We start from the raw sequence: 71,178 nt of genomic DNA, 5'->3' as shown, positions 1-71,178 counted from the left end.
TTGGTTTGGACGCTTGTGTGCCTGAATGATCTGGTGAGTTATAATGGCTGGAGTCAGGGTTTTATACTTTGGCGCTTGGTAGGGTCACCCATGCCGAACAGGTCAAAGGGTAGAAGCCATACTTAGAGTGGTCCACTGGTATTCCAGGTTCAGGGGTTCAGCTCAGTGCTAACAATCCCAACTGGTTAAACAAGATCGTTATGGAAACTGCAATGAAGAACCTTTCTACATCTGAGTCTCCACCCAGGTCCTGCGAAAGGAAGCTATTGACTCGATGAAGCAAGACCTGAATACTGCCAGAGATGGAGGACCTTCACTGCTGCCCTAAATGCCAACTGTGTAATGGGCAGTAACTAGCTAACTATATTTTAATGGAGGCATTACTCTTTTAGAAAAATGCATAGCTACTTTAATGTATCTTACAAAGATGTTGCAGAAAAATTGCATTACAATGCATCATTTTAAGGTCTTTTTTTCCTAAACTAATGAGATCTATTTTGATATAGTTATGTATTACCAGATTACTTTGACAGTATTCAGAAAAATTTCAAAACTGGAACATTATGGAAAATGATGTGCTCGAGAATATTCATAATTGACTTCAATAGAAGAAGCTAGGAGATACCACAGGTGCACAGCTGGCCAGGCATTGTAGTGACAAAATGGACTTTGTCAAGGGTCCGCATGGGAGCTTGGTCAAGAAGGTTAAGTCACCTGGCATTCAGGATGCTGAGGCAGTAAATGGGATTAGGCTTGGCTTTGTGGGAGAAGCCAGAGGCCAGAGAGAAGCAGTAGATGATTGCTTCTCAGATCAGAGGCATGAAAATAGCTGTGTGCTGGATCTGATGTTGTTTGTCATCTATATCAACAATCCAGATGAAATAAAGTGGTAAAATGGATGAACAAATTTGCAGATGACACCAAGATTGGGGTGTAGTGCACAGTAAGGAAGGCTATCAACTGACCCACTTAAAAAAATGGGCTGAGAAAATGTCAGATGGAATTTAATGCAGTTAGGTGTAAGGTTTTGTACTTTTGGAGGATCATAAGACCATAAGCTATAGAAGCAAAATTATGCCATTTGGCCCATTGTGCCTGCTCTGCCATTTCATCATGGCTGATCCATTTTTTCTTTCAGCCCCCTGCTCCTGCCTTCTCCCTGTATCCCTTCAGGCCCTGACCAATCAAGGATCATGAATCTATCAACCTCTGCCTTAAATATACCCAATGACTTGGCCTCCACAGCCACCTGTGACAATGAATTCCACAGATTCACCACTCTCTGGCTAAAGAGATTCCTCCTCATCTCCGTTCTAAAAGGACACCCCTCTATCTTGAGGCCATGTGCTCTGGTCTTAGACTCTTCCACCACAGGAAACATCCTCTCCACATCCATTCTATCATATCAAGGCCTTTCACCATTCGATAGGTTTAACTAGGTCACCCCTCATTCTTCTGAATTCTAGTGAATGCATGTCCAGAGCCATCAAATGCTCTTGAAATGTCAAGCCATTCAATCCTGGGATCATTTTTTAAGAACCTCCTTTGAATCCTCTGCAGTTTTAGAATGTCATTTCTAAGATAAGGGGCCCAAAACTGCTCACAGTACTCCAAGTGAGGCCTCGCCAGTGCTTTATAAAGTCTCAACATTATATCCTTACTTTTATATTCTAGTCCTCTTGAAATGAATACTAACATTGCATTTGCTTTCCTAACCAGAGACTGAAGCTGCAAATGGACCTTTAGGAAATCCTGCACAAGGACTCCCAATTTCCTTTGCACCTCAGATTTTTGTAATTTTTCTCCATTTAGAAAATAGTCAACCCTTTCATTTCTTCTACCAAAGTGCATGACCATACACTTCTCAACACTGTATTCCATCAGAAACTCTTTGCCCATTCTCCCAATCTGTCTAAGCCCTTCTGTAGCCTCTCTGCTTCCTAAAGACTACCAGCTCCTTCACCTATCTTTGTATCATCTGCAAACAGTTGGTATTCTCTTTAATATTATTGGCTAGCTTACTTTCATATACCATCTTAACCTTCTTAATGATGTTTTAGTTGCTTTCTATTGGTTTTTAAAAGCTTCCCAATCCTCTAACTTCCCACTACTTTTCGCTCTATTATATGCCCTCTCTTTGGCTTTTATGTTGGCTTTGACTTCTCTTGTTAGCCACAGTTGTGTCATCTTGCCTTTAGAATACTTTGTTATTCATCTTACTCCACTATAATACTGATACATCTGACTTTAGCTTTTCTTTCTCAAATTTCAGGGTGAACTTGATCATATTATGATCACTTTCCCCTTAGGGTTCTTTTACCATAAGCTCTCTAATCAATTCCAGTTCATTGCACAACACCCAATCCAGAATTGTTGATCCCTTAGTGAGCTCCACCACAAGCTGCTCTAAAAAAGCCATTTCACAGGCATTCTAGAAATTCCCCCTCTTGGGATCCAGCACCAACCTGGTTTTCACAATCTATTGCATATTGAATTCCCCCAGGACTACATTGTCCTTTTTTCCCCATCTCCCATTCTAATTTATAGACCACATCCTTACTACTGTTTGAGAGTCACATTAGGGTATTTTACCCCTTGTAGTTCTTTAGCTCCAACCACAATGATTCAATACCTTTGACCCCAAGTCATCTTTTTTGTAATTGTGCTGGTTTAGAAGTCATACACACAGAAAGGGAAGTTGTTATATTTTAGGATTCCCCTTCCTCACATGTATCTCTCTATTCCTTGTTCATCGTCTAGCTTCAATATCTGTCATGGTTGACCAAAGGGCATTCATGCAGTACCAGATGACTGGACTGTGGCAAAGGATATTCTTTTGGTCAACAAAGGGTGCAGGGATAACCCTGTGTATTGTAGGCCAGTGAGTCTTCAGAAAATTATTGGAGATAATTCATAGCGACTAGATTTACAATATTTTGGAGAAGTATAGTCTGATTACGAATAGTCAGCATGGCTTTGTGAGAAGTAGGTTATACCTCACAAGCCTGATTGAATTCTTCAAGGATGTGACAACAGATTGATGAAGGTAGAGCAGTGGATGTGGCATGTATGGATTTTAGTAAGGTGTTCAATAAGGTTCTCTGATAGGCTCATTCAGAAAGTCGGGATGCATGGAATCCAGGGGACCGTGGCTATGTGGATTCAGAATTGGCTTGCCCAAAGAAGGCAGAGCAAAATAGTAGATGGATTATATTCTGCCTAGAAGTTGGTGACCAGTGGTGCTCTGCAAAGTTCTGCTCTGGGATCCTTGATTTTTGGAATTTTTACAAATGTCTTGATTGAGGAAATGAAAGGTTGTGTTAGTAAGTTTTCAGATCACACAAAGGTTGTTGGCATTGTGGGCAGTACAGAAGGTTATCATAGGTTACAACAGGAGATTGACAAGATGCAAAGCTGGACTGAGAAGTAGCAGATGGAGTTAAACCTGGGAAAGTGTGAAGTGATTCACTTTGGAAGGTTAAATTTGAAAACAGAATACAGGGTTAATGGCATTATTCTTAAGTGTGGAGAAAGAAGGAACCTTGGAATCCATATCCATAGACTCCTCAAAGTTGCTGTGCAGGTTATTAGGGCAGTTAAGAAGGTGAATGGTGTGTGGACTTCCTTAGTTGGGGAATTGAACCTAAGAGCCACGACACAATGTTGCAGCTCTATGAATCCATGGTTAGACCACATGTGGAATGTTGTGTTCAGTTCTGGTCACCATATACAGGAAGACCATACATGCTTTATAGAGGGAGCAGAGGACATTTACCCAGATGCTGTCTGAATTAGAGAGCATGTCTTATAGGTTGAGTAAACTAGAACTTGTCTATTTGGAGCAAAGGAAGATTACAGGTGACATGATGGAGAGGCATAGAGTAGATTGAGTGGATAGCCAGAGACCTTATCTCAGGGCAGAAATGGGAAATACCACAGGGCATAATTTTAAGGTGATTAGAGAAAAATATAGGAGGAATTTCTCCCCCCACCACCACAGAATCAGGCGAGTGTGTAAGACACCCAGCCAGGGATGGTGGTAGATGTGTAGGGTAACAATCTGGAGAAATTTACACAATTCATAACCACTGACATTGAGTTGGGGTTTTGCTTCAAGAGGCTGGTCTGATGTGATGATGTTGTTACACAAGGGTTTATAGCACACCTTTGTATGTAGGTTTTAGAGTTAGTTGCATGGCAGCAATGCCAACTGGCCTACATATCCGAGTTCACAACTGATGTACAACATATCAAGGGGAAAAATAATACTTTGGCTGATTGTCTCCCATGGCCAACCATTGAGGCCATACACATAGGGGTTGATCATGCTGGCATGGCAGCTGACCAAGTTACTGATCCAGAGGTCCAGGCTTAAAGAACAGCAGTTGCGGGTCTGCTGACTAAGTTTGAGGAGGCTGGGGTTTCTCTCCTGAGCGGTATCACAACTGGTTGCCCTCACCCCCCCTTGTGCCCAAAAACTGGAGATGGATTGTTTTCGATTCCATACATTTCCTCTCCCATCTGGGCCAGTAGTGCAACCAGTTTCTGGGAGGCCTTAAGTTTGTTTGGCGCAGTCTCAGACAGGATGTGCACGATTGGACTGCAGCCTGTGTGGAGTGCTAACAGGCAAAAAATTAACCGTCATGTTCCAGTCCCTGAGTGATGGTTTGACTATCTCAATGTGGACATTGTTGATCTTCTTTTCCCAACCCATGGTTTCTTGCACCTTCCTACTATGGTGGACCATACTACCAGGTGGCTAGAGGTCATTCCTCTAGCATTGACAGTGGCCGCAGATGTGGCTTTGGTGTTTACTCAGTTTGATACCCCTTCTGATATTTCCTCCGACCACTGTCCCCAATTCATTTCAGACCTCTGGGCTGCAATGGTTCAGAACCTCCATGTTAGGATACTTCACACCATGGTGTATCACCCGTAGACCAATGGCCTATGTAAGTGTTTTCTCTGCTCCTTAAAGACCGCTCTGAGGGCTTCCCTGACCAATGAGTGCTGCTATGATCAGTTCCCATGTTGCCAAGTATTCCTCCACCCTCCATTATCAATAACTTGAGGTTCACCATTGATGAATTATGTACTGTACTTAGGCTATTCACACAGTAATTTGTGTACAGAAGCAGTTTGGAGGCTTGGTATCCTGTAATGATTGACTCAGTTCTTTGCACACCAAGACTTTTCAGCATTTTCAAGGCAATACTCTGCAACATGGTGAATAGCTCTCCATTTGCCTGGTTGTGCGTAGCTCCAACAGTACTCAAGAATCTTAACAACATTCAGGAGGAATCTCCAGTTAACTGGAATTAACTGGAATCTCAACCATCCCTAAAATATTCACTTGCCCCACCAAGGGTGCAGCGCAGTTGCCCTCAAGTGGCGCTTTTTGAGCCCAAACCTACATCATCAAGAACAATGGAATCAGGCCAGGGGAACACAGACCTCTGTACTTAACTTTCCATTACAAATCTTTCTTACTTGGAAATATATTGCTGTTCCTACATATTCAATCATTCTACATTTCAGAACTCTCTACCCTAAAAACATGAGACAACTTTTGCCTGAATGGTTCAAGGAAGTGGCTCCCCTTCGTAAATCCATGGTGACTCGTACCAATCCTGTTACTGCTATCCAAATGTGCTGCTATTTCATCTTTTATTTCATTTTTAAAATCTTTTTTATTAATTATTGAAGATCAACAAAAATGCATTAAGGTAATCAAGTCAATATGTCATTATGTACAATGAAGAATTAAATTAGGAAATATCTGATTAACAAAGCTAAGCAATATATCTATAATAAGGAGAAAAAATAAAGTGTTAAGAATATTTTTTTTGAAAAGAAAAAAAAAAGAACCCCTACTAACTGAAAAAAGCAAAAAAACCATTGGGAGCACAACCCCGGAGCTATACATCATACAAGCTTCCATAGAAGAAAAACATTAATCTGCCAACTCAAATCCATTTAAAGAAAAATCTGAAGGAAACCATATTAATTAACTCAAATCAGATGATAGTAATGGGCAAATGAACCCCACCTTTTCTCAAAATCAAATCGAGGATCAAAAGTTCAACTTCCGATTTTCTCCAAACTAAGACATAGCACCACCTGAGAAAACTATTGTCTCAAAGTAGGAGCAGAAGCATCTTTCCATTTCAACAAAATAGCCCTTCTGGCCAATAATGTAACAAATGCAATTACATGCTGGTCTGATAGAGAAATACCATGAATATATAGAGAGATTATACTAAACAAAACTTATATAATTGACAAACACGAGGAAATCTGCAGATGCTGGAAATTCAAACAACACACACAAAATGCTGGTGGAACACAGCAGGCCAGGCAGCTTCTATAAGGAGAAGCACTGTCGATGTTTCGGGCCGAGACCCTTCGTCAGGACTAACTGAAAGGAAAGATACTAAGAGATTTGAAAGTAGTTGGGGGAGGGGGAAATGTAAAACGATAGGAGAAGACCGGAGGAGGTGGGATGAAGCTAAGAGCTGGAAAGGTGATTGGCAAAAGTGATACAGAGCTGGAGAAGGGAAAGGATCATGGGACGGGAGGCCTCGGGAGAAAGAAAGGTGGAGGGGGGGGGGGGAAGCACCAGAGGGAGATAGAGAACAGGCAGAGTGATGGGGAGAGAGAGAAAATAAACTAAATATGTCAGGGATGGGGTAAGAAGGGGAGGAGGGGCATTAACGGAAATTAGAGAAGTCAATGTTCATGCCATGTGTCTGCGTTGCTGGGTCCATGTATGGCTGGTTCATTCTGTCATAGGGTGGGCGTTGAGAGCAGACCCAAATGCAAGACACAGACACTGAAGTACTAGGGACAGGACTAGGTATGTCAAGAAAGCAAGGGAAGTGGGGAATAAACGACACTGGACAAGACACAGGCCCTGGATGAAACCAGGATACAGGGCCTGGGCTAGGACTAGACTAGGAAAGCGGGACTAGGCTAGGAATGAGGAACTAGGAACTTGGAACCTGGACAAGGACTCCAAGCCAGAGACTGGACAGGGATCTGGAACCTAGGCTTGACTTGGGCTCAGACTCTGGATCTAGGCAAGGACAAGACATGGCAAGGGAACAGGACTGGACGTGGGACTCCTGGGCTGGACGCGGGACTCCTGGGCTGGATGAGGACATGAAGCTCAGACTTGGACTTGGGAGACAATAACAGAGAACACCGAGCCGGGACCCCTCCTTGGGAACAGGACGTAGGGCCGGGACTCATACACAGAAAGCTGAGCACAACGAGAAGGTTCCCAACATTAGGTAGTGGCAAATGGCCAGACCTACCTAGCAAAGGCGAGGACACAAAGAGACAGTTCCAAACAACAAAAGACATTTCCTTATCTAGACACAGCAAAGCTCCTGACTTGCTCCAGCAGTAGAACTTGACAGCAAAAATAGGCGAGGCTCCAGGCAAAAGGTAGCAGGCAAAGCTCCAGCCAAGGGATTCAGATGGAGAGGGAAAGGGAAGGGAACAGTCCAGCCTCAAGATAACAGCAAAGACAGCCTGGCTTACACAACAGAGGCAAGGACAGGAAGGGACAGATCCAACCACAGGGTAGTGGCAAAGCCAGCCTGACTTACCCCACAGAGGCAAGGATAGGATACTGACAAGATGAACCAGCCCCTACACTCAAACCCAGGGCCACTTATATTCCCAGCCCCAAGACGAGCATCTGGTGCCTATGATTAAGCCCAACTGAAACAAGAGACAGCCAGAAGACCCGGAGTCCGGAGTCCATGGACCAGACTGTGAACCGGAACACAGACTTTGCGGACCGGACCATGACAAAAGAAGCTTTTACTATCCTCCTTTATATTCTTGGCCAGCTTACCTTCGTACCTCATCTTTTCTCCCCGTATTGCCTTTTCAGTTATCTTCTGTTGCTCTTTAAACGTTTCCCAATCCTCTGGCTTCCTGCTCATCTTTGCTATGTTATACTTCTCTCATTTTTATACTGTCCTTGACTTCCCTTGTCAGCCAAGGCTGCCCCTTACTCCCCTTAGAATCTTTCTTCCTCTTTGGAATGAACTGATCCTGTAACTTCTGTAGTATTCCCAGAAATACCTGCCATTGTTGTTCCACTGTCATCCCTGCTAGGATATCTTACCAGTCAATTTTGTAGCCAGCTCCTCTCTCATGGCTCCATATTCCCCTTTGTCCAACTGTAATGCTGATATTTACTTTACTTTACTTTTATTGTCACCAAACAATTGATACTAGAGTGTACAATCATCACAGCGATATTTGATTCAGCGCTTCGCGCTCCCTGAAGTACAAATCGAAGTAAATATAATGAAAATTTAAATTATAAATCATGATTAGAAAATAGAAAAGGGAAAGTAAGGTAGTGTAAGTTGGGTCTGGATATTTGGAAGGTACAGCCCAGATCCGAGTCAGGATCTGTTCAGCGGTCTTATCGCATTTGGAAAGAAGCTGCTCCCAAATCTGGCTGCACGAACTTTCTCCCAGAGGGAAGAGGGACAAAAAGTGTGTTGGCTGGGTGGGTCTTGTCCTTGATTATCCTGACAGCACTGTTCCGACAGCATGCAGTGTAAAGTGAGTCCAAGGATGGAAGATTGGTTTGTGTGATGTGCTGGGCTATGTTCATGATCTTCTGCAGCTTCTTCCGGTCTTGGACAGGACAACTTCCATACCAGGTTGTGATGCACCCTAGAAGAATGCTTTCTATGGTGTACCTATAAAAATTAGTGAGGGTTTTAGGGGACAGGCCAAATTTCTTCAGCTTTCTCAGAAAATAAAGGCGCTGGTGGGCCTTCTTGGCAGTGGACTCTGCTTGGTTAGACCAAGTCTGGTCATTTGTGATATTCACCCCGAAGGAACTTACAGCTTTTGACCTGTTCCACCTGATCACCACTGATGTAGATGGGGTCATGCGGTCCGCTACTCCTTCTGAAGTCAACAACCAATTCCTACGTCTTGTTGACGTTGAGGGATAGGTTATTGTCTTTGCACCATGCCACCAGGTTCTTAATTTCCTCTCTGTACTCAGACTCATTATTACCCAAGATACGGCCTACAATTGTGGTGTCATCAGCAAACTTATATATTGAGTTTGATGGAAACTTGGCTACACAATCATGGGTGTACAGTGAGTACAGCAGGGGGCTGAGTACATAGCCTTGTGGGGCACCGGTGCTCAGAGTGATTGTAGAGGAGAGCTTGTCCCCGATCTTTACAGCCTGGGTCCTGTCTGTGAGGAAGTTGAAGATCCAGCTGCAGATCTGAGTGCTAAGACCCAGGTTCCAGAGCTTAGGAATCAGTTTATTTGGAATGATGGTATTAAAGGCAGAGCTGTAGTCAATGAAAAGGAGCCTTACATATGCGTCTTTATTCTCCAGGTGTTCTAAGGAGGAATGTAGTGCCAGAGAGATGGCATCTGCCGTTGACCTGTTGCTCCGGTAGGTGAATTGCAAAGCGTCGAGGTTGACCGGTAGGTTATGGTTGATGAGTGCCATAAACAATCCCTCGAAGCACTTCATAGCAATTGATGTCAGAACCGCAGGTCGATAATCATTCAGGCATGCCACCTTGCTTTTCTTCAGCACCGAGATTGTCGTTGCCTTCTTAAAACACGAGGGGATCTTAGACTGAAGCAGGGAGCAGTTGAAGATGTCAGCAAACACTCCAGCTAGCTCCTTGCACAGGCCCGGAGAACCGGAACCGGGACACCATCAGGACCCGTCGCCTTCCTTGGAATTATCTTCAGGAAGGCTGTTCTAACGTCTTCCTCAGTGACGATGAATCTCGATGCCACCAGTTCCCGTTCATCCAGAGGGGGCGGGACGCTTCTCTTCTGTTCGAATCTTGCGTAGAATACATTAAGTTTGTCAGGAAGAGAAGCGCTACAGTTATTGATATTCCCAACCTTTTCTTTGCACCCAGTGATCTCATTTAGACCCTGCCATAGTCTACTGGCATCCCTCTGGTTAGCCTGGGCTTCCAACTTGGCTCAATATTGCCTCTTGGTGTCATTAATAGCTTTCCAGAGTTCACACCTGGATTCCATGTAGTGACTGGTATCTCTGGACCTAAAAGCCGTAGCTCTAGCCTTCAAAAGGGACTGGGCCTCATAATTCATCCAAGGTTTCTGGTTAGGGAATACCCGGATCGTCTTTCCAGACACACTGTCTTCTGTGCATTTCCAGATAAAGTCCGTGACAGCTGAGGCATACTCATCGAGGTTAGCTGCCGAGTCCTTGAATATTAACCAGTCCACCAATTCAAAGCAGTCACGGAGGACCTCATCCGTTTCCTCTGTCCAACGTGACACCACTTTTGATACCGTGACCTCAGCCAAGGTACTTAACGAATTCCACTGGTAACACAAATATGGTATAAAATAATAGAAAATAACATAAAATACAGCAAGATCTCTACAGTTGGCTGCATAGCATATTTATAATAATCGATTAAAGTCAATCACTTCAAGTTATAACCAACCATGAACTAATGTTTGACTTTTCCTTAACTTTTGAACCATCATCAGTCAGAGCTCAGTGTGGACTTCATCAAAGTTCTGTATGATCACATTGTTCTGCTCCTGTAGTTCATTTTTTTGGTGTTTCATTTTAAAGATCGGAAACCAGAAGAAAATCTGTAGGGATTACAAAATAGAAAAAATGAAGCTTAGAACATTTGTGTTTTCTCAAATATTTATTCAAAAAGACTAATAATTTCAGAAATCTTGCTGTTCAGATATTCTCACATTATAACTTTGTAGGGTGAATGATGGGAGAGAATGAACACCGGCTAGAAAATACAGAGACAAAAACAGAATTCTGAAGTTTTTTTTGTATTCTCAGTTTTCTTTTGATCTGGTGTTTCAACATCTGCATTCCTTTGTTCTAATTAAAATCAGAGAGGCCAGGGGAGGGAGATTCTGTCTCCCACACTGATGGTCTGAGGGAAGAAAATGATGTGACGTTAGATACAGCACCAAGTCATGTCATCTGCAGAAATTCTCTGAATACTCCGCAATAGTTGGGTGTATAAAGGGAGGATGGGAGGATGAATACAGGGCCCTGGTGGAGGACTTTGTCAAATGGTGCAATCTCAATCATCTGCAGCTCAACATTAGTAAGACAAAGGAGATGGTGATGGTCTCTAGGAATTCTAAGCCTGCATTGCTCCCTGTTGCTATTGATGGTGAGGATGTGGTTGAAGTGATGACTGCCTCCTGTGTTAGACTGTTTGTGGTAACTTATTTTTTATTCTTTCTACTTTTCTTCTAATATCTACTGTATCTCTGTGCACTTGTAATGCTACTGTGACACTGTAATTACCTTTGGGATCAATAAAGTATCTACCTATCCATCATGAATCATGGCTTTGACACAACAGGTACAAGATGTTGTTGTGTAGGACTGCACATGGGTAATGAAGTTGACTGCTAGGTTAACTATCAGGCTAAGATTGTGAATGCTCTATTTCAACCTGAGACAATAGCTATGGAGAGTGCTGAACTCTCCACAACAGCCTGCATTGAGGGCATTTTTGTTTTCTATTTGTAATGTTAGGCTGGCCAATTTCCCACCTGTGTTCATCAAAAAACCCTGCCAGTTCTGTTTTATGTCACAAAGGGAAAATATGAGATAGATCTGGCAAACAAATTATGGAAAATCTAAGAGGTTCTAAATCTGTATTAAGAGTAAAAGAGTGGCTAGTGAGAGAATAGGTCCTCTTAGAGAACACCATGGTTGCCTATGTCTTGAACTGCAGGAAATGGACGGGATTTTTAATGAATATATCCCCTCATTGTTTACGGAGGAGGAAATTGTAGTTGCTCAAAAGTAAAGGGAAACAAGTGGAGATGTTTTGGAGGATATTCGTACTATCAGGAAAGAGATATTTGTAGCCTTACAGTACATTAAGATGGATAAATCCTTGGGACTTGATTGAGTGCATCCTGAGACTTTGTGGAGGCTAGAGAGGAAATTCCAGAGGCCCTAATGGAGATAGTTGCTTCATCATTAGATATTGGTGAAGTTCCTGAAGACTGAAAGGTGACTACTGTTGTCCTGTTGTCTAATGGAATGGCATTTGGATGGACAGAGTCTGATTAGGAGGAGAGGAAATCAAAAAGGTATTGAGTGTAAGGCAGAGGATGTTTGGATTTCAGCAAGGCCTTCAACAGGTACCCACATGGTAGGGTGGCCTGGAAGGTTGGCTTCCATGGATTCCAGGGAGAGCTTGTTAGGTGGATTCAAAATTGGCTTGAAAGTAGGAAGCTGAGGTGGTGGTTCAAGGTTGTTTCTTGGAATGGAACTAAAGGTGTGCTGCAAGGATTGATGTTGGGACCCTTCTCATTCATTATTTATATAAATGATTTGGATGCAAATGCACAAGGCTTGGTCAGTATATTTGCGGATGACACAATATTAGATGTTGATAATAGAAACATAGAAAACCTACAGCACAATGCAGGTCCTTTGTTGTTGTAGATTATAGGGGAATCGTGATCATTTAGGGAAGTGGGTTGAAGAGTGGAAAATGGATTTCAGTATAGATAACTGAGACATGATGCATATTGGAAAGTCAAACCAGCATACAATTTTCACTATGAATGGTAATTCAGTGAGCAGTCAGTGGTAGGAAGGATGAGTAGTTTTAAGTTTCAGGGTGTTAACAGCTCAGAGGATCTACCTTGAGCTCAATGCATTGATGGCACACCAATGGCTATACTTCATTAAGAGTTTGAGGTGATTTGATATGTCACCAAAGACTCTAGCAAATTTCTAGAAATGTACAGTGGAGACCTTATGACTGGTTGCATCAAAGTCTGGTATAGAGGCTCCAATGCACAGGATCACAAAAGGCTGCAGAGAGTTGTAAACTCTGCTAACTCCATCATGGGTACAATCCTCTGCACCTCTAGGACATCTTCAAGAGGACATCAGCATTAAAACCCCTCACCATACAGGACATACCAGCTTCATCTGGCTACCATCAGGGAAGAAGTACAAGAGCCTGAAGACCCACACACAAAGTTTTAAGAACAACTTCTTTCATCCACCATGAGATTTCTAAATGCGTGTATGAGCCCACAAGCACTACCTTGTTATCCATCCTTTGCCCTATTTCTATACTTTGCATGCATATATTTTTGTAACCTCTAATAATTGTATTATCATGACTGTATTGCTGCCATGAAACAAAATTCATGAGATACTGTATGTATGTAATAATAAATTATTACTAATAATATATGTAATAGTAATAATAAACCTAATTTTCTGATTCATGGGATAGCAATGGAACAGAGGAACCTAGGAGTACAAGTGCATAGTTCATTGAAAGTTGGTGTCACAGGTGAAAAAGGCATTTAGCTTACTGGCTTTCATCAGTTATGGCACTGAGTATAGGAGTTAGGACATTTTGTTGCAGTTCTGTAAGTCGATGGTGAGGCCACATTTGGAGAACTGTGTACAGTTTTGGATGCCCTTTTATAAGAAATGTGTAAATAAATTGGAAAAAGTGCAGAAAAGATTTATGAGGCTGTGGCCAGGACTGTAGGTCCTGAGTTATATCTTGGCCTTAAACAATGCTCCCTTGTTCGATAATTCTCCATTCAGGGGAAGCTATCTCTTATCATATACTCTCCCTCAGAATGATTCATGTTTCACTTTGATCACTGCTCATTCTTCTGAAATTGAGAAAATATGGTCTTATCTACTCAACATTTCCCCATAGGACTATCTCTCCTTCCCAGGAAGCAATCTAGAGAACCTTCTTAGCACTGCTTTTGAGAATAATTCATTTCCTTAGTGACACCAAACCAATATGCAGTACTCAGCCTGTCCTATCTCTGGAGTCCTATACAGTTGTAGCAAAACTTCACTACAGTCCTGCAGTATTCCCCCTACACCATAGGCTGACACTACATTTACCTTCTTAATTACACAGTGTATCAGTATCCTAACTTCCCACATTTGTTTTACAAGTACACACGGGTCCCTCTGTGCACTGGCAAGATAGTCTCACAATATTAAGGTAGTATTCAGTTTTGCTATTCTTCCAGCTAAAATGGATAATCTCATATTTTTACAAAATATACTCTATTTTCCCACTCAGCTGACCTGACTATTATTCTCCTGTGGAATATTTTTTGTCCTTCTTAAAATTACTTTATCTGCTATATTTGCATCATTAGTAAATATGGATGCTACATACTTGGCCATCTCAGTAAGACCATAAAATGTAGGTGCAGGTTTAGGCCATTTGGTCCACAAAGTCTGCTCTGCCGTTAATCATGGCTGATGTTTCTTTCTTCTGCCTTCTCCCTGTAACCTTTAACCCCTTTAACAATCAAGAACTTATAAGATTCTACCTTAAATACACCTAATAACCCTAAGGACAGATGGCACTTGGTCCAGCAGAAGATAAGGAAGAAAGAGGAGGAGGCTAGATTTTGCGAGCAGTGGAGATGGGGAGTCAAGGGACCTGGACAAAGTGGGAAACAGAACAGAGAATGTTGACATGGGATGATATATGGAAATATACATAGAACCATAGAACATTACAGCAGAAACAGGTCTTTTGGCCCTCTTTGGCTGTGCCGAACCATTTTTCTAACTAGTCCCACTGACCTGCACCCTGCCCATATCCCTCCATACACCTCTCATCCATGTACCTGTCCATGTTTTTCTTAAATGTTAAAAGTGAGCCCACATTCACCACTTCATCTGGCAGCTCATTCCACACTCCCACCACTCTCTGTGTGAAGAAGCCCCCCCAATGTTCCCTTTAAACTTTTCCCCCTTCACCCTTAACCCAAGTCCTCTGGTTTTTTTCTCGCTTAGCCTCAGTGGAAAAAGCTTGCTTGCACTCACTCTATCTATACCCATCATAATTTTATACACCTCTATCAAATTTCCCCTCATTCTTCTACACTCCAGGGAATAAAGTCCTAACCTATTCAACCTTTCTCTGTAACTCAGTTTCTCAAGTCCCAGCAACATCCTTGTAAACCTTCTCTGCACTCTTTCAACCTTTAATATCCTTCTTGTAATTTGGTGACCAAAACTGCACACAATATTCCAAATTTGGCCTCACCAATGTCTTATACAACCTCACCATAACATTCCAACTCTTATACTCAATACTTTGATTTATAAAGCCCTATGTACCAGAAGCTCTCTTTACTACCCTATCTACCTGTGACGCCACTTTTAGGGAACTTTGTATCTGTATTCCCAGATCCCTCTGTTCTACTGCACTCCTCAGTGCCCTACCATTTACCTTGTATGTTCTACCTTGAATGAGCAAGTGCAGCAGGCAGTGAAGAAGGCTAATGGAATGTTGGCCTTTATTACAAAGGGAATTGAGTACAAGAGCAAGGAAATCCTCTTGCATTTGTACAGAGCCCTGGTGAGACCACCTGTGTACAGTTTTGGTCTCCAGGGTTAAGGAAGGACATCCTGGCTGTAGAGGAAGTGCAGCGTAGATTCACGAGGTTAATTCCTGGGATGTCTGGACTGTCTTACGCAGAGAGGTTAGAGAGACTGGGCTTGTACACGCTGGAATTAAGGAGATTGAGAGGGGATCTGATTGAAACATATAAGATTATTAAGGGATTGGACAAGATAGAGGCAGGAAATATGTTCCAGATGCTGGGAGAGTCCAGTACCAGAGGGCATGGTTTGAGAATAAGGGGTAGGTCATTTAGGACAGAGTTAAGGAAAAACTTCTTCTCCCAGAGAGTTGTGGGGGTCTGGAATGCACTGCCTCGGAAGGTAGTGGAGGCCAATTCTCTGGATGCTTTCAAGAAGGAGCTAGATTGGTATCTTATGGATAGGGGAATTGAGGGATATGGGGACAAGGCAGGAACCAGGTATTGATAGTAATTGATCAGCCATGATCTCAAAATGGCGGTGCAGGCTCGAAGGGCCAAGTGGTCTACTTCTGCACCTATTGTCTATTGTCTAGTCTATTGTCCTTCTAAAGTGCAAAACCTCACACTTGTCTGTATTAAACTCCATCTGCCATTTTTCAGTCCATTTTTCCAGCTGGTCCAATCCCTCTGCAAGTTTTGAAAACATTCCTCACTGTCCACTACACCTCCAATCTTTGTATCATCAGCAAATTTGCTGATCCAATGTACCACATTATCATCCAGATCATTGATATAGATGACAAATAACAATGGACCCAGCACTGATCCCTGTGGCACACCACTAGTCACAGGCCTCCACTCAGAGAAGCAATTCTCCACTACCACTCTCTGGCTTCTCCCATTGAGCCAATGTCTAATCCAATTTACTACCTCACCATGTATACCTAGCGACTGAATCTTCCTAACTAACCTCCCATGCAGGACCTTGTGAAAGGCCTTACTGAAGTCCATGTAGACAACATCCACTGCCTTCCCTTCATCCACTTTCCTTGTAACTTTCTCGAAAAGTCTAATAGATTTGTTAAACATGACCTACTGTGCACAAAGCCATGTTAACTCTCCCTAATAAGTCTTTGTCTATCCAAACACTTGTAGACCCTATCTCTTAGTACTCCTTCCAGTAATTTACTTTTAGAGCCTTTTTTAAACAACGGAACAACATGAGCTATCCTCCAATCCTCCAGTACGTTGCCCGTAGATACTGACATTTTAAGTATGCCTGCCAGGGCCCCTGCATTTTCAACACTAGTCTCCTTCAAGGTCTGAGGGAATACCCTGTCAGGTCCTGGCGATTTATCTACACTGATTTGCCTCAAGATAGCAAGCACCTCCGGTTCTTCAATCTGTATAGGTTTCATGACCTCACTACTTGTTTGCCTTATTTCCATTGACTCCATGCCAGTTTCCTTAGTTAATGTACAAACGTTTGTAGACACAAAAAACTCATTTAAGATCGCCACCATTTCTTTTGGTTCCATACATAGCCGATCACTCTGATCTTCAAGAAGACCAATTTTATCCCTCACTATCCTTTTGCTCTTAATATACCTGTAGAAACTCTTTGGATTATCCTTTACCTTGACTGCCAAAACAACCTCATGTCTTCTTTTAACCTGCCAGATTTCTTTCTTAGGTATTATTTTGCACTTTTTATACACTTCAAGCACCTTATTTGCTCCCTGTTTCCAATACATGTCATACATCTCTCTCTTCTTCTTTATCAGAGTTCCAATATCCCTAGAGAACCAAGGTTCCTTATTCTTATTAATTTTGCCTTTAATCCTGACAGGAACATACAAACTCTGCACTCTCAAAATTTCTCCTTTGAAGGCCTCCCACTTACCAATCACATCCTTGCCAGAGAACAACCTGTCCCAATCAATGCTTTTTAGATCCTTTCTCATTTCTTCAAATTTGGCCTTTTTCCAGTTTAGAACCTCAACCTGAGGACCAGATCTATCTTTATCCATGATCAAGTTGAAACTAATGGTGTTATGATCACTGGAACCAAAGTGTTCCCCTACACACACTTCTGTCACGTGTCCTAACTCGTTTCCTAATAGGAGATCTACTATTGCGTCATCTCTAGTTGGTACCTTTATATATCGATTTAGAAAACTTTCCTGAACACATTTTACAAACTCTAACCTGTCTAGACCTTTAACAGTATGGGAGTCCCAATCAATATGTGGAGAATTAAAATCCCCTACTATCACAACTTTGTTTCCTGCAGTTGTCTGTTATCTCTCTGCAGATTTGCTCCTCCAATTCTCGCTGACTATTGGGTGGTCTATAATACAAACCCATTAATGTGGTCATACCTTTCCTGTTTCTCAGCTCCACCCATATGGCCTCGGTAGACAAGCCCTCTAATCTGTCCTGCCTGAGCACTGCTGTAACATTTTCTCTAACTAGCAATGCCAGCCACCCCCCCCATCCCTCTGCCTCTATCACGTCTGAAACATCGGAACCCTGGCATTAAGCTGCCAGTCCTGCCCCTCCTGTAGCCAAGTTTCACTAATGACTACAATGTCATAATTCTATGTGTCAATCCACACCCACAGCTCATCAGCCTTCCCCACAATACTCCTCGCATTGAAATAGACGCACCTCAGAAGATTATTACCACCACACACAACCCTTCTATTTGTGACTTTGCATGAACCTGTAACATCATTTATTTTTACCCCTGCTGCACTATCTACTCTGGCACTCTAGTTCCCATCCCCCTGCAGATCTAGTTTAACCCCCCTCCCCCCAATAGCACTAGCAAAGCCTCCCTGTAAGGATATTGGTCCCCTTGTAGTTCAGGTGTAACACGTCTCTCTTGTACAGGTCCCAATGATCCTGAAATCTGAAACCCTGCTCTCTACACCAGTTCCTCAGCCACATGTTCATCTTCCAGAGCATCCTATTCTTACCCTCACTGGCATGTGGCACAGGTAGCAATCCTGAGATTACCAGCCTTGAGGTCCTGCTTTTTAACTTCCTACCAAGCTCTCTATACTCACTCTTCAGGACCTCCTCACTCTTTCTTCCTCCATCATTGGTACCGATGTGTACCATGACATCTGGCTGTTCACCCTCCCACTTCAGAATGCTGTGCACGAAATCAGAGACATCCCTGACTCTGGCACCCAGGAGGCAACAAACCACCCAGGAGTCCCTGTCACGACCACAGAACCTCCTGTCTGTACCTCTAACTATTGAGTCTTGTATCACTACCGCTCTCCTCTTCTTCCACCCTCCCTTCTGCACTGCAGAACCAGACTCAGTGCCAGAGATCCGGCTGCCACAGCTTGTCCCGGTTAAGTCATCACCCCCGACAGTATCCAAATCGGTATACTTGTTGTTGAGGGGAATGGCCACAGGGGAACCCTGCTCTGCCTGCCCTTTCCCCTTCCCTTTCCTGACGGTAACCCAATTACCTGTGCACTGTTCCTTTGGCGTAACTACCTCAATGAAACTACTATCTATAAACTCCTCATTCTCCCGAATGATCCGGAGGTCATCCAGCTCCTACTCCAGTTCCCTAACGCAGTTTGTTAGGAGCTGCAGCTGGATGCACTTCTTGCAGGTGTCGTTGTCAGGGACACCGGAGGTCTCCCTGACTTCCCACATTCTGCAAGAGGAGCATTCCAACATCCTGCCTGGCATTCTCTCTACTCTAAACAAACAAAACAAAACTTACTGGAACCTCCCCTCGCCTCTGCCTGCTCACGTCGAAGCCTGATGAGCCAAAGCTGTCCTGCTCAGCTCCCTCTCACTCCACTGCCCGCTGGATATGGTGGTCTTTTTTTAAACCTTTGACGCTCTACGTCACACGCCTGTGCAGTCTAGCCTCTTTTCCCCAAATAGTAAAATAATGGCTTCTCTCCGAGATGCCTTTACTCCTTCACTCTCAGCCTCTTGCTTCAATTTAAAAAGACCATTGAAAAATTCCTCTTCTTTTTAAACCTTTGATGCTGTACGTCACACGCCTGCGCAGTCTAGCCTCTTTTCCCTGAGCAGTAAAAAAATGACTTCTCTCCGAGATGCCTTTACTCCTTCACTCTCAGCCTCTTGCTTCGGTTCTTTCCAACTCCAGTTCTTGCTGAGGGCTGTGTATGATGAAGTACCAACTCCAACAAACCTGCGGAACTGTCAATAAAAGAAGACCTAACATGAAATTTGTGCCAGAAACCAGCCAACCTGGAGCATATGCTTTCTTCATGCCAGTTTGCCCTTTCCCAGGGACGGTACAGAGGGAGACACGACCAGGTTTTGAGAGCACTTGCCCACACTTTGGAGACAGAGAGGAAGAAGGACCTCTAAAAGGACAGCCAACCAAATTGCTTCATCAGCTTCTTCAGGACCGGGGAACATGCTGCAGCAACAAACAAGCGTAGAGACGGTATCCTGAGCAAGGCAAAGGACTGGGAGATGAAGGTTGATCTTGAAAAGAAGCTGGTGTTTCCACGAATAGTAGAGACCACACTTCGACTATTGTCAGAGAGTGCAAAGAAGCTGGTGGTGATAGAGCTAACAGTACCATGGGAGACCCGATGCCAAGGGGCTCATGAGAGGAAGCTTGCGAGGTATGACGACCTGGTGGCGGACTGCAGACGGCAAGGCTGGCAGACGTGGAACTTCCCTGTCGAAGTCAGGGCAAGAGGATTTCCCGCCGTGTCATGCTGGAAGAAGATGGCAGCTTTAGGGATACGAGGGAGAACCAGGAAGAGAGCCGTTAATACCATGGCTCAGGCAGCAGAGAGAGCGTCCAGTTGGCTTTGGCTGCGAAGGGACGATAGCTGGAAGTCTGATCGTCAGGGTAGAAGATTGATCACCTTCTGTTTTCCCACCATCCCGAGGATGTTCCAGGTTAGGAGATGAAACGTCTGAAGATGGATGGACCCGGCTGATGACTTGACGGTCCAGCAGCAGAAACATCACAGCTGTTTAAGGTAATGATCTTCTCAGCCTTCCATGACAATAACTTCCACAGATTCATCACCCTTTGGCTGCAGAAATTCCTCCTCATGTCTTTAAGTTTTAAACAGCGGAAGCAGAAATCACCATAGTACTTCAATATTATCTTTCTGTCAATATCACAGCTTTTGATTCGTTACATATATGTTTTGTGGCTCTTTGTCAACTGCCTTTTAGAAATACAACTATACCATAACAACATTTTTCTCATTATCCACACTGAAAGCTACATCCCCAAATATCTCTAACATATGTGTCAAATATACTGTGCCATTCTGACAAGCATGTTGACTGCCTAGTCTTCTTACTATTTTCTTAGAGTCCTGTTACTAGTTCTATAATAATAAACTACAGAATATCTCAATTGCAGATGTTACTCTAATGCATATCTAGCTCCTTATTTTCTCTCTAACTCATTTCTACACAGAACTGTTACATTTATGGTGTTCCAATTATTGGGATCCTTTCAGAATCCCAGAAATTCACAGCCTACAGATTACTTATCTGCACTAGGAAGGAGGTCAGGTCAGCTTTCATGCCTATTGGTTTACCCAATTATATTTCTCCAGTGACAATGTCTTCCCTCCAACTTGCCTCTTATTTTCATCATATTGTGGGTCTTTTGGTACTTTCTACAGTGAAGTCATCTTCAAAATGCTTGTTTAATATCTTGTCATCTACTTATAGATTTTCCTTCCTCAACTTCTAATTGTGGTATTCTTCCTTCTTGTGTACTCATAGGTCTTCCTGTTCCTTAAAAAGATATTTCCATGTTTCAGCTTCTATTTTATCTTTCTCTTTAGTGTAAACGATTGACTTGTTGGCCTTCTCTAAAGTGTTTATAAGTTCTTGGAAGTTTTTACTGCTTCAGAGCCATTATATAAACATCAGTTGTTGGTGCATGTTTCCAATCAGACATGAGGAATCTGCTGTATCACCACTAATTAAGGTTCTTTGATGTTGCGGTGTTCTCCGAGCTTGGCAATTAGCCTGTAGATGTTTCATATGTTAAGGTACTCTTACAATATGGTTTGGAATGGAATTCAAGGATCTGGACCAAATAACAATAAGAATACAGCAATAGATTTCTGTGTTAAGATAATACATAACAGGAAGAAAATCAGAATTTGAAGGTGCTCCTATGTGCTTGCTGCCACTCTCTTTTCTAATTAAACAGATTGTTGATTTGTGGAACTTCAATGTGTCAAACAGCATCTATGGAGGGAATTAGATAGTTGATGTTTTTGGATTCTCCAGCTGAAGGGTTTCGACTTGCAATGTTGACTGTCTATTTCCCTCCACAGATGCTGCTGGAGACCATTGACTTTCTCCAGCAGTTTAACTTCTTATTGTTCATTGAAGAGTCTGGGGGGTTGCTGTCTGAGTTTTAGGAAGGAAGGGCAGTTATGTACTGATGTACTTCACTGTTAATCAAAACATGAGGATATTTTGGCCACAAAAGCAGGTGCCCATTTTGATAGAAGATTCATAACTAGAATGATATCTCAGTAAGTGACAATGGAAGTAGCGCTTCTCATCACTTGTCCAACTAAATGGACAAAACTCATTAAAAACACTAGAAAGTTTGCAGATGATGGAAATCCAAAACAACATACACAGAATGCTGGGGGAGCCCTGTGGGTCAGGCCGCACCTATGGAAAAGAGTAAACAGTCAATGTTTCATCCAAGAACTTTCTTCAGGACTGAAAAAGAAGGTGGAAGGCACCAGAATAAAAAGGTGGGGGAGGGAAAGGAGGACAACTAGAAAGTAATAGGTGAAGTCAGGTGGGTGGGAAAGGTCAAGGGCTGGAGAAGAAGGAATCTAATGGGAGAGGAGAGTGGACCACAGGGGAAAGGGAAGGAGGAGGGACCCAGGGGGAGGTGATAGGCAGGTGAGAAGAGGTAAGAGCTCAGAGTGGGGCATAGAAGAAGAGGGGAGTGGGAGCAATACATCAACAGTTCGTTTTAGATACTTGGCAATAACTTTAAGGGAAAACTATTCTTTGGGAGAGAAGGAAATTCAAAAGAAAGCATTGTAAATATATAAAAAAGGTCTAGATGTAACTAATGTTTATAAAATGTATGTAAGTATATTAATGTCTGATAATATAATATTTAGATTGGGGACGTCACGTGATGGCGTAGGATCGAGACGTGGGGATCCAGCTCTCCCGTAAAAAATCAGTAAGTTAATGTTTAAGTGAAGAAAACTTAGTAAATACTTTCTAAAAGTTACTTATAAACTACTCCGGATTGTTTCAAACTATGTCTCATAAACAGAAGCAGAAGGAAACTATTACCCTGAAGACAGCGCAAGTTGGAACAGAATCAAGGCCCGCTGCTACGAGAGAACCGCGGGCTCAAGTACATTTTACCTCCGGCGATACAGAACAGGAAACTGTGGCAACATCAACCATTTCTAAAGAAAAAGACCAACAAGAACTGCGCAAATGTGAAGGAAGGAGCATGCGCAAACGCAAGCAACCTGAACTACAAATCCTAGTTACGATTGAAACCGGAAGTGAAAGTGAATCTGAGGTAGATTCAGATTCTCTGGATAAATCAGACGAAGATGGAGGTAAAAGTTTTACTGGAAATATATAAAAAACTTTGATGCAAATAATGTGTAAATTAGAAAAATTAAACGCATTAAAAGAAATCAAAAAAGATATGAAAAATATGCAGATTATGTTTGATAAAATGATAAAAAGAGGATAAAATGGAAAAGAGAATTACAGACTTGGAAGTTACAATGGAAGACATGGTTGAAAGAATGAATAAAATGGAAGATAATATCTCTGCCTGGACATCAGAAAGAAAACAATTGTTGGAAAAAGTGGATAAGCTTGAAAATTTTAGCAGACGAAACAATATTAAGATTGTTGGACTTAAAGAAGATATAGAAGGAGAAGATCCAATAAATTTTTTTCAAAAATGGATCCCTGAAAACTTGGAAATGGAAGAAGGAACTCTAATTGAAATTGAAAGGGCTCACAGAGCCTTAAGATCAAGACCTCAAGCTGATCAAAATCCACGATCAATTTTGATAAAATGCTAAAGATATCAAGATAAAGAAAAGATCCTGAAGGTGGCTGCCCAATGTGCCAGAAAGAGAAAAGGGCCATTGATGATAGAAGGGAAAGCAATTCTTTTCTATCCTTATATAAGTTATAACCTTTTGAAGAGAAAGAAGGAATTTAACCCAGTGAAAAAAGCTTTATGGGAAAAGGGTTATAAATTCATAATGCGTCACCCAGCAACACTGATAATGTTTTTGGAGGATGGAAAAAGAAGATTTTTTACCGATCATCGAGACGCGGAAGAGTTCGCACAAAAACTCCCAAATATTCGCTAACTACACATAGAGATTTCAAAGCGTAATGGATAAAAGATGAAGACAGGGACAGTGAATGGAATTGATGGACATTTAAGGATGATACAGGGGGAGAAAGGCAAAATTTGAGAAATATTAATTGAGAGTAGTAATATTTTTTTCTTCTCATATATATACTTTTTTATGTTCTGGGGAGCTTTGGATTGATTGCTACAGGATTCACGTGTGTAATCATGGCGATTGCCATGACCCGTACAACAGAGGGGGGTAATGTTGTGTTCTTTTTTATCCACAACATTAGTAGGGGGGCTATTTAGTTTTTTTCTTTACAATCTATTTTTCTCCTATCTTTCTTTCTTTGCTTGGATGATCAGTGGGGACACACATAGCAACATGGAGAATTTTAAAAAGACTTTCCAAGGTACCATGAAAGTTGAAAGATTAGGTATTATTATAGATTGGAGTAACCCAATTCAAAATAATGACTAATTTACTGAATTTTTAAAGTTTTAATGTTAATGGGCTTAATGGACCAGTGAAAAGAAAAAGAATCTTAACATACATTAAGAAAATGAAAATAGATATAGCTTTTTTTTTACAAGAAACACATTTAACAGAGATAGAATATCAGGAATTAAAAAGAGATTGGGTTGGAAATGTTATTGTGGCTTCATTTAACTCAAAGGCGAGGGGAGTTGCAATTTTGGTTAATAAAAATTTACCAATTAAAATACAAAATGTATTAATTGATTTGGCGGGAAAATATGTAATTATACATTGTCAAATTTTTTTAGAACTATGGACTCTTATGAATATTTATGCACCAAATGAAAATGATGTAAAATTTATACAAGAGGTCTTTTTGAATTTGGCTAACGCACATGACAAAATATTAATAGGTGGAGATTTTAATTTTTGTCTAGATCCAGTTTTAGATAGATCAACAAAGGTTGTCACAAAATCAAAAGTAGCAAAATTAACTTTATCATTGATGAAAGATTTAAATTTGATTGATATATGGAGAAGAATTAATCCAAAAGAAAGAGATTATTCATTTTATTCAAATAGACACAAAACTTATTCAAGGATAGATTTTTTCCTATTAACAAAGAATATTCAAGACGGAGTGCAAAATATGGAATATAAAGCAAGAATATTGTCAGATCATTCTCCTTTGATAATGACAATGATAATGATAGATAAAGAGGAATCGATTTATAGATGGAGATTTAATTCAATATTATTAAAACGTCAAGATTTTTGTGATTTTATGAAAAAGCAGATTCAGTTTTTTTAGATACAAATTCAGTTGATGATAAATTTATATTGTGGGAAGCAATGAAGGCATATTTGAGAAGTCAGATAATAAGTTATACTTCTAAAATTAAGAAAGAATATATGATAGAAATAGATCAATTGGAAAAAGAAATTACAAAATTAGAAAAAGAATCTCAAAGATATATGACTGAAGAAAAACGAAGACAACTTGTTAACAAGAAGTTACAATATAATACACTTCAGACATATTGAACAGAAAAAGCAATTATGAGAACTAAACAGAGATATTATGAACTAGGTGAAAGATCACATAAGGTTCTTGCTTGGCAGTTAAAAACAGACCAGACTTCTAAAACGATAAATGCAATTTGAACAAGAGTAAATAAAATTACTTATAAACCTTTAGAAATTAATGAAACTTTTAAGAATTTTTATTCCAAACTGTATAAATCAGAATCACAAAATGATAATGTCAAGATAGAAAGGTTTTTATCACAAATAACTCTTCCAAAATTGAATTCAGAAGAACAGAAGGGATTAGATATGCCTTTTACATTAAAAGAGGTCGAAGAAGCTCTAGGATCATTTCAAAGTAATAAATCCCCAGGAGAAGATGGTTTTCCACCCGAATTTTATAAAAAGTTTAAAGATTTATTAATTCCTCCTTTTTTTATTTTTTATGCATTTTCTACAACACTACAGATAAGAAAAAACCCCAAACCAAAATAAAAAAATTAATAGTGCAAAAATAAACATACAATAATAATATAATACAAAAAAGATAATTGAGGAAGCACCCAAATTGAAGTCATGTAAAGTTAGTATCCTCCCCAAGCCCCACAACAAAAAAAAAACTCCAGACCAACCACAACACAATGTAGAGAATATAAATCAGGACATTCAAACCCCCAAAACTGTAAATACACTTGAAAACAGAAGATAATAATGCCTACTACCAAAAAAAAGAGCTGAAAGTAAGGGACTGGAAAAAAAAAACCTTAATTAAGAGGAAGGTTATGAAAGTACTCAATAAAAGGTCCCCAGACCTTATGAAACTTTATATCTGAATTAAGAATTGAATAATGAATTTTTTCAAGGTCTAAACAGGACATAATATCATTAAGCCATTGAGCATATGTGGGCGGGGCAACATTTCTCCATCTAAGGAGGATTAAATGTCTAGCCAGGTGAGAAGCAAAAGATAATATTCGACACTTAGTCGAACTCAAACGTATATCTGTCTCACCCAAAAAACCAAACAGAGCAGTTAAAGGGTTAGGTTCTAAGTGGTGATTCAGAATACAGGATAAAGTTATAAAAACATCTTTCCAAAATTTCTCTAAGCCAGGACAGGACCAATACATATGAATTAGAGAAGCCTCGCCCCTTTTGCATTTATCACAAAGAGGACTAATATTAGGGTAAAATCGAGATAATTTAGATTTAGACATATGGGCTCTATGAACAATCTTAAACTGTAAAAGGCAATGGCAAGCACAAAGAGAGGTTGAATTAACCGATTTGAGAATCGAGTCCCAAATCTCATCAGATAAAGAGATATTTAAATCATGCTCCCAAGCCATTCTAATTTTATCCACAGGGGCACGCCGTAAGAATGCTAATTTATCATGAATAAATGATATTAAACCTTTACCCAGTGGATTAATAGAAAGAAATAAATCCTTAACATTTTTCTCGGGCATTTCAGGGAAGTTAGGAATTAAAAGATTAATAAAGTGTCTAATTTGGAGATATCTAAAAAAATGGGCATTAGGCAGATTGAACTTAGCAGAGAGCTGTTGAAAAGATGCGAAGCGATTATCGATAAAAAGATCTTCAAAATGTCTAATGCCCTTCCTATACCAATCATAGAATGTTGAATCATACACAGTAGGTAAAAAAAGGTGATTATGTAAGATAGGACTAGAAAGGGAAAAACCATAAAAACCATAAAATTTCCTAAACTGAGCCCATATTTGCAAAGTATGTCTGACAAGAGGATTAACAATTAGTCTAGACAAACTACTAGGGAGTACAGAGTCAAGAAGTGCAGAAATAGATAAATCTTTAGTGGAACTCCATTGCCACCCAATTAGGGCACTCAGGTTGGCTATGAAAAAAAAGACCAAAAGGTAGTACAATGTATGTTAGCTGCCCAATAATATAAACGAAAGTTAGGTAAGGCCTTGCCACCCTCTTTTTTAGATTTTTGAAGATAAACTTTATTAATTCTAGAACGCTTATTCTTCCACAGATAGGACAAAATAATAGAGTCTAAGGAATCAAAAAAGGTTTTAGGAATAAAAATTGGGATTGATTGAAATAAATATAAAAATTTAGGGAGAACATACATTTTAACAACATTAATACGACCTACCAAGGACATAGATAGAGGTGACCATTGTGACAGAAATTCCTCCTTTTATGGAGTTAATACATCAAGCGGAAAGAACGCATAAACTTCCAGAATCTTTTTCGACAGCTTATTGCCATAAAAAGATAGCGATGTTTTAAAGCCAACATCATATAGACCTATTTCTTTGTTAAACATTGACTATAAAATAATAGCAAAAATTTTATCTAACAGATTATCTAAATACTTACCAAAATTAATACATATGGATCAAACAGGATTTATTAAAAATAGACAATCGGCAGATAATGTAACTCGGTTACTTAGCATAATTCATTTGGCACAAAAGAGGGAGGAAATGAGTGTGGCTGTTGCTTTAGATGCAGAAAAAGCATTTGATAGATTGGAATGGGATTTTTTATTTAAGGTATTGGAAAAATATGGATTAAGAGTATCCTTTATAAAATGGATTAAAACCTTAAATACTAATCCCAAAGCTAAAGTAGTGACAAATGGTCAAATTTCAACACCATTTCAGTTAACAAGGTCAACTAGGCAAGGTTGTCCATTATCACCTGCTTTATTTGTGTTGGCGATAGAACCATTAGCTGAATTAATTAGAATGGACCCAGATATTAAGGGTTTCAGAGTTAACCAGGAGGAATACAAGATTAACTTATTTGCTGATGATGTTCTGCTTTATTTAACAAACCCATTGTACTCGTTGCGTAAATTATCCTCTAGGTTAAAAGAATATGGGAAAATATTAGGCTACAAAATAAATTGGGATAAAAGTGAAATTTTACCTCTTACTAATGGAGATTATAGTCAATGTCGATTAATAACTCGATTTAGATGGCTGATAAATGGTATAAAATATTTAGGTATAAGAGTTGATAATGATATAAAGAACTTATATAAATTAAATTATTTACCATTATTGAAAACAATTCAAGAAGATCTTGATAAATGGATGATATTACCAATAACATTAGTAGGTAGAGTAAATGCCGTAAAAATGAATATATTCCCTAGATTACAATAATTATTCCAATCACTACCAATACAACTACCCCAGAAGTTTTTTCAAGAGTTAAATAAATATGTGAGGAAGTTCCTTTGGTAAGGTAAGATGTCAAGAATATCGTTGGAAAAATTGACATGGAAATTTGATCTAGGAGGGTTACAACTTCCAAATTTTAAGAATTATCATAAAGCAAATCAACTTAGATCTTGCATCTTTTTTTGATAAAGATAAACTGGCATGGATTAGAATAGAACTAGATAACATTGGAAAAAATACACCAGAAGATTTTATATATAAATGGGAATCTAAATGGATACGGGAAAAGAAAGAATCTCCTATATTAAAACATTTGATTGATTTATGGAATAAAATAAATGTTGATGATGAAATAAGGAATTCTTTATTAGCAAAGAGATCTTTAATTCAAAATAGACTTACTCTTTTTACAATGGATAATCAACTTTTATATAATTGGTTTCAAAAAGGGATTAGATATATAGGAGATCGTTTTGAAGGAGGTATATTAATGTCATTTGATCAATTAAAGAATAAATATAAAATATCAAACAACACTCTTTTTTGTTACTTCCAATTAAGGGCTTATTTAAGAGAAAAATTGGGTCAAACAATGTTATTGCCGAAATCTAATGAAATAGAAACTTTAATTCAAAAAGGGAAAACTAAAAAATTTATTTCTTGTATGTATAGTTTGATTCAAAAGCAGGCAATTAAACAAGGAATCAAGACAAAAATGGGAAACTGACTTGAATATTACAATTGAAGAAACAAATTGGTCAAGACTATGTCTTGATAGTATGACAAATACAATAAATGTCCGGTTAAGATTAGTGCAATATAATTTTTTACATCAATTATATATTACACCACAAAAAATAAATAAATTAAACCCAAATTTATGTGATCAGTGTTTCCGATGTAACCAAGAAATTGGTACTTTTTTACATTCTACTTGGACTTGTTCTAAAATTCAATCTTTTTGGACAATTTTAAGAGTTTTACTGGAATAAATTATTGGAACACAACTTGCGCATAACCCAATATTATTTTTATTAGGTGATATTGAAGGGATAAAACCAAAACCCAAATTGAATAAATATCAGAAAGAATTCATAAAAATTGCACTGACAGTAGCCAAAAAGGCTATTGCAGTTACTTGGAAATCGGATTCTTACTTTTATAGTTCATTGGAAGAATGAAATTTCCAGCTGTATTCCATTTGAAAAAATACTTATAATTTAAGAGATAAATATGAAACATTTTTGAAAATTTGGCACCCTTATTTACAAAAGACAGGATTAAATATATAGGTGCTCCGAAGATAAAATAATTGGTTATTTGGGGAAATAAATAAATATATATACTAAAGTTATTATGAACTCCGTGGAGCATGTGGGGATCTTCCGATATCCAGGCATTCTTTCTTTTTCTTTTCCTTTCCTTCTATAGGGATGTTAAGGGGGAGGGGTTAAGGGGAGGGGGAAGGGTAGTTAATTTTTTTTCTTTCTGTAATCATTTGAAAACTCAATAAAAAATTAAAAAAATATATAATATTTAGATTTATGTTATAATTTGCTTCTTACCATGTTAGCTGCAGGATACTGTACTTCCTCTATATTGAATAATTTGACCAAGCGTCTTTTCTGTAAAATTTTTTCATGCAAAAATCGCACACGTTTCTCCTCAGTCTCTTTATAAAACGATGACAAAATGAAAATTTTCAATATTGTAAGCTTTGCCGAAAGTAAAGTGAGTAATAATAAGATGGCTAATAGTACAAGTAGAATCCATAACTTGCTTATGGATAGCGTTGGTTCAAGGATGCAGGCATCTTTAGATAAGTGAATGTCAGATGAAAAGGTCTCTTCATCTTCCTCAGTGGTTTTGAAAAAATAAAGGGTTGTGGTATATTTCTGTTGAAAAAAACAAAGAGATAACTACTTAATGCAAAAAAGGATGGTCCAGTAACCGATAGGTTGAGATTAAGGTGTGTTAGAATGTGGCAGGCCAATGCAAAATTTCTTTGGAGTTCCATTATTTTAAACTTCAATAGTACACATTGCCCAAAGCATCAATGAACAAATGTTTTGATGAAGGCGATCTTACAAAGAAAGTCAGCTAAGTGTTGGTCTGCGGCAGTGGGATTCAGGATGGTGGGTGTCATAGGATGATGGGATAGGTGGGATGGTTGGAAGACTAGAGCAGACCTAAGTCTGAAATCTCAGTTCTTCCAATCTTTGAAATCTGTTGTGAACAGCTGATCCCCAGGACACCCATTATACACAGTGCCCCAACCCAAAGATGACTCAGAGGATTGGAAAATCAGGTTGGTGTCAAATTGCAAGAGAGGGAATTTGTTGAATGCCTATGAGATGGCTTTTTAGAGCAGCTTGTGCTTGAGCCTACTCGGGAAAAGGCTATCTTAGATTGGGTGTTGTGTAATAACCCAGATCTTATTAGGGAGCTTAATGTGAAGGAACCCTGAGGAGATAGTGATCATAATATGATTGAATTCATACTGTAATTTTTAGAAGGAGGAGCTTAAGTCACCTGTATCAGTATCGCAATGGAATAAAAGGAATTACAGCGGCATGAGAGAGGAGCTTGCCCAGGTGGATTGGAGGAGGATACTGGCGGGGATGACAGCAGAGCAGAGATGGCTGAAGTTTCTAGGAATAGTTTACAAGGTGCAGGGTAGATACGTCCCACAGAGGAAGAAGTTCTCAGATGGCAGGGGTAGGCAACTGTAGCTGACAAAGGAAGTTAAAGACTGTATAAAACCAATGAAAGGGCATAAAATGTAGCAACAGTGAGTGGGAAGTTGGATGACTGGGAAGCTTTTAAAATTCGACAAAAGGTAATCAAAAAAGCTATAAGAAGGGAAAAAGTGAAATATGAGGGAAGACTAGCCAATAATATAAAGCAGGATACTAAAAGTTTTTTCATTTATATAAAGAGTAAAAGGGAGGTGAGAGTTGATATTGAACCACTGGAAAATGATGCTGGTGAGGTAGTATGTCGTATGATCTTATGGACTCAATTATTTCCTCTCTGTTTTCAGTTCATTAATGAAACCTCAATTCTCATCAGTATACAGCACCCCACAATCCCATATGCCCTACTTTTGTTTAATAACCTTATTTTCCACAACTTATTAAGTGCTCTAACAGTCCAAATGCATCACGTCTTTCATTTCTCCTTTATTCTGCTGGTTACGATTTCAAAAAAGATCTATTAGGTTTGTCAAATATGTCTTTGTTGATGAATCCTAATTAACTCTGTCCAAATATTTCACCATTTTTCAAAGGGCCCAGTTGCCATTTCCTTAATTATATAATTTAGCATTTTGTACCCTGTCAGTGATGTTCAAAATTCAGGATTCAAAGTATATTTATTATCAAAGTATGTATAAATTATACAAGCTGCTTATATGCAGCTGCAAAGCAAGAAACCCAAAAAAAAATTTAAAAAAAGACCAACCCCCATTGTACAGAGAATGGGGGAAAAATCACAAGTCATGCAAACAATAGGAGCGAGCAACAGCAACAACATTCTGAACCAAATCAAATCCTTAGATCCAAATCCCTGGAGTAGCCCAAAGCCTCGATACTCAGTTCATCATATTAGCGGGGCAAATCACTGCAGCCGGGACAGTCTCACACCCTCAGCATTGTGGAGGGAGAGTCCCCCAGTCTATCTGAGATGGTGTTTAAATTGTCTGAACAGTGAATCATACCTCACATTAGGACCTGGGCTCCGCTGTGACGAATTGCTTTGGGTTAGAACACACTGCCCAGCGATTTGCTTCTTGCCTAGATTTTGCTGCTGAAGAAGCTGTTCCAACCTCGCACCCGGGTTAGTTGGACAGGCAACTGAATTCTTCTGCCTCGGCTTCTCCCCTCCGAATTGTTCACTCCAACAAACCTAGCTCCAACTCCAAGTACGTCGATATTTCACAGTGTACCTGCATGGTTCCTCTCTCAAAATCACTTCACCTTCGTTCGCCTCTTCATTTATCTGGTCAACTGGTCTGACTGATTTCTTCCTCCTTTCTTAAACAGCAGGATTACATGAACTACTTTCCAATCTCTGGCAACTGTTTACACAAAAATACTAAGTTGAATCTATGGAGAGGAAGTAAAGATGCGCTAATAAAGGGACTCAGCCCAAAACATTGGCTCTTCATTCCTCCTCCATATCTGCTGCTTGACCTGCTGAGTTCCACTTCTCATTGTTACAAGGAGGAGGTACAGGAGCCTGAACACACACACTTAATGTTTTAAGAATAGCTTCTTCCCCACCGCCATCAGTTTTCTGAAAGGATAATGAACCCATGTATACTATCTCACTATTTATTCTTTTCTTCCTCTCCTTTTGCACTTCCTAATTAATTAATATAAAATATGTATCTAGCTATCTATATATATGTATGTATGTATGTATATATATATGTACATGTGTGTATTGTAATTTATAGGTTTTTATTGTGTATTGCAATGTACTGCTGCCGCAAAACAATGTATTTAATGACATACTGTGTGCCAGTGATATTAAACCTCATTCTGATTCCTCGAAGAGGATAACTACTGTGTCGTAGGGTTTAGAGGCTTGTGTGCTCAGTGACCTGGAGAGCTATATTGGCTAGAGTCAGAGCCTTTTACTTTGGCTCTTGGTAGGGTCACCCATGCCAAACAAGACAAAGAGTAGAGGCCAGACTAACAGTGGTCCACCAGTCCTCCAGTTTCAGGGGTTCATCTCCTCTCTATGGAGATAGCAATGAAGAATCCTTCTATATCTGTGTGCAACGTCATGGACAGACAGATGGAGGACCATCATTTTCGCCCTACATGCCAAAGACAAATGGGCAGAAAGTAATTAAGTCAGTGATTCTGATTCCTCCAGCATTTTCAGAATCAGAATCAGAATCAGAATCAGGCTTATTATTGGTTGCATGGGACATAAAATTTGTTAACTTAGCAGCAGCAGTTCAATGCAATACATAATATAGAAGAAAAGCAAATAGATAAATAAATCAATTATTGTATATATATATATATATATACTGTATTGAATAGATTAAGAATCATGCAAAAGCGGAAATAATATATATTTAAAAACTGAGGTAGTGTTCATGGGTTCAATGTCCATTTAGGAATCAGATGGCAGAGGGGAAGAAGCTGTGCCTTCAGCCTTTGGTACCTCCTACCTGATGGGAACAATGAGAAATGGACATGCCCTAAGTGCTGCGTGTCCTTAATAATGGACGCTGCCTTTCTGAGACACTGCTCCTTGAAGATGTCCTGGGTACATTGTAGGCTGGTACCTAAGTTGGAGCCGACTAAATATAGGACCCTCTGTAGTTTCTTTCCATCCTGTTCTTTCCGCGTCCCCCCCCTCCATATCAGACAGTGATGCAGCCTGTCAGAATGCTCTCCATAGTACATCTATAGAAGTTTTTCAGTGTTTCTGTTGACATATCAAATCTTTTCAAACTCCTAATGAAATATAGTTGCTGTCTTGCCTTCTTTATAGCTGTATTGATGTGTTGGGACCAGGCTAGATCCTCAGAGAACTTGACACCCAGGAACTTGAAACTGCTCACTCTCTCCACTTCTGATCCCTCTATGAGGATTGGTATGTGTTCCTTCACCTTACCCTTCCTGAAGTCCACAATCAGCTCTTTCATCTTACGGATGTTGAATGCCAGGTTGTTTCTGCGACACCACTCCACTAAATGGTATATCTCGCTCCTGCACGCCCTCTCGTCTCCATCTGAGATTTTACCACTGATTAGCAAATTTATAGATGACCGAGGGTGTATGCTACCCTACATTTTCAGCATCTGCTGAATCTTTTGAGTTTATAAATTGCATCCATTACTTCCACAGCTACCTCTTCGGACGCTTCAGTGTTCAGTCCATCAGATGCTAGGGATTTACTAACTTTCAGACTCCTTGATTTACCTGATTTTTTCTTTATTATTTTGCTCATGCCATCATCTCAACCACTTTTAAGAGGGTTTATGTGTCATCTTAAAAACAGTCACAAATTATTTGTTTAATTTTACTGCCATTTCATTATATTTCAATTATTTTTCGCATTGCAGTTTATGCATCTTTCTGTAATTCTTTTATAAAATTGCTTCCCTTTCTACATCTTGTTATATCTTATTATTCTGCAATTCTAAGGAGATCTTTTCAGCCATCAATTACATTATAATTGCTGTTGTTTTAAAATCAATATTAGCGATATAGAAAAGCCTTACATAACCAAAAGTTAAACTGTAACTACTCTTCTAATTCACATCTTTAAAATATAAATGATATAAAACGGATGACTGATACACTCTGCACTTATAAACGCGCAATTTTTTACAAAATAAAATCAGTTTTTGACACGTAGGATTGTGGGCAAATTTCCATCCAAATATGCCCTTGAGGAAATCTTGGTGACCAATTGCTAATGTTCCATGGAGGGGAACCAGCAGGTGGTGCTGGTCTCATGCACTGGCCTCTCTTGTCTACATAGTGGTAGAGCTCAGAGATTTTGGGATGGCAGAACTTAGACACATTCTAGGAAGGATGTTGAGACTTTGGAGAGGGTGCAGAAGAGGATTACCAGGATGCTGCCTGGTTTAGAGGGCGTGGGCTATAATGAGTTACGGAGGCTGAGGGGAGAGGTTTACAAGACTAGAGTGGCATAGATAGAGTGGACAGGGAGTATCTGTTTTCCAGGGCAGGTCCAGAGGACGTGCATTGAAAGTGAGAGGGGACAGGTTCACAAGGGATGTGAGGGATAGGTGTTTTACCTAGAGAGTCGTGGATGTCTGGAATGCGCTGCTTGGTATGGTGGTAGAGGCAAATACATTAGAGACTTTTAGATAGGCACACAAATGTGAAGAAGATGGAGGGATATGAACATTATGTAGGTTGGAGAGTTTAGCGTTTGGGTCTTTTGATTTGCGTTTAGGCTGGTTCAGCACAATATTGTGGGCTGAAGGGCCTGTTTCTGTGCTGTCTTATTCTATGTTCTATGCGAATGGAGAAGCCGTGGAAAGTAACTGCTGTACATTTTATAGGTGGCATGCACTGCAGCCACAGTTGAAAAGGGAATAAATGCTTAGGGTGGCTGACAATGTACCATCTGGTTGCTTTGTCCTGGATTGCCAAGCTATTCAGTAATGTTACTGCATATCTATCTCAACAAGTGGTAAGTATTCTATCGGGCCCCTGCATAGTAGATCATGGAAAGGTTTTGGGGGTGGCACACTACCTGACCTTTGAACAACACTGGCAATCACGTGCCTTGTCCACTCGAGTTTCTGTTCAATGATGGATGGTAATGGTGGTGAAATTTTGCAATGATTTATGCCACTAAATGTCAAGGGGAGGTTGTTAGAGATCATCACTGTCAGGTAACACATGCAACATGCTGGAGGAACTCAGCAGCTCAGGCAGCATCCATAGAGAGGAATGAACTGTCAACTTTCGTGCTGAGGCACTTCATCGGGACTGGAAAGGAAGGGAAAAGAAGACAGGATCTGGGGGAAGGGGTACAAACTGGTAAGCAATAGGTGAAAGCAGGTGAGGGGAAGGTAGGTGGGTAGGGAGGGGTGAATGACGTGAGGATCTGGGAGGTGATGTTGAATGAGAAAAAGCACAGGTATGTTACAGATAAAGCACAGATAAAACAGTGGTATGTTACTTGCCACTTATTAGCCTATATCTGAATCTTGACTTGGCTTTGTTTTAATTGAAATGGATAGTTTCATATTCTGTAGTTATACATGGAATTGAATGTTGTGCATTCTTAAGCAAGCATCTCCACTTCTGACCTTATGGTGGAAGAAAGGCCATTAACGAAACAACGATGACAGTTGTGCCTAGGAACCTCTAAAAGTTACCTGTAGCTAGAATGATTCTCCTCCAACAACCGCTACTATCTTGGTTTGTGCAAGGAATGCCGCCTGACTACTTGAGTATTGTCCTCTCAATATCTTTTGACTCCACAGAATTCTTTGATGCTTGATTTGGTCAAAAACTGACTTGATGTCAAGGGCAATTACATTTCACCTCAGCCCTGCAGTTCAGACATGTAGTCCATGTTAGACCACAACTGTGATGTGGGTTGGAAACAAATGATTCTTAAGAAGCCAAAACTAAGTTTTGATGAGCTGGATATTGGTGAGTAAGTACCACTTGATATTGCAATCAAGGATATCTTCCATCGTCAGGCTTGAATGGTTGAGCTTATATTGTGCCATGTTTGTGCAGCTGATAATTTCTACATTGCCAGGTAGAAGCTAAGGTTGCAGCTTTATTGTAGTGGTTTAGCTGTTCTTCTTGCTGTAGATGGGATATTGCCATAAGACCATAAGACATGGGAGCAGATTTAGGTTATTCGGACCATTGAATCTGCTTCACCATTCCATCATGGCTGATTTATTGTCCCTCTCAACCCCATTCTCCTGCCTTCTCCATATAACCTTTGAGGCATTGATTAATCAATAACCTATTAACCTCCACCTTAAATGTACCAAATGATTTGGCCTACACAGCCGACTGTGGCAATGATTTACACAAATTCACCGTGCTCTGCCTAGAGAAATGTTTCCTCATCTCTGTTCTAAATAGACATTCCTCAATTCTGAGACTGTGTCCTCTGGTCCTAGGCTCCCCTACTATAGGAAGCACCCTCTCCACATCCACTCTGTCTACGCCTTGCAATATTCGATGGGCTTCAATGATATCCACCTTCATTCTTCTGAACTCCAGTGAGCACAGGCCCAGAGCCAACAAATGCTCCTCATATGTTAACCCTTTCTTTCCTGGGATCATTCTCATGAACCTTCTCCAGGCCCTTTCCAACAACAGCACATCTTTTCTTAGATAAGAGGCCCAAAACTGCTCACAATACTCCAAATGCAGTCTGCCTAATGCCTTATAAAGCCTTAGCATTACACCCCTGCTTTTGTATTCTCGTGTTCTTGAAATGAATGCAAACATTTTATTTGCCTTCCTCACCCCCTACTCAACTTGCAAGTTAACCTTTAGGGAGTCCTTCATGAAGACACCAAAGTCTCTTTGAACTTCTGATTGTTGAGTTATCTCCCTGTTTAGAAAATAGTCCATGCCTTTATTCCTTCTGCAAAAGTGCATGACTATACATTTCTTTTACACTACTATATTCCAGCTGCCACTTCTTTGCCCATTCTCCCAGTCTGTCCAAGTCCTTCTGCAGACTCCCTGCTTCCTCAACACTACCTGCCCCTCCACATACCTTCATATCATCTGCAAACTTGGCCACAAAGCCATCTATTCCTTTATCCAAATCATTGACATACAGTATAATGTGAAAAGAAGCAGTCCCAACATGACCCCTGTGACACCCACTAGTCACTGGCAGCTAACCAGAACAGCCCCCTTTATTCCCATTCTTTGCCTCCTGCCAGTCAGCCAGTCTTCTGTCCATGCTAGTACCTTACCTGTAATACTATGAGCACTTACCTTGTTAAGCATCTCATGTAAGCAGCTTGTAAAGGCCTTCTGAAAATCCAAATAACAACATCCGCTGACTCTCCTTTGTCAATCCTGCCTGTTATTTCCTCAAAGAATTCCAACAGATTTGTAAGACAGGATTTCTTCTTTAGAAAACTATGCTGATTTTGGCCTATTTTATTACGTGCCTCTAAGTACTCCAAAACCTCATCCTGAGTAGTAGACTCCACCATATTTCCAATTAAAGTCAAGCTAACTGGCCTATCATTTCCTCTTTACAATCTCCCTTCCTTCTTAAAGAGTAGAGTGACATGTGCAATTTTCCAGTCCTTCAGAACCATTCAAGAATCTAGGAATTCTTGGAAGATCATTACTAATGCCTCCACGATCTCTTCAGCTACCTCCTTTAGATCTCTGGGGTGTAGTCCATATGATGCAGGTGATCTATCGACCTTCAGACTTTTCAGCTTCCCAAGCATCTTCTCCTTAGTAAGAGCATCAACACTCACTTCTGCCCCCAACACTCTCGCATTCATGGCATTTTGCTGGGATCTTCCACATTAAAGAATGATGCAAAATACTTAGAGTATTCAGTTCATCTACATCTTCTTTGCCCCCCTCCCCATTACTATCTCTCCAGTGGCCTAATATGCAGTCTCATCTCTCTTTTACTCTTTATATATCTGAAACAGTTTTTGAGTCCTCTTTTATATTATTGGCTGGCTTACCTTCAGAGTTCATCTTTTCTCTATAGTGTTTTCAGTTACTTCTGTTGGTTTTTAAAAGCTTCTCAATCCTCTACTTTCCCAATCTTTTTTGCTATATTATATGCCCTTTCTTTTGCTTTCATGCTATCTTTGACTTCCCTTGTTAGCCATGTTTGTATCATCCTCACTCTAAAATATTTCTTCATCTTTGGGATGTACCTTTCCTGTGCCTTCCAAATATCATCCAGAAACACCAGCCACTGGTGTTCTGGTGTCATCCAGACTAGTGTCCCCTTCTAATCAGCTTTGGCCAGCTCCTCTCTTGTGCCTCTGTAATTCCCTTTACTCCACTGCAATACTGATACATCTGATTTTAGCTTCTCCTTCTCAGATTGCTGGGTGAATTCTACCATATTATGATCACACCTCCTAAAGGTTCCTTTACCTTAAGTTCCCTAATCAAATCTGTTTCATTACATGACCCAATGCAGAATTGCTCTGGACTAGTGGGCTCAACCACAAGCTGTCTTAGGCATTCTACAAATTCCCTTTCTTCTAATCCAGCATCAACCTGATTTTCCCAATCTACCTGCATATCAAAATCTCCCATTATTGCAACATTGCCCTTTTTACATGCCTTTTCTGTCTTTCATTGTAATTTATAGCCCACATTGTGGCAACTGTTCGGAGGACAGTATATAATTTGCATCAGGGTCTTTCTACTCTTGCAGACAACTGTACCCACAAAGATTCCACATCTTCTGATCATATGTCACCTCTTTTTAAGGATTTGATTAAATTTTTTTACTGAGTCACTCCCTTTGCCTACCTGCCTGTCTTTTTGATACATCCTTGGATGTTAAGCTCCTAACTATGATCTTTCAGCCACAACTCAGAGATGTCCATAACATCATACCTCCCAATCTCTAACTGCATTAGAAGATAATCTATCTTATTCCGTATACTGTATGCATCCAAAAATAAAACCTTCAATTGTGTATTCATCACCATTTTTGATTTTGACCCCCGTTGCACTTTAATTCATCCCGCTGACTCAATTTTGCTCTATCATCTGCCTGTCCTTCTTCACAGTCTCACTACACACTGCATTGACTTGTATACCAACTATCCGATCCTCAGCTCTATCAGTCTGGTTCCCATACCCCTGCCAAATTGGTTTAAACCCTCTCCAATTGCTCTGGCAAACATGCTGGCAAAGATATTTTCCCCCTTGGGTTCAGTGTAACCTGTACTTTTTGTACGGGTCATATCTTCCCCAGAAGAGATCGCAATGACCCAGAAGCCCTGCCCCTTGCACTAGTTCCTCAGAAACATATGCATGTGCCAAACCATCCTATTCTTACCCTCGTGGCAGAGGGAGCAATCCTGAGATTATTATCCTGGAGGTCTTGCTATTCGGCTTTCTGCTAACCCCCTATATTCTCTCTTCAGGACCTCCTTCCTTTTCCGACATATGTATGTCATTGGTACCAATATGTACCACGACTTGCAGCTGTTTACCCTTCTGCTTTAGAATGCCATGAACCCAATCCGAGACATCCCTAACCCTGGCACCTGGGAGGCAATATCCCATCTGGGTCTCTTTCATGTGTACAGAATCTGCTTCCTGCTCCGCTAATTATAGATCCCCTGTAACTACTGCACTCCTCTTCTCTCCCTTCCCTTCTGAGCCACAAAGCCAGACTCAGCGCCAGAGAATCGTTTGCTGTGGCTCTCCCCTGGTAGCTCATAACCTCCTCCCCCAACAGTATTATTGAGGGGAATGGCCACAGGGGCTCTCTGCACTGGCTGTCTATTCCCTTTCGTTCTCCTGACAGACCCAGGGTCCTGCCTCCTGCAACTTAGGGGTAACCACCTCCCTGTAGCTCCTATCTATCACCCCCTCATTTTCCCATGAGGCAAAGGTCAACTGTACAAAGAGCTGCATCTGCACGGAGTGCATTGAGCTGCTGCTGTAGTTTGTTAGCAGTCTCTAAGGAGCTGTAGCTCGATGCATTTTGTGCAGATGCAGTTATGAGGGAGATTGGAGGTCTCCCAGAGTTCCCATAGCTCTAGTCATGTACTAACAGAATAAAAAGCTTACTAGAAACTTACTTATAACATCTGCCTGTTCTCTCTTAAGCCTGTTGAGTTAATGCTGGACCACTCTAACACTACCTCACTCACACAATGGCCACACTGCTTACACCTCCTTTCTTTATTGTCTATGAACCATTATACAAACCTTAATTCTGTTGTCTCCCCAGATGCTGAATCAGAGTCAGATTCATTATCACTGACATATGTCGTGGAATTTGTTGTTTTGCAGCAGAAATACAGTGTAATACGTAAAATATGCTATAAATTCTAATGGGAAATGTACAGTTTAAATAAAAAATAAATATGTAGTGCAAAAAGAGAACAAAAATAGTAAGGTACAGTGTTGTTCATAATTCATTGTCCATTTTGAAATATGATGGTGGAGGAAAAGAAGCTGTTCCTAAAATGTTAAGTGTTTGTCTTCAGGCTCGTGTATCTCCTCTCTGATGGTAACAATGAGAAGAGTGCATTCCTTTTTGAATGACCGGATGAGGGAGGATGCAGAGCTTTGACCTGACCTGCTAGTTTCAAGACTGCTTAGGTCTGTACAGCCCATTTAACAGGGCTGAATTTCAGATTAGATGGTAATGGTAGATTGAGAGATATAAGGAGTCACAAGGTTACAGATTATGGTGGTGTACCTATCTACTGCTGCTTTTTGTTTACAGTGCCTTACGGATGCTTAGTTTTGAGCTGCCAGATTTGTTCTGATTCGATCCCATTTAGTATGATAATAATGCTACATAACACAAGGTGTTTTATTTGTATGAAAACTGGAACTTGTCTCCACACAGAGTATGAAGTGATCATTCTGGCCAGTGTAGTCATGGTTCACCCACCATTTGCCACAGACCCTGCGAAGAGGTTATGTCTTTCCAATCTCACTTTAATGAATGGATAGACTAATGACAGTAGGGGAAGAGAATCTTGCCTTTGCATCTTGCAAAGCCCATTTAAAAATGCTTTCATGGTTTTAAAATAGCTTATATTCCATCTAGGTATCCTCCAACCTGATGGCATGAATATCGATTTCTCCTTCCAGTAAGCAAACTCCCACTACTTCTGTTCCCCACTCTGTCATTTTACTTCTTCTCACCTACCGATCTCTTCCCCCTGGGTTCCTTCCTCCTTCCCTTTTCCCTATGGTTCACTCTCCTCTCCTATCAGATTCTTTCTTCTCCAGCCCTTGACCTTTCCCACCCACCTGGCTTCACCTATCATCTTCCAGCTAGCCCCTTTTCTCTGCCTCTACCTTTTTATTCTGGCATCTCCCCCCCCCCCCCCCTTCCTTCTCAGTCCTGAAGAAGGGTCTTGGCCTGAAACATCGACTGTTTATTCTTTTCCGTAGATGCTGTCTAACCTGCTGAGATCCTCCAGCATAAGCACTCCAGCAAGGTGCTTAAAATACCTTAGTACAATGTACCATGCAAAAATTAACCAAAAATTGTTCTGTGTTAAAGGAAAAGTATGTATACTTACAGAAAATTTTGCTTTCATTGTAATGTTTATTGTAGGCAGATGGTCTACGCGATGTCGTATTGAATCTGTAAGCAAATATACTCCATAATCTAGCATTATGAGCATTATCCAAATACACAGGTGACTCAAGACAGGAGCCAAGAATCTTGCCATGATTCTTAGTTCCATTTTGGATAAACATAGTGCCGGGATTCTAATGAAGTTTTTATTCTCTTTTTTAGTTAGTTGGAGCAAATGGGGTTTTCCTGCTTCTTTCTGCTTTTCATCAAATTTCAGGAATTGATTTGTAATAAAATTATTTTCAAACTTGATATCAGTTAAAAATCTTCTGATGTAGAACCAAGTGAATAATAGAGCCAGCAAAAGACAAATGAGAGCTATTGAAAGTTTACAAACTCTGGAAAATGAGCTTAACATTGAAATGATGTCCTTAGCCTGGTTCCCTATGTTTATACTAGTTTCATTGAGTTTTATTCTTATAGCATCATCATTAACTGTATGATAAATCTTAAGATCATCTGCAATATGTACAAAAATGTTTTTTGATACTTTATGTTTGCTGATCCATTCCATGACTTCTTTGTACCTTGACAAAAGATATCTGATAGAGGGTAGCATTCCAACCAAGAAACAATTTAAGTTCCCTACTAATTCCATTAAATTGTGAAAGCTATTTTGGGCGCATTTAAAGAGCACTGTGCTGGTACCAGCTGTTATCAGGGCATTGCGGCCTTTCTTGGTTCCACATGAAATAAGGAATATCAGGATGAAGCATCTGAGATACTTGGAAAAAAACATAGCTCCAGGAATAACCACAGAAAGGGTTCCAAACACTGCTAGAGCCACTGAGAAATTGCACTCTAGTGTTCTCAGGCAAATATAAACAATTCCACCAGCTCCCATGCCTAACACAAGACAAAGTGAGATCAGGTACAGAATGTTCTTCAAACCAGATTTCCTTTCTGAAGCAAACACCTCAAAGAGATCTTCAAAAAACTGAGCAGCCATCTTGAGAACAGCCATTTTATTGATGATGGATATTGCTCCCTGCAATGGAAAAATTGAGATCAAATAAAATATCAAGAAATTAAGTATCAATTAAAAAGCACAACTGAATGTATTAATATCTTGTTAAGGGGTGTGATAACGTAGAGTAAAAAACAGCAGAAATAGAAAGACATTCTCCCCAGCTTGCATTCAGCTACTAGTTAGTTGAAAGAGGATTGTTGAATTAACAGTTAGGAACATGCAGGAAAAGGGTATGTGTTTTTTGTGTTCATCCATTCATAATGAGTTATTATCAAAAACACTAGCAATGGAATAAAACTAGTGATTGCAATAAATATAACCAATAAACTCAATGGCTACTTTGTTAGTTACCTCCTGAACCTAATAAAGTGACCACTAAGTGTATGCTCATGGTTTTCTGCTGCTGAATTCCATTTACTTCAAGGTTCAATGTGTTGTGTGGTCAGAGATGCTCTTCTGTACACCACTGTTGTAATGCATGGTTATGTGAGTTATTGTTGGCTTTCAGTCAGCTTGAACATGCCTGGTCATTCTCTTCTGATTTCTCTCTTTAACAAGGCATTTTTGCATACAGAACTGCCACTCACTGGATGTTTTCTTGTTTTTCACACCATTCTCTGTAAAGTCTAGGAGAAAATCCCAGAATCATTCAACTTTAAAGCCAGCTTTTTTTTTTTAGTTTTTACCTACCTTCACCCTTATTGTTAACCTATGACTTTTAATTTTTCATGCTATCCTGAAAATTGCTCCATGTATTTTTGTTGGGGAAGAAATAGCATTGTGTGTCACTCCAGCACTATGAAAGTATCAAAAGGAAAATGAGCTTCAACTGTGAGATTCAGAGGCTTCCTAGCATAAGGCTCCTGGTATAAAACTGTATTAAAACTGACATTGGCATTCCCCGCTAATGTACAGCAAGTTCTTGCTTTTGGCACAATGAAACATAGCAGGTGTGATTTTTGCAGGCAGATTTTAAAGGGATATTCCACAATTTTTTGACATGAATCCTGTATAAGTGCAGTACTTTACTCAGTGTAGATTTTGGTGAGAAAGGGGATGACTTCACCATTCAATCATTTAATGGTTTAGTTTAGTCTCACTTTGATTTTCTTAGCATGTAACAAGCCTGTATCAGCAACTGATTAGCAGTTGCCCATGAGATAATCAACTAGAACTGGTTAGTTACTGTTATCCACCTCACAACTTATAGAATCTGGGAATAGAAAACTGTGGGTTCCACAAAAGCATGTTATCTTTCATCACATCGCAGTGTGTGGATGTTGATGGGTGATAAGTGAGGTGAGTGTTCTATAATGCGTGAGGAACTATGATGAGATAAGGACCGAAGTATAGCATTATATTTAAAGCAAATGAAAAAGGATTTTAAAATATCTGGTCTTTTTGACTCCATGAATTAATCTGACTGGTGAGGCGGCAAACCAACAATAAAAAAATTAATCAAATTCATGTATATTTAGTGAGTCATGTTAACATTATTTCTGAGGTACACATGGATCTGATGTGGTCATCCTCTTCTGTTATTAATGCCCTCTAACCTATAAGTATTGATGGTCTCATATGCATTACCACCAGATGCAGCTAGATGGGACTGCAAGTCTGGAAACACTTCATGGAGATACAATCAATTTATGTATATACACTGCCTTACGTACTTGCATTTATTGTGTTTTTTGTTATTGTGTTTGTTTGTGTTGCATTGGATCTGAAGTAACAATTATTTCATCCTCCTTACATGTGTATACAGGAAATGACATTAAACAAACTTGAATCTTGAAAATTGTATTTGTTCTTTCCTCCACCTCTGGTAGCTTGGCCCACATATTCACCACCCTCTGTGTGAAAAACATACCCATCAGATCTCCTTTCTACTTTAAACCTATGGCCACTAGTTCTAGACTCCCCGGACTTGGGAAAAGGGATTCTGACTATTCATTCTATGCATGACTAACATAATTTTATAAACCTTTATAAATTCAACTTTCAGCCTCCTACATTCTAGTGAGATCAATTTCTTTTCCTAAAAGCAGTCTTCCTTTCCAGGCAATATTCTGATGAATCTCTTCTGCACTCTCCTTTGCTACCATATCCTTCTTATAGTGTGACAACCAAAAATATACACAAAACTCTAGATGCAGTCTAAGCAATGTTTCATAGAGCTGCAACGTACCATCCCAACTATTATGCCCTATATCTTAGCCTACAGAGGTATGTATATCAGATGTCTTCTTCACTATCTACCTTTGTTGTCATTTTCAGCAAGATATGAACGGGCTCAGCCTATTAGATCATAGGCAAATTCATCCCCACCATTGGTAACATCTACACGAGTAAATGCCTCAAGAAGACAACATGCACCATTGAAGATCTCCACATCACCACATTTTAGAACAGCAACTTCCTTTCAATCACTTGGTTTTGAACCAACCTGCACAACCTTAATCACTACAGTATGGCAACACTATATCTACTTTGCCTCCAAGAGCATCACTACCTTGTCATGGTCTGGAGCTTGTATGCTTCAATGACTTGGAGAGCTATGTCGTCTGGAGTCAGGGCTTTATGCTTTGGTTTTTGATAGGGTCACCCATGGCAAATAGGTTAAAGGCTAGACTAAGAGTGGTCCATTGGTCCTCCATGTTCGGGTGTACGGCTCAGGCTAACATTCCTGACTGGTAAAACAAAATTTTTATGGAAACAATTCTTTCTACGTCTGAGTGTGATGATATTCCTGAGTTTCCACCTGGGACTTGCATGACTGACAGTAGTGAAAACCAAGAGGTAAATACTGACACGAAGGAAGCCCTGAACACCCCCAGAGATGGAGGACCTTCACTGCTGCTCTAAATGCCAGTGATGCTAGTTTCCTCCTCCTCCATAACTACTTTGACCACTTTGCATTAAAAAGGACCATGTTTTTGTCAAAGTTGTATATAATTTATGTTTTCCTTGTGAATGTTGTCTATCTGAGTCTATGTCACTGTAATGCTGCTGCAAGTAATATTTTCATTGCACCTTGCATACATGAACCTGCACATATGACAATAAACCCAACTTTGACTTTGACGTGCATACTTCCACCAATATTCTCTCTTACATCGGCATTCCCAAGATCCTTGCCATTACCACCCTGGTAGAATTTGAGCAAAGTGCATTACTTCAAGCTTGTCTGGATTAAATTCCATCTCCCACTGCTCCACTGTTCCAGTTGATCTACATCCAACTGTATCCTTACATTCACCATCCATTAGTTCAACAATTTTATTGTTTTCTGCAGATTTACTAATCTGACCACCTACAGTATGTTCAATCCAAGTCACTTAAATTTCTCAAACAAAAGTTCCACATTCAATCCACCATGTACATTTGTTATATTTGTCAGAAATAAACACCAGTTCACCACAATGCTCTACCTTCTACCACCCAGTCAACTTTGGATCCAGTTTTCCAACATACTGTATCACAGACCCTTGTGCTTTAACCTACTGGATCAGTCTGCCATGCGGAATATTGTCAAACACCTTTCTGAAATCCTTGTAAGCTGCCTCTGCCACTTGGCCTTTATCAATTTTCTTAGCGATATCTTCAGAAACTTGATCAAAATACTCACTAGCAAATGCCATAAGGAACAATCCTGAAATTACAACTCTTGAGATGCTGTTTTTCAACTTCCTATTTGACTCACTAAATTCCTTTTGCTATTCACTTTCTTCTTTTGATGATACCAACATGGACAACAACCTCTGGTTGCTCACCCTGCCCTTTGAGAATGGTCTCTATCTATTCAGAGACATCTCAGAATCTTTCTCATAGACATAAAAACATTTATCTGTCTCTGACTATCAAGTACCTCTTTGCTGCTTTTCCCTACCCTGTTAATAGCAGAGTCAATCTTTATGCCACTGGTTTGACTACTGCAGTTGTCCTTGACATATGTTCCAAAGTGGTACATCTGTTGGAAAACGTTTCCACTATAGCTTGCATGGATAATATTGGGAAGTAAACAAAGTCTGACAGGAAGGAATGCGGAGAAAAGAAATAGATTTTTAAACAAAAGCCAATATATGCTGGAGTTTCTTCATCACAATTGGTCATTGGGGTTGACACTAAAAAGGTATTTATAAAAAATTTATAAATAAGAAAAGTTTAAGAAGCTAATTTGAGTGTGGTATATTCACACTTCAACGACCTCCACTCTATCCTTAAGTTTTCCCGACTACAAATGGTACAATCACAATACTGCACAAAAAATATTCAGCTTTTCATCTACCACAATCAAAAGCTTGTGTCCTGAAAAATTTTTGTTTGATTTATTTTCACTGGAGTACATAACAGTATGTTTTTTCTCCTTTTCTAGAGGAGGCTTATTCAGTGATTACAGCATCACATTATTACACACTTAATATTCTATGATTTACACTACATACAAACAGTAGTTTCAAATCATAGCCCAGTCATCTCTATCCAGAACACGCATGGAGTTCATCAGTCCCAGCAGATATATTTCATTAGGAGTTTGAAGAGACTTAGTATGTCACCAAAACACTTGCAAATTTCTAAAATGCACGGTGGAGAGCATTCTAAATGGCTGCATCACTGTCTGGTATGGGGGTGAGGGTGGGGGGCTACTGTACAGGGTCAAGTAAACTGCAGAGAGTTGTTAAATTAGTCAGCTCCATCACGGGCACTAGCCGACATCTTCAAGGAGCATGCTTCAAAAAGGCGGCGTCCATAATTAAGGACCCCATCACTCAGGACGTGCCTTCTTCCCATTGCTACTATTAGGAAGGGAGCACAGAAGACTGAAGGCACACAACTCAGCGATTCAGAAACAGCTTCTTCCCCTCTGCCATTGATTTCTGAGTAGACACCGAACCCATGAACACTACCTCATTACATTTTTATTTCTGTTTTTGCCCCACTTATTTAATTAAATTATGTATAAATTTACTGTAAAACACATTTTCTTTTTCTATTATTATGTATTGTTTTGTACTGCTGCCCCAAAGTGAACAAATTTCACAACACATGCTGGTGATATTAAACCTGATTCTGATCTCCAACTGTATCTATGTGATCTTTCTTCAGGGACACACAGGCATACATCTAAGTATGGTTGTGTGTGAGAACCAAACAGTGTCTGAATTGGTCATAAAGTGGCTGGTAAAATATTTAAAGAGCAAACACGAGGAAATCTGCAGATGCTGGAAATTCAAACAACAACACACACAAAATGCTGGTAGAACACAGCAGACTAGGCAGCATCTATAGGGAGAAGTGCTGTCGACGTCTCGGCCTGAAACGTCGACAGTGCTTCTCCCTGTAGATGCTGCCTAGCCTGCTGTGTTCTACCAGCATTTTGTGTGTGTTGTTGGTAAAATATTTACTCAGTTTAAACACCTCAGATTCACTTTCATTCACTCCTTTAAAACACTGATGAATATCTTCTAATTGACTTGATTTATCTATTTAAACAAATACATTGCAGAAAATGGTGAATTATGGTAATAACTAAATATGCTGAAATTACGAATAATATTTGTAAACATTGATTTTTAGAAAGAAACAAAGTAATACATGAAATTCTTAACAGGTAGAGAGTCAATTAAGTGGAACAAGATAGCATGCAATCTTCTTGTAAACCAATAATCACTGACTTCTAGTCGGAAAATGTAACACTCAGTTGTCTGGAAACCCTATTGAAAATTGTTTGACTACAAAATACTTTGAAAAACATGTTTAGACAGTAAAATAATACATAATTGTGGAGACAATTTAGCCTGGAAAAGATCCTAGGGACAAAAAGCTGAAGAAAAATAAAAAGAATTCTGAAGATATCATAAGTAATATTTGACAATTCAAATCATTATAAAATACTCACTTCTACAGACGTCTAGATGTAATCGCTGCTCAGTGTTCAAAAAAGTAGAGTGCACTGCAACAGTCGAGTGAATCTTGTATAAGTCTAGACTTCTGAGTCTGGCGTATTAGACCCGAACCATAGTAGAAATTATGTTGATTATCAGGTGATTGCAAAATTAATTGGACTAAAGGAAATCAATGAACTTTCATTGTGACTAACAGCAACGCAATATTATGGAACTGAAAACTGTATCAGAATAGGTTGTGCTTCTAAGCCATCATAATTTTTTTTTCACTAAGTTTTTTATTGCAACACCAACAAATTACATTCAATACAATCAGTTGCCAATTACATTTTGACTGTTTAACCCAGCTAACCCCAGCCTTCATCACTATCCCTCCTCCACCTCTTCTTCATTCCCACCCCCCTCCCTACCCCTCTCCCCTCCACCAACCAACTGAATAGTAGTGCATACATAGACAAAGCATTCCTATTTTAACAAAAGATCTTTTAAGTTAGATATCAAATTTGTCCACATTAAGATTGTGTTTGGTCGTGCATCATTTACTCTTGCTGATGAAAGTTCCAGGTAAGGAATGTCCAAAAAGCTCCGAAGCCAGTGAGTATATGGAATATCACGGGGAGGTTTCCAACGCTGGACTACAATCTTCTTAGCTGCAGTCAGGCCTGCAGCCAGACTTCGTGTGTTTTTTCCCATAAGGGAAAGGTGGGAGTCACCATTTAGAAGATGTACAGTGGGGTCCATTGGTAATTGTACCCCCATTAGTTCTGTAAGAGTACTGATAACCTTCCCCCACAAACCAAAAACCCCTGGACATTCCCATACAACATGTATAAAAGAGCCAATGATTCTGTGGGGGCAAAATTAGCAATATGGGTCAGGAACCAGTCCCATTTGATGTCTAATTCTCGGTGTTAATATGCTCTATGACAAAATTTCGGGTGTATATACCGATGCTTTGGGTTTTTCGAAGCACAGGCAGCATTATCCCAAATCACATCCCAGTCTAAGTCTTGTCCCAATTCAGATATGTCCCTGTCCCAGGCTTTCATTCCTGATGTGGGCATATAGTTCTGGGAGTTTAATTTATCATAGATATATGACACTATCTGTCCTGGAGCACTCTGTATCCAATTTAAAATGGGATGGTCCTTACAAAAATTAAAGTTACGAGACTATATAGATGAGATTAAGAAGCATGAAACCTATTTCAGTGATATAAGGATCCTATTTTGAAACAGGCCAGCTGATTGTAAAGTCGAATGTGCTGTTCTGGGATAATTAAACAAGGTTACCATAGATATTTCCAATAATGGCTGGCTCAAATATTGTTTGTGAGATATTCCCTTTCTATCATCATACTATATTTCTGATAGTCAGATGATTATTTTCAGTACTCTTCTCCTCCAGCTGGATGCATCTGAAAGCAGTGTTTGACTATATTTTCACCTATAAAAATGAATTTGTATGCACCAGGGGGATCATAACGACTGTGTTCTAAAGCCACAGCACTTGTGACATTGTGTACCACCAGAGTTGTTCTCAACTTGCATGACGATTGTCCTTACAATGTAGTGTTTTTGACTTCAATTACTAACAAAGAATTAATAAAAACCAGAAGTACACAGACACACAAGTAGAAAACCCCCAATGATTGCAAAAGTTAATCCACTTTGTTGTGAAAGACAGCAGAGGAACAAATTCAAACTACAGAGGAATGAACACCATCTTGTGTTAGGTCTGCTCATCCAAGAAGATAATCCTTTGCATGAATAGATAATTCTCAGAAAATATTTGGGTCACAACATTGTTCATATGCCAATCTATTCATTTGGTGAATTTCTGAGGACCTAGAGCTGACTTATATATTTATAGAAATTGCACATTTCACCCTACAAGCCAGATGTTCACTGACATGACAGGAAAATTGATTGAAGAATGCAATTTTTTGAGTACAGTTACCTGAGAGAACACAAGAGTTTGGCAGCATTTTTAGCCAAATGTTAGACCACAAGACATAGGAACAGAATTAGGCCATTCAGCCCATCGGCCATTCCATCATGGCTGATCCCAGATCCCACTCAATCCCATACACCTGTGCCTTCTCACCATATCTTTTGATGCCTTGACCGATCAGGAAACTATCAACTTCCGCCTTAAAAATACCCACGGACAGCCTCCACTGCAAAGCATTCCACAAATTCACTACTTTCTGGCTAAAAATATTCCTCCTTGCCTCTGTTCTAAAAGGTCACCCCTCAATTCTAAGACTGTGTCCTTTAGTTCTAGATACTCCTATCATAGGAAACATCCTCTCCACATCCACCCAATCTAGTTCTTTCAACATTCAGTAGGTTTCAATGAGATCCCCCTGCACTCTTCTAAATTCCAACAAGTACAGGCCCAAGCTGTCAAATGCTCCTCATATGTTAACCCCTTAATTCCTGGAATCATCCCCGTGAACTTCCTCTGGACTCTCTCTACTGACAACACATCCTTTCTGAGATATGGGGCCCAAAACTATTTACTGACCGGACTTCATCCGAGGAATTTAGAAAGGGATTGGACATGAGGTATTCATTAGAAAACATACACCACTGACCGTTTGATGGAAAAAATGTTATTGACAAAGCTGATAAAAATGATCACCAGTTATCTGTCCTGAGTAACTCCAGCAGTGATATTCTGTGGCTGGGATGATTGACATCTGGCAAGTATAAAAAGTGAAGTATAACTATCTGTTTTGATGAAAGGAAGGACTTTAGGCAGTGGAGAGATTTCTTCCCCTATACTCATTTGTACTAGTATCATATTCAGAGAAATGCCATGTTATTCTCACTGGACCTCTGGGACTCATTTCTTCAGTCTATTTGTCAGTGAAAGCTGTAATGAGGTCTGGTCAAAATGATTCCAGGTAAAATCTAACTGGGTGTCAGTGAATAGATTATTAAAGAATGAATGATGCTGGACAGCATTGCTGTGAATTCAGCTGATGTTTTACTAATGATTGAGAGTGCGCTGAATTTGCTGGATGCAACTTACCATGTGTTATTGGACAGTTGGTGCTATTGAAGTTGTGCCAGAACAACTTGTCCAAAAGTGAATCTTGTTCTGAAGCCCAAGACTTAAATACTGCATCTGCATACCACTATCTGGCCTAATAACCTTTGCTATTATCATGCTCTCAGGTATTTCTGATGTCACAAATAATTGATGCAATTGTCAGAAAACTGGCTTCCATGGTAATAAGACCATAAAATATAGGAGCAGAATTAGGCCATTGGGCCCCTTGAGTCTGCTCCGCCATTTCATCATTTTTCTCTCTGCCCCAATCTCCTGCTTTCCCCCCGTACCCCTTCATGCCCTGACCAGTCAAGAATCTATCAACCTCTGCCTTAAGTATACATAAACACTTCTTGGACACGGGGCCAGGACCCTTCTTGGACACTGGACACAGAGTTGGGACCCTTCTTGGACACAGGGCACTGGACAGGGTCCCTTCTTGGACATGGGGATGGGACCCTTCTTGAGCATGGGGCCAGGACCCTTTTTGGACACAGGACACAGAGCTGAGACCCTTCTTGGGCACATGGCCGGGACCCCTCTTGGGCACAGGGCTGGGATGCCTCTTGGGCACAGAACAGGGACCCCTCTTGGGCACGGGGCTGGGTCCCTTGTTGGACACAGGACACAGGGCCGGGACCCTTCTTGGACACAGGGCACTGGACAGGGTCCCTTCTTGGACACGGGGATGGGACCCTTCTTGGACACAGGACACTGGACAGGGTCCCTTCTTGGACATGGGGATGGGACCCTTCTTGAGCATGGGGCCAGGTCCCTTCTTGGACACAGTTCACAGGGCCAGGACCCTTTTTGGACACAGTGCACTGGACAGGGTCCCTTCTTGGACACAGGGATGGGACCCTTCTTGAGCATGGGGCCAGGTCCCTTCTTGGACACAGTTCACAGGGCCAGGACCCTTTTTGGACACAGTTCACAGGGCTGGGTCCCTTCTTGGACGCGGGGATGGGACCCTTCTTGAGCATGGGGCCAGGACCCTTCTTGGACACTGGACACAGAGCTGGGATCTTTCTTGGACACATGGCCGGGACCCCTCTTGGACATGGGGCCGGGTCACTTCTTGGACACGGGGCTGGGTCCCTTCTTGGACACAGTTTACAGTGCTGGGACCCTTCTTGGACACAGAGCATAGGGCCAGGACCCTTCTTGGACACAGAGCACAGGGCCAGGACCCTTCTTGGACATGGGGATGGGACCCTTCTTGAGCATGGGGCCAGGACCCTGCTTGGGTACAGGGCCGGGACCCTGCTTGGACACAGTTCACAGGGCCGTGACCCTTCTTGGACACAGTTCACAGGGCCGAGTCCCTTCTTGGACACAGTTCACAGGGCCGGGTCCCTTCTTGGACACAGTTCACAGGGCCGGGACCCTGCTTGGACACAGTTCACAGGGCCGTGACCCTTCTTGGACACAGTTCACAGGGCCATGACCCTTCTTGGACACAGTTCACAGGGCCAGGACCCTTTTTGGACACAGTGCACTGGACAGGGTCCCTTCTTGGACACGGGGATGGGACCCTTCTTGAGCATGGGGCCAGGACCCTTCTTGGACACAGGACACAGAGCTGGGATCCTTCTTGGACACAGGGCTGAGACCCTTCTTGGGCACATGGCCGGGACCCCTCTTGGGCACAGGGCTGGGATGCCTCTTGGGCACAGAACAGGGACCCCTCTTGGGCACGGGGCTGGGACCCTTCTTGGACATGAGGCCGGGTCACTTCTTGGACACGGGGCTGGGTCCCTTCTTGGACACAGGACACAGGGCCGGGACCCTTCTTGGACACAGGGCACTGGACAGGGTCCCTTCTTGGACACGGGGATGGGACCCTTCTTGGACACAGGGCACTGGACAGGGTCCCTTCTTGGACACGGGGATGGGACCCTTCTTGGACACAGGACACTGGACAGGGTCCCTTCTTGGACATGGGGATGGGACCCTTCTTGGACACAGGACACAGAGCTGGGATCCTTCTTGGACACATGGCCGGGACCCCTCTTGGACATGGGGCCGGGTCACTTCTTGGACACGGGGCTGGGTCCCTTCTTGGACACAGTTTACAGTGCTGGGACCCTTCTTGGACACAGAACATAGGGCCAGGACCCTTCTTGGACATGGGGATGGGACCCTTCTTGAGCATAGGGCTGGGACCCTGCTTGGACACAGTTCACAGGGCCGTGACCCTTCTTGGACACAGTTCACAGGGCCGGGTCCCTTCTTGGACACAGTTCACAGGGCCATGACCCTTCTTGGACACAGTTCACAGGGCCGTGATCCTTCTTGGACACAGTTCACAGGGCCATGACCCTTCTTGGACACAGTTCACAGGGCCGTGATCCTTCTTGGACACAGTTCACAGGGCCATGACCCTTCTTGGACACAGTTCACAGGGCCGTGACCCTTCTTGGACACAGTTCACAGGGCCAGGACCCTTTTTGGACACAGTGCACTGGACAGGGTCCCTTCTTGGACACAGGGATGGGACCCTTCTTGAGCATGGGGCCAGGACCCTTCTTGGACACAGGACACAGAGCTGGGATCCTTCTTGGACACAGCTCACAGGGCCAGAACCCTTCTTGGACACAGGACACAGAGCTGGGATCCTTCTTGGACACATGGCCGGGACCCCTCTTGGACATGGGGCCGGGTCACTTCTTGGACACGGGGCTGGGTCCCTTCTTGGACACAGTTTACAGGGCTGGGACCCTTCTTGGACATGGGGATGGGACCCTTCTTGGACATGGGGCCAGGACCCTGCTTGGGTACAGGGCCGGGACCCTGCTTGGGTACAGGGCCGGGACCCTGCTTGGGCACAGTGCCGGGACCCTGCTTGGGCACAGGACACAGAGCCATGACCCTTCTTGGACACAGGGCATAGGGCCGGGACCCTTCTTGGACACAGTTCACAGGGCCAGGACCCTTTTTGGACACAGTTCACAGGGCCAGGACCCTTCTTGGACATGGGGATGGGACCCTTCTTGGACACAGGGCATAGGGCCGGGACCGTTCTTGGACACAGTTCACAGGGCCAGGACCCTTCTTGGACACATTTCACAGGGCCAGGACCCTTCTTGGACATGGGGATGGGACCCTTCTTGGGCACAGGGCCAGGACCCTTCTTGGACACAGTTCACAGGGCCGTGACCCTTCTTGGACACAGTTCACAGGGCTGGGACCCTTCTTGGACATGGGGATGGGACCCGTCTTGGTCACAGAACAGGGACCCTTCTTTGACATGGGGCTGGGACCCTTGTTGGACACAGGACACAGGTCCACATCCCTTCTTGGACACAGGACACAGATGCAACCTGGAGTCCATGATACTCAGTATCTCCGATGTTGGTCCAGACTTACTGCACTGGCTGAGGTCACGTGTTTTTGGTATCGAGTCTCTTGGTGTGGTTTTCTGATGCCGAGCTTCTTGGTGTGGGTTTCTGACGGGGTTTCTGATTGAGATTCTTATGAGGATGGTCAAGCAAAGGAATAGCTGGACCCCTGAGCTATTTATATTGCAAGCCCGAAATGAAGATCAGCTGCTTCAATCAAGACACCCAATGGAACAAAGGGAGAAACAGAAACAACCAGAATACAGAACCCACTGACTGGACCATGGACCATGAGTGCGGACCTCATGGACTGGACCGTGACAGTGTCTGGCTAAAGAAATTCCTCCTCATTTCCATTCTAAAAGGACATCCTTCTGGTCTGAGGCTGTGATCACTGGTCTCAGACTCTTCCATATAGGCAACATCCTCTCCACATCCACTCTGTCAAGGCCTTTAACCATTCAATAGGTTTCAATGAGGTCACCCTTATCTTTCTGAACTTTAGTGAATACAGGCCCAGAGCCATCAAACACTCTTTGTATGTCAAGCCATTCAATCCTTGAATCATTTTTGTGACCCTCCTTTTTACCCTCTACAGTTTCAGTACATCCTTTCTAAGATAAGGGGTCCCAACCTGCTCACAATACTCCAAGTGAGGCCTCACCAGTGCTTTATAAAGTCTCAGCATTACATCCTTGCTTTTATATCCTAGTCCTCTGGAAATGTATGCTAACATTACATTTGCCCTCCTCATCACTGACTCAACCTGCAAATTAATGTTTAGGGAATCCTGCACAAGGACTCCAAGTCCCTTTGCACCTCAGTTTTTTTTTGCATTTTCTCTCCATTTAGAAAATAGCTTTTTCATTTCTTCTACCAAAGTACATGACCATACACTTTCTGACACTGTATTGCATCTGCCATTTCCTTGCCAATTTTCCTAATCTGTCTAAATCCTTCTGTAGCTTCTCTACTTCCTCAAAACTATCTGCCCCTCTACCTATCTTCATATTGTCTGCAACCTTTGCAACAAAGCTATGAATTCCATCATCTAAATGATTGACATGTAATATAAAAAGAATCAGTCACAACACAGACCCCTGTGGAACACCAATTGTCACTGGTAGCCTCCTTTCATTTCCACTCTTTGCCTCCTGCCAATCAGCCTCTACTTTATCCATGCTAGAATCTTTCCTGTAGTACCATAGGCTCGTAGCTTGTTAAGCAGCCTCATGCGTGGCACCTTTTCAAAGGCCTTCTGAAAACCCAAGCACACAATGTCAGTGATTCTCCTTTGTCTATTCTGCTTGTTATTTCTTCAAAGAATTCCAAGGTGAGAGTTTTAGGCACATTGGCCTTCATAAATCAAAGTACTGCGTACAGCAGTTGGTATGTAATGTTGAAGTTGTATAAGATGTTGGTGAGGTCTAATTTGAAGTATTGTGTGCAGTTCTGGTCACCTACCTACAGGAAGGATACCATTAAGATTGAAAGAGTGCAGAGAAAATTTGCAAGTATGTTGCTGGGACTTGACCTGAGTTATGGAGAAAGCCTAAGTAGGTTAGGACTTCATTCCTTGGAGCATATGATTGATAGATGTATACAGAATTATCAGGAGTATAGAGAGGGTAAATGAAAACAGGCTTTTTCTACTGAGGTTAGGTGAGACTAGAACCTGAAGCTATCCATTAAATGTGATAAGAGGAACATGAAAAAGACTTCTTCATTCAGAGATTGATCTAACTGACTTTTGCTGTAGCATAATAGCTGGTACCAGAAAGGGTAATTTGAGTATTTCAGGAACTGTTAATCTCCTAGGGTTTTCACACACAACAGTCTTTAGAGTTTATAGAGAATGATGCAAAAGAAAAACAATCAGCGAGTGGAAACACCTTATTAGTGAGAGAGGTTGGACTAGAATGGCCAGACTGGTTCAAACTGACGGGAAGGCGACAGTAACTCAAATAACCACATGTTACAAGAATAGTGTGCAGAAGGGAATCACTCTATGTACTAACATTGAAGTGGATACCGTAGCAGACCACAAAAGGAAGTACCTAATAACGTGTATGTCCTGCAAGTTGAAGAAATAATAGTTTCTTTGCACATGTTACTTGGATTTATGTTGCTGATCTTAGACAATGTACCATTAATTTCCAGTTGTCTTCAATAACATTAAAATCTTATAAGGCAGTATTCCCTGGTTTCCATGGATCACCGACTGAAAGAGTGGATCATCAGGAGAACTTCATCAGAACTCCAGTTTGTAATCTATATAAGAGAATCATATCCATTCATTTATTGATCAGTTTTCTGTAAAGTGGTCCAGTAATATATTTCCTGTAATACTGTGAATCCATACAAACGTTTGTATTGATCGATTCTGTGACTAATATAATGCATCCACTCGAAAGCATGCATCCCATGGTTTGTGCATAGGCCGCTGCATACTTTCTTGTTTATGCATTATAAAGCAAACAAAATTATATACTGCATCCTTCCAAGTGATCTAACATGTCAATAAGTGTTTCACAGGTAACTTTTATGTCAAGGTTTAATGGTTGTAGTTAGTTCAGAAATGTGGTATTGAAGTAAATATTGGCGATGATCTTATTGAAGAGCAAAATGGATACAAAATATCAAAAGGCTTTCTCCATTTATTATTTCTTATGATCAATGATTAGAGATATGAATATACATCAGAAGAAAATTCTCCACATGTAACATAGCTTTAATTTTGCTTTAAGTTCAAATTAATGAACACAGACTGAGTACAGTGCAAGCATATTGAAAAGATTAATTTACACCGATGAGTGTAAATTACTATGATGAAATAGGACAGAAAAATAGGTTTGTTACCTCTGGAGATTATTAATGAAATCTAGCTGCACTGTGTGCTTGCACCTACCTGACACCTGGAAAGAGGTTAAGTATAATGCTTAAGTGCTATTGGTAGAAAAGAGCTCACAACTAATTAGTGAGGGTCCTAAACTCTGAATCCCTGACTTATTCTCTCTCCCCTACATCATACCCCTTTTGAATATTAATTGTTGCTTGGGTTCTCTGCACAAAGTTTTCTCCACCAGAAATCTAATGGCAAGGTTGTACATAGAGCTCATATGTCTAAGGATAAACTTGCTCAATTTTATTCTCATGTTAATCCAACCTGTGACAGATGTCATTCTGATGTTGCTTCATTGACCCACATGTTTTGGTCTTGCCCTTGTTTGCAAAATTACTGGAAAGATATTTTCAGTATTATTTCAAGAGTTCTGAATATCAATTTCCAACCGCATCCTATTACTGCAATTTTTGGTTTACCAATGGTGGATAATAGTCGTTTATCCTCTTCATCTCGACGAATTATTGCATTTGTTACGTTAATGGCTAGAAGATTTATTTTATTGAATTGGAAAGAAATTAATCCTCCAACTATATTTCAGTGGTTTTCTCAAGCTATCTCTTGTTTGTGCTTAGAAAAAATTAGAAGTGTTGTTTTTGATCCTTCAGTTAAATTTGAAGAAACTTGGAGACCATTTATTCAACATTTTCATATGAGTTAAATTGTCTTTTCCTAAACCTCACTTTTATTATCCTTAATTATTTGGATGGAGGTTCGGAGTTATTGGCACTACTGTATATATCTAACATTATGCAATGGCCCATGTTGGTTAGTGGTTTTTTTCTTCTCTTTTTTTGTTTTTTTTTTCTTTTTATTTCTTTTGTTCATAAATACTATGAGTTTGGGAGGCTATATATATTGATTATTATATATTTGAATGTCTACTTAAACTATCAACTATGTACTCTCAAACACTTTGTATTCATGTTTCATTTATGTTTGCTTAAAAATTAATAAAAAGATTTAAAAAGAAAGAAAGAAATCTAATGGCAATAATTGTTTTAATGACTATAAAATCTTTGTCCACAGTCTATAATAAGTATACCCAAAGTCAGTTAATTTATCCACTTAGTCTTCAATAGCAAAATACAACAATCAAAACAGTACAAATTTCTTTAGTCTACATTCTGCAAATTTCAGACCTCATCAGTCAGCTTGCTTACATTGTAGCTGCTACTTTCAGTTCTTGAAAATGTAATGTAGATTTCTGTGAACACTTTTACAAGAACTTCAACATTTTTGGAATACAGAATTATCTAAAGCATTTAAACCTCGTTTCTGACATTAGCAGAATGCACATTATTTGTAGGCACTTGGAATTTGAAAAAAGTCAAGCAGCAGTTAATGAAAGGGAACAGTGAAAGATTCAGCAGTTTATTTTTTGGTTTTTAGATTAATGATAATAGACTGCCATTTCTCTTCAAGGAATGTCTACCTTGAAGAAATATCCTTCTGATGGGATTTCTACTTGTTTTTACCTAGTTCAATCTCAATGGCTTCTCTTTCTCATCTTGTTTTTGATCAACTATATCACTGCCAGGATTTGAAAATAAGTCTTGGATCCGAAATATTATCTCTGTTTCTATCCACACAGATATTGCCTGACATGATTAGTATTCTTTCTACTTTTCTATGGTTCTCTATTGTTTCTATCATCAAATTGCATTGGCTGAATGGTTAATGGTGGGGAAAATTTTATTTGTTAGTCACGTAAAGCATTAATATGCTTACCCCTTCTGATAAATTTTCAAAGTCAAAGTAAATTTACTATCAAAATGCATATATGTCACCATATACTGCATTTCTTGCAGGCATTTGCAGGAAAATAAAGACATACGGTAGAATTTATAAAAAAAACTTATACCTAAGCACAAGACAAACAACCAATGAATGCAAATATAAAATAAATAAATAATACTGAGAACATGAGTTTGAGTCCATGAAAGTAAATCCCTAGGTTGTTGAAGCAGTTCAGAGTTGAGGTAAGTGAAGTTCTCTACATTGGTTCTGAAGCCTGATGGTGGTAGGGTAATAATAGCAAAAAAGTTTATAAGGAGAGTCTAGGAACCACAGGAGATGACCAAGGTCTTAAATAAATAGTTGTCATTTGTACTTACTGTGGAGAAGGTCATGGAAGCTAGTGAATTCAGGAAAGAGAATAGTGATGTCTTGCACCATATTCACATTACAAAAGAGGACGTCCTGGGAGTTTTACAGCACGTAGAGGTGATAAAGGTGGATAAATCCCCAGGATATGACCAAGTGTACTCAGAAGGGTACCTGTGATCACTGATGGGGGTTCTATTCCCGCTGAGGTTTGTAAGGGGTTTGTAGGTTTGCCCTGTGACCACATGGGTTTCCTCTGGATGTTCCGGTTTTCTGCCACATTCCAAAGACGTACGGTTTATAAGGTTAGTGATTTGTGGGTATGCTATGCTGGCATTGGAAACATGGAGATACTTATGGACTGTCTAGCCCACTCCTCAGACCGTGTTGGTCATTGACACAGATCGATGCATTTCACTATATGTTTCAATGGTTCAATGTGCATGTGACAAACAAAGCTAATCTTTATAAACCAAAGCTTTAGTATAATATAGCAAGCCAGGGGAAAATGTGCCAAGTCCTGGCAAAGATATTTCTATTATCGTTAGCTATGGATAAGATAACAGAAGATTGGAAAATGGCTAATGTTGTGCTTTTGTATAAGGGAAAGAAAGGCCAATTAACCTAACATCAGTTGAGGGAAAGTTACTGGAAGGGATTCTGAGAAACAGGATTTACTTACAATTGAAAAGGCAAAGACTGAATAATCAGGACTATTCCACATGTTTTTGTGTGTGGGAAATCGTATCTTACAAATTTGAAGAGGTAAGCATGATGATTACAAAGATAAGGCAGCATATGTTGTCAACATGGAGCGCAGCAAGGCCTTTGACAAGGTGCCACTTGGTAGGCTGCTTAGGAAGGTTAGATCGCATGGGATCCAAAGTGAGCTTGCCAATTTTGATACAATATTGTCTTGGTGATAGGGGTCAGAGAGTGATAGTGCAGGTTGTTTTTGAATTAAAAGTAAGGAATGGCGACATGATGATGGTATCGATAGAAAAACTGAACCAGTTGTGTGGGATACAAAAGGAGGGAATACAGTAATAGGTAATCTAGTACCAGTGAATGAATATACTTGGTATAATTGGTAAACATGTAAATCAGAAACAAATGTTGCCAGTTAAATTAGTCCTGAGCCATCCACATATACCAGCTCAGATGCTGAACTTCCTGTGCTGGGAAAGCCCTCTAATGTAATGTAGTTATATTTGGCCATAACATTAATCAACAGACATCGTGTTGAAGTTGCTTAGAAATGTGTGTTTCAAAAGAATCAAATGCATACCCAGGACAAACATTCAGTGTTGGCAAAGGTATATAGTAAATATGAGTATGACTTTTAAATTCATGGCATCGAATATGCACATATTGGCCACTTTATTAGGTACACCTGTACACCTACTCGCTAATGCAAATATCTAATCAACCATTCATGTAAGACCATGACATAGGAGCAGAATAGGCAATTCGGCCCATTGAGTCTGCTCTGTAATGCCATTAAAGCTGATTTATTATCTCTCTCAATCCCATTCTCCTACCTTCTCCTTGAAACCTTTGAAAGCCTTAGTAATATCAACCTCTGCGTTAAATATACAAAATGACTTGGCCTCCACTGCCATTTGTGGCAATGAATTCCGCAGATTCACCACCCTTTGCCTAAAGAAATTCCATGTCATCTCTGTTCTGAGGCTGTCCTTTCTGGTCCTAGACTGCCCCACTCACTATAAGTAACATCCTCTCCATATCCACTCTGTCTAGGCCTTTCAATATCTGATAGGTTTCAATGAGGTCGCATCTCATTCTTCTAAACTTCAGTGGGTACAGGCCCAGAGCCATCAAACACTCCTCTTGTGTTAAATCTTTCATTCCTTGAATCATTCTTGTGAACCTCTTCTGGACCCTCTCCAATGCCAGCATATCTTCTCTTAAATAAGGGGTCCAACACTGCCCACTGTACTCCAAGTGCCATCTGACCAGTGCCTAGAAAAGCCTCAGCATTAAATCCATGCTTTTATATCCTGGTCTTCTCAAAATGAATGGTAACATTGCATTTGCCTTCCTTACCACTGACTCAACCTGTAAGTTAACCATTAGGGAATCCTGTACAAGGACTCCCAAGTCCCATTGCACCTCTGATTTCTGATTCTCTCCCTGTTTAGAAAATTCCTTTATTCCTTCTACAAAAGTGCATGACAACACATTCCCTGTACTGTATTCTATCTGCCACTTCTTTACACCTTCTCCTAATCTGTCCAAGTCCTTCTGCAGACAATCTGCTTCTTCTACATTTCCTGTCTCCACCTATTTTCATATAATCTGCAAACTTGGCCACAAACCTGGCATCCATATAATTGACATACATTGTGAAAAGAAGCGGTGGAAAATACTGACCCCTATGGAACATCACTAGTGACTGGCAGCCAACCCGAAAAAGCTGCTTTATTTCTCTTTCAGTATTTTTATTAATATTATATAAATTGCACAGATATAAATACAAAGTTCATAAGGATACAAGTAATATGAATTACATTACATTTAAATCACAGTAATGATCACAGGTATCCCATATTCCAAATCAATCATGTAGAAAAAAGATTGAGTTATGAAACGAAATAAAGTAGAATGATTGTATGTTATTAAAAGAAATCTACCCCACTACCAAAATGAGCTGGCTGGTGAAAAAGAAAAGAGAAAAAAACCTTACCATATAATATTATAATAATGATGGCTCAGAACCATCCTTTAATAACAGTTCAAAAATTATGAAAATAACTCAGAAAGTGTCCCCATAACATTAGAAAATCATACATTTCCTACAAACCCAGATAAAAATATAATAGTTACAATTTTTAATCAGAAGCACTTTGAAAACGGTTCAATATCTCACATTTATGGTCTGCTGTTGGGACTGAAAAAGGCTTCTTTAGATAAAATTAAAGGAGACTGGGAAAAGGATTTACAGATTCTCATATCTGAAGAGAACTAGAAGACTATTTTAAAATTGGTTAATTCTTCATCATTATGTGCTTGTCATTCTTTATTACAATTCAAAGTGGTACATAGAGTTCTTACGTCTAAAGACAACCTGCTTTATTTCTACTGGTCAGCCAATCTTCTATCCATGCTGGTATTTTTCCTGCAACACCATGGGCTGTTATCTTGTCTAGCAGCCTCATGTATAGTACCTTGTCAAATGTACAGGAGGTACCTAATAAAGTGACAACATTGTATGTTGGAATTTATACCTTAGGTATAAATGCATTTTGCTTTAGATTTACTATCGCATCTGCTTCTAGTCAAGGTCCCAGCTATTATCTGACTTGATGTTGTTGTGAATAGTTACTAGCAAATAATGGGAGTAGGGAATTGATTGGATTGTTTGAAAACTGACACAGACTAAATGAGCTGAATGGCCTTCCTCTATGTTACCTTAAAATATGAAGAAACACTATAGAAATTAAACACAGGCTCTCTATACAAAACTGCTGCCACAACTTGAATTTGAATAGCACTTATGGCATAATTAATGATCCCAAGAGAACCGACAGGACCATAATAAAGACAGAATCTGAAAATTATTTCTACCAGGCTGCAGAAATATATATATTTACCAAGAAGTAGTTTTTTTCCAACCATCTTAAGAGTTCACTGGGTCAAGAACATAGTAAACTGAAGACGGAGGAGACAATTTACCCCTTATGCCTGATCTGCTGTTCAAGATCTTTTACAATATTACTTCCCTATAACTACACCACTTAATGTACTAAATATGGGTAAAACCTATTGATTTCACTCCTAAATGTACTTGGTGTCTGAGCCTCCATGGCTTTCTTCAGTAGTCTTTCAGTAATCCCATATTTTATACAACTTTATATGCTGTAAGACTTCCAGGATGTCCTCTTTTGAATTCAAGTAATCAATATTTTCTTTCCTGAATTCACTAGCTTCCATGACCTTCGCCACAGTAAATACAAATGACAACTATTTATTTAAGACCTTGGTCACCTCCTGTAGATCTTAGACTCTCCTTCTTTGCTGTTAATACACTAATGGAATCGGTTAGGATTCTTCTTTACCAAATTATCTCATATCCTCTTTTTATCCCTCTGATTTCCCTCTTAAGTTTTCTCTTACACCCCTTACATCCAGATTTGCTTCATCCCAGCTGCTCACTCGTAACACATACTCTCCTTCCTCCTCAATGTAATGAGTTCTTTGGCCTGTGTGGGGTGCTGGAAAGCATTGGGCTCCGAGGCTTTTACAGCACCTGAATCGGTTGTTTAGAGTTTCTTGAGTGACTCACTCTTGATAATATGGTCTCCTGATTTCTTCTATTTAAGCTTGTTAAGTTTATTTGATTGGCTTGGGGATTTCATGTTAATTGTATTATTTAAGTGGGTGCCAATTAGCACTAAATGCAGGGTACCAGTTTTGAGGATGTTGTATACCATAGTGTTGTTCAACCAAGCCACCAATGTTCTTTTGGAATTATTATGAATAAACCCTCATCGTCATCTCTGAATCAGAGTCTATCATTCGTCTGCAGTTGGGTTCCGATATTGCCAGTGCCTATCGTGATGCTCAATATCCATTGTCATCAGCGTTCCCTGACCCTGCCAGTGTTGTCAATCAGAAAAATGATGGCCCTCTCTAGCTAATGTTTAAAGACTCCCACTTGCAAAATATTCCTTTACCTGCAGTCAACAACTCCCAATCAACCCTTGCAAATTGCTTTCTAATGTCATCAAAATTAGTTTTGCTCCAATTTAGGGTTTTGATTTGAGGAAATTTGGGTTCTTTTGCTATGACTGTTTTAAGACCAACAGGATCATAGTCACTGGTCCCAAAGTGCTCCCCCACTGACATTTCAGACGCTTGCCCAACATCTTTTTGCACCAGAAGGCCCACTGTGGCTTTCTCTCTCTAGTAACACCTTCTACATGTTGCTTAAGAAAGCATTCCTGGACATATTTAACTAATTCTGCCCCATTCAAGCTCTTAAAACTATGGCGGTCCCAGTTAATACAGGGAAATTAAAATCACTTACTATTGCAACCTTATTATTACTGTTATCTGCTGTCTCCCTACATATTTGCTGCTCTGATTTCTCTATAAAGGGTTTGATCAAAGTGGGAATATGAGTTCCACTCATATATCCATACTTGTTGACACCTCAGGAATAATAATGGTGATGTTCTGCTTAATCAAATGCATAACTCCCTCCCCTCTCGAACATCCACCTCAATCATACCAGAGCATCTGTACCCCAAACCATTGACTGCCAGTCCTGCTCGTCCTTCAAATAGTTTTCTGTAATAGCTATAGTATCATAGCCACATGTACCTATACATGCCTGGAGATGATCTGCTTTACCTATAGAGCTTCTTGCTTTAAAATAAATGCAACTTAGTCTATCAAGTTTTCCTTTCTCCCTGCCCTGTCCCCATCTGTCCTGGCTATTAGATAGATAGATAGATAGATAGATACGTTATTCATCCCCATGGGGAAATTCAACATTTTTTCCAATGTCCCATACACTTATTGTAGCAAAACTAATTACATACAATACTTAACTCAGTAAAAATATGATATGCATCTAAAATCACCCTCTCAAAAAGCACTAATAATAGCTTTTAAAAAGTTCTTAAGTAGTTTACTTAAATACATTGAGTCCTAACCCCGGCACTTTAACATACCTTACTCCTGGCGGTTGAATTGTAAAGCCTACTCTCCAGTACTTTGCCCACGACAGAGCCCGCCTTCCTTACCAGCTTATTAAGACGTGAGGCGTCCCTCTTCTTAATGCTGCCTACCCAACACGCCACCACAAAGAAGAGGGCGCTCTCCACAACTGACCTATAGAACATCTTCAGCATCTCACTACAAACATTGAATGACGCCAACCTTCTAAGGAAGTACAGTCGACTCTGTGCCTTCCTGCACAAGGCATCTGTGTTGGCAGGTTGGTTTAACTTGCTTGGTTTAACTTCTATATTTCCATCATCTTTTTTCATCTGCCACATCATTGATTTGGGTTCTATTCCCCTGTCAGAATAGTTTAAATCCTCCTGTGTAGTATCAGCAAATCTCCCTCTAAATCAGGCACCATCCTGGTAAACCTCTTCTGCACCCTCTCTAGAGCATTGAGGTCCTTCCTAAGATGCAGTAAACAGAACTGTATGCATTACTCCGGATGTGACCTAATAAGAGTTTTATAAAGCTGCCACATAACTTCCTGACTGTTAAACTCAATGCCTTGACTAATAAAGACAAGCATGCCACGTACCTTCTTAAGCACCTGGTCAATCTGTGTAGTCACTTTCTGGGAGCTATGAGCTTGGACCCCAAGATCCCTCTGCTCCTCGATACAGTTAAGGGTCTTTCCCTTAACAGTGAACTGTCTCTTTAAATTTGACCTACCAAGGTGCAACACTTCACATTTGTCTGGGTTAAATATTCCACCCATATATGCAACTGATCCAGGTCCACTGTATTCTTTGCCAACCATCTACATTATCCACAACAACTCCAATCTTTGTATCATCTGCAAGCTTACTAACCCACCCATCTACATTTTCATCCAGGTTATTAATATAATAACAGACGCAGAGATCCCAGCACAGATCACAGACTTCCAGCTATAGTAAATTCCTCTGATCATTACCCTCTGTCTTCTATGGGCAAGTCAATTCTGAAAAACCAAATGGCCAATTCACCATGGATCCCATGCATCTTCATCTTCTGGATGAGTCTCCTATGAGGGACCTTGTTAAATACCTTACTAAAATCTATGTAGACAACATCCACAGCTCTACCTTCATCAATCATCCTCTTTACCACGTTAAAAAATTCAGTCAAGTTAGTAAGACACGACTTGCCTCACGTAAAGCCATGCGGACCCTCTCTAAATAGGCCATTGTTTTCCAAATGCTCATAAACCCTATCCCTAAGAATTCTCTCTAGTAGTTTTCCTATCACTGCCGTGAGACTCACAGGACTATAGCTTACAGGATTATCCTTGGTTCCTTTCTTGAATAATGGAATATTAGCTACTTGCCAGTCTTCCGGAACCTCACCCTATGGCTAGAGAGGAAACAAATTGGTCAAATACCCAGCAATCTCTTCACTTGTCTCTCTCAAAAACTGGGGTATATCCCATCAGGACCTGGGGTCTTAGTCACCTTATTGGTCTTTAAAAGAACCAACATTACCTCCTCCTTTACTTTGAAATGCCCTAGCATATTAATACTCTCGACACTGATCTCCCTATCCTCTACGTCCTTCTCCTTGGTAAATACCAATGTAGAAGTATTCATTAAGGACCTCACCCGCATCCTCTGAATCCAAGCAAATATTACCCTCTTTACCTTTGAGTTGCCCCACCCTCTCCCTAGTTATCCTCTTGCTCTGATGAATGTATAGAATGCCTTGGGACTCTCTTTAAACCTGCTTGCCAGTGACCTTTCATTGTCCCTTTTGGCTTTCCTAATTCCATTCTTGAGTTACTTTGTGGCTTCTTTATGATCCTCAAGGGCTCTGTTTGATTCTACCTTCCTAACAGTTACATACTTTTTTTATTTTTTCTTGACTAAATTCATCACCTCTCTTGACATCCAAGGTTCTCTGACCTTGCCACCCTTGTCCTTCCTTCTGACTGGAACATACCTGTCCTGTACTCTGTTTAATTGGACATTAAACACTCTCCATGTGTCAGATGTGGACTTGGCCAAAAATAGTTGTTCCTAATTAACTCTCCTTAGATTCTGCCTAATAGTCTTGGACTTTGCTCTGCTCCAATTTAATACTCTCCTGCAAAGTCCATATTTAACCTTATCTATTGTTTGTTTTGTGCTGTGTTGTGCGATGTAGGCAATCATAGTCTTTCCATGACCATGATTGTTCCTGGCAATTTTTTCTACAGAAGTGGTTTGCTATTGCTATTGCTTCTGGGCTGTGTCTTTACAAGACAGGTGACCCCAGCTATTATCAATACTCTTCAGAGCTTATCTATAGCTAGCTTAAAACTTAAGGAGCTGTGGTCACTGTTCCTACGCTGCTCAACCACTCAACTGCTCAACACAGCAAGGTCAGTCACCTGGCCAAGCTCATTACCCAACACCCCTTTACCTGTACAGCCCCTCCTCTTGCTGGTCTGTCTGCAAATTGATTTAAGAAACCCTCCTAGATGCACCTAACAAATGCTGCCCAATCCAAACCTCTTACACTCAGTAGGTCCCCGTTTATATTAGGGAAGTTGAAGTCCCCCATGATAACACTATTATTTTTACTGTTTCCCTAATCTGCTTGCATATCTGTTCCTCAATGTTCCAGTAGCTATTGGATGGTCTGAAGTACAATCCCATCAGAGTGATTGTACCATTTTTCCCACATAGGCTTAGTGGATGAGCCTTCCACTATTCCATTCTGTGATACTCTGATTATTCCATTCTGAGATACTCTCTGATTATTCCATTCTGAGATACTCTCTGATTATTCCATTCTGTGATACTCTCTGATTATTCCATTCTGAGATACTCTCTGATTATTCCATTCTGTGATACTCTCTGATTATTCCATTCTGTGATACTCTGATTATTCCATTCTGAGATACTCTCTGATTATTCCATTCTGAGATACTCTCTGATTATTCCATTCTGTGATACTCTCTGATTATTCCATTCTGAGATACTCTCTGATTATTCCATTCTGTGATACTCTCTGATTATTCCATTCTGTGATACTCTCTGATTATTCCATTCTGAGATACTCTCTGATTATTCCATTCTGTGATACTCTCTGATTATTCCATTCTGAGATACTCTCTGATTATTCCATTCTGTGATACTCTCTGATTATTCCATTCTGTGATACTCTCTGATTATTCCATTCTGAGATACTCTCTGATTATTCCATTCTGTGATACTCTCTGATTATTCCATTCTGAGATACTCTCTGATTATTCCATTCTGTGATACTCTCTGATTATTCCATTCTGTGATACTCTCTGATTATTCCATTCTGTGATACTCTCTGATTATTCCATTCTGAGATACTCTCTGATTATTCCATTCTGTGATACTCTCTGATTATTCCATTCTGAGATACTCTCTGATTATTTCATTCTGTGATACTCTCTGATTATTCCATTCTGTGATACTCTCTGATTATTCCATTTTGTGATACTCTCTGATTATTCCATTCTGTGATACTCTCTGATTATTCCATTCTGAGATACTCTCTGATTATTCCATTCTGAGATACTCCTGATTATTCCATTCTGTGATACTCTCTGATTATTCCATTCTGTGATACTCTCTCTGATTGGTAGTGCAACCCCTCGGCCTCTTTTACCTCCCTCTCTATCTTTTCTAAAACATTGAAACATTAAGTACCCATTCATATCACGTTCTCAATGAAGACTCTGCACTGGCCACAACATCATAGTTCCATGTACTGATCCATGCTCTTAAATTCATTAATGGCTGAGAATATTCTGCATCCACTGAGACATCCTGGAACATAACACCTCCTCTCTTACTACCATTCAGGGCCCCCAACAGTCCTTCCAGGTGAGGCAACACTTCACTTGTGAGTCTGTTGGGGTCATCTATTGCATCCGGTGCTCCCGGTGCGGCCTCCTCTACATCGGCGAGACCCAACGTAGATTGGGGGATCACTTCATCGAGCACCTCCACCACAACAGACAGGATCTCCCGGTTGCCACTCACTTCAATTCTCCCTCTCATCCCCATTTGGATATGCCCATACATGGCCTCCTCTACTGCCATGATGAGGCCAAACTGCAGTTAGAGGAGCAACACCTCATATACCGTCTGGGTAGTCTCCAGCCCCTTGGTATGAACATCAAATTCTACAACTTCCGATAATTCCCTCCCTCTCCCTTCCCCATCCCACCTCTAATCTGTCTCCTCTTCTAGCTGCCTATCACCTCTCATGACTCTGCCTTCTTCTACTACCCATAGTGCTTTCCCCTTACATTCCTTCTTCACCTCTCCTGCCTATCCCCTCCCTGCTTCCCCTCCCCCACCCCTTGATCTTTCCTCTGATTGGTTTTCCATCCTCTCCCCACCTTCTTTATAGGGACCCTGCCCCCTCCTTCTTTAGTCCTGACGAAGGGTTTCGACCTGAAACATTGACTGCTTATTTCAATGGATGCTGCCTGACTTGCTGAGTTCATCCAGCTTTTTTGTACATCTTGATTTGACCACAGCATCTGCAGTGCACTTTGTGTTTAGTATCCAAAGGATATACTTGTTGCTGAGGGAAATGGCCATAGATGAACCCTGCACTGACTTTTCCTGCTGGTCCCCATCTATTATCTGAAGCTTGCAGTTGGGCTATGACCACCTCCGTTCAAGTTTCATCCGTGAGGTTTTCAACCTCCTGAATGGACGCCCAGCTGGAGCTCCAGTTTCTTGACCTTGTCAATCAGGAGCTGAAATTGGGTGCACTTCCTGCAGATGTCATAATCAGGGAGACTGTCAGATTCTCTGACATATCACATCTTACAGGAGGAGCATTCCATTGCCTTAACCATCCTGCATACGCTGAACTAAGGACTAAAGGTTTACAGGCAATAAGGGAAAAGGATGGGAAGAAGGAC

General features: G+C 40.5%; 1 protein-coding gene across 1 annotated transcript; it reads right to left on the bottom strand.

Moving 5' to 3' along the window:
• Positions 1-10,540: 10,540 nt before the first annotated feature.
• LOC140720346 (dendritic cell-specific transmembrane protein) lies at positions 10,541-62,173 on the bottom strand. The gene is made up of 4 exons (XM_073035493.1): positions 62,093-62,173; positions 42,289-43,254; positions 30,008-30,337; positions 10,541-10,648 (listed from the first exon to the last, which is right to left on the bottom strand). The coding sequence occupies exons 1-4, from the start codon at positions 62,171-62,173 to the stop codon at positions 10,541-10,543; spliced, it is 1,485 nt and encodes a 494-aa protein (XP_072891594.1).
• Positions 62,174-71,178: the final 9,005 nt, after the last annotated feature.

The sequence above is a fragment of the Hemitrygon akajei genome, chromosome 1 (assembly GCF_048418815.1).
Source record: "Hemitrygon akajei chromosome 1, sHemAka1.3, whole genome shotgun sequence".
In the NCBI taxonomy this organism is placed as follows: domain Eukaryota; kingdom Metazoa; phylum Chordata; class Chondrichthyes; order Myliobatiformes; family Dasyatidae; genus Hemitrygon; species Hemitrygon akajei.
Note: the sequence above shows the minus strand (reverse complement) of the source record. Positions and strands in the feature narration are given on the sequence as shown.

Coding starts and splice junctions, on each gene's coding strand:
- LOC140720346 (XM_073035493.1), bottom strand. CDS start 62,173: ATGGCAGTGGAGGCCAAGTCATTTTGTATATTTAACGCAGAGGTTGAT. Junction 43,255..62,092: donor TCAAAGGTTTCAAGGAGAAG/GTAGGAGAATGG, acceptor TTTCCATTGCAG/GGAGCAATATCCATCATCAA. Junction 30,338..42,288: donor TCATAATGCTAGATTATGGA/GTATATTTGCTT, acceptor TTTTTTCAACAG/AAATATACCACAACCCTTTA.